This window comes from Cupressus sempervirens, chromosome 3 (assembly GCF_028749045.1).
Source record: "Cupressus sempervirens isolate cs-2001-9-10 chromosome 3, ASM2874904v1, whole genome shotgun sequence".
NCBI classification, from domain to species: Eukaryota; Viridiplantae; Streptophyta; class Pinopsida; order Cupressales; family Cupressaceae; genus Cupressus; species Cupressus sempervirens.
Genome location: NC_143120.1, coordinates 1,060,317,970 through 1,060,390,058, shown reverse-complemented (window position 1 = coordinate 1,060,390,058; position 72,089 = coordinate 1,060,317,970). Strand labels below are relative to the sequence as shown.

The 72,089-nt window shown below is 36.0% G+C and overlaps 1 protein-coding gene across 2 annotated transcripts; it reads right to left on the bottom strand.

Moving 5' to 3' along the window:
- Positions 1 to 31,546: 31,546 nt before the first annotated feature.
- LOC149570391 (putative E3 ubiquitin-protein ligase RHA4A) lies at positions 31,547 to 54,069 on the bottom strand. 2 transcript variants are annotated; one of them, XM_089823036.1, is made up of 5 exons: positions 53,933 to 54,069; positions 53,753 to 53,839; positions 53,028 to 53,518; positions 52,693 to 52,778; positions 31,547 to 32,295 (listed from the first exon to the last, which is right to left on the bottom strand). In XM_089823036.1, the coding sequence occupies exons 3-5, from the start codon at positions 53,238 to 53,240 to the stop codon at positions 31,737 to 31,739; spliced, it is 858 nt and encodes a 285-aa protein (XP_089679162.1). In that variant the 5' UTR covers positions 53,241 to 53,518; positions 53,753 to 53,839; positions 53,933 to 54,069; the 3' UTR covers positions 31,547 to 31,736. The 2 variants fall into 2 exon arrangements, with proteins under 2 accessions (XP_089679162.1, XP_089679163.1); XM_089823037.1 differs by lacking the exon at positions 53,933 to 54,069 and having other exon boundaries at positions 53,028 to 53,839.
- Between the last annotated feature and the right edge of the window lie 18,020 nt (positions 54,070 to 72,089).

The following is a 72,089-nucleotide window of genomic DNA, read 5'->3' as shown; positions in this document are numbered from 1 at the left end:
GCTCAATTATAGCCCCGTAAGGTCGAAGGATAAGTCGTTCTTCACCACTTTAAATGTCAAGTCAATTGCTTCATAGGGAACATTGTTCGGCCTACTTGAACTATAGATCTTGTGATTTATGACTTGAATCCAAAATGTGATCTCAATGTCAATTACGTTGTTTAATTTCATTCCCTTGTCATCCAATTCTGCTAGGGTTTTCTTAGCAAGCTCACCACAAACTAGGGTTTTCAGTTGTCTTGGGTTTGTCCAACATTGGGTAGCCCATAACTTGGTGAATCATCTTCTTAGTAATCTTCACAGGTTTCTCAAGCTAGAAGGACATGTCATGAACCCTACTAAGAATGTATCTAATCAATTTTACTTGGAAATGCTGTGACATGTATAGGGCATGTGTCAAACCCTTGACTTCCAGATGTTTATGCTCAAGCTTCAACACTTCATTCTTGCACAGTGCATTTTATGCTTCATTCATCTCAAATGAACCTAACTCCTAAATTCTACAATGATAGAATGATCTTATGTCATTTATCAATAGTACCTTAGAAGGAATAACATAGTGGGCTCCTAATGGATCTTTTTGCTCAGCAATTGCAAGGTAGATCTTGAATGAAGGTGCCTTACAAACTGTATTCTTCAACATCTCAAAACCCTTCTTCACTTTTGAAATCAAGTTGGACGCCATAATGCTTGGTAAAAGAAGAATTCACAATAGTTGATAACCTTCTTTGCAACTTTGCTTCCAATAACACTTCACTCTTGATTGCTCAGGGGCTCAAAATCGCTCTAAATTCTAAATGTAAGGTAAAGAATATACCCTCAATTTTTCCTTTTCTGATAAATTTCAAAATTTTAGGGCCTCATTAATACATTGTACAGTGGTAGGTGAGGAAAATCAGCAAGGTCTTTGAATTATAAGCTCGACATGAACTGATTATAAAACAACCCGATCAGAACTGAATTCTAACTTGACCTTGCTCAAAGATGTTTCATAGCTCGGCTACAACTAGGTTGTAACTCAATTAGAACATAACTCCCTTGCTTAATCTTGTGAATCTGATGTTAAGAATGTAGCTTCATTCAGATTGAAGTATTCTTATCATGAACATGAATTTAATAATGATGGATGAACATATATATAAGTGTGATTTTGACACATACATACATACATACATACATATATATAAGTATCTATCACATTATACATTACATGCATTCATAACTAATATGCATCAATTTTTTTTGAATCAATGCATAATACAAATCAGTAAGTATAGGGATTGTGTTTGAAAGGAGCGATGATCATGCATGGGTGTGAATCCCCACGGAAAGTGCCAAAGGAGAGTCACAACCATTCATGATTGCAAACCCCAACAATAATACAAATACTCTTTGATGATTGTGGGAGAATACCATCAATTACATTGGCTTTGTATCTCTTCCAATAATCATCGATTTCATAAAGTCATTTAGTCAGTTCTACATCAGTCTTCAATAACAACAAAGAAATTAGACAACATCTAATCTAGATTATCAGCAAAGTAAAATTATTAAAAGGAATCAAGAACATTCATAAATAAGATATTACTAACTACTCTTCAGTTGTTCAAGACTAACTATAAGTGTTAAGATTTATTCTCTAGAAAAGATCTAGAAATAACATGGTATCAGAGCTTAACTAGAGAAAAACTAGTATTCAATTTTGTTCTTTGTCTTATAGAAATCAATACTCAGATTTGTTCCTCGCCTTATAGAAATCAAACTCTACCTAAATCTTAATGGTGAATGAAATCAAAGTATAAGATAGATTGGAAGGAGTTGCAAAATTCTCTTCATGGAAAATTCAAATTATAGCCTTCCTTGAAGAACTCAAATTAGAGTTTTTAATAGAAGAAGATATCAAGATGCTTGAAGAAGAATTAAAAAACAATTTGGAAAAGATGTGACAATTATTAGAAATGGAAAGGAGTAACTGAGAGGGGAGGGGTGAATCAGTTACTACAAAAACAAATCCAAAATCCCTTTTAAGATGTCAACATAATATAAAACCAAATCCTGCTATAACTCGGTTAACACTGAATATTCTATTGTAACTCGATTAACATTGAATATATTGTTGTAACTTGGTTAACACTAAATATACTTAGATCTTAAGATATTAATGTGATTATCGTTTATTAACTTAGTTGCAAAAACATAAAGGAAATAACATGAACACAAGAGACACCAAGATTTAACGTGGAAAACCAATTTGGGAAAATCACCAATTACAACTAGTTATTGTTTTTCACTCTTTTGAAGTGAGCCTCGTTAGGAGCAAACCCTATTAAAGCTTACAAAATACACTATTAGGTGTGACCCTATTAGAAGATTTAATTCACCCTATTAAGAGTGGCATTGTTGGAGGTCTTCAAAAACTTCAATCTAGAAATGCCACCTTGTTAGAGAATTTGTTGAATAGCTGTTAGGCTAACTTTTTTAGGATATTTGATTCACTACTACAATTGTTGGAGAGTAACAATGTCTTGAACTGATTTCTAATTGAACTAACTTTGCTAATTCAAATATCAGTTTTGGCTTGATTACTTGATCCTCCTTGATCAAAATGTTCTTTGCAGCTTGGTCCACTCGGATGCTCTGCCTTTTACAGATATCCTTCAAATTCACTTCCTTAATTTATCTTTTTAATTTCACATTTCAATCCTCAACTTGACCTTTCATATATATGATATTTCACTTTTTCAAGACAACTTGAATACTATTTTAATAAAATAATTTTCATCCCTTGGCTTGTATGAACCAATAAATTTATCAAACTTAATATGCCAATAGTAAACTAATACAAAATTTGGTACTCGATCAACATAGAGGATCCCTTCATTAACCGACCCAACTTGGTTAGAAAAAAAGCTCTAATGTTAACCAACCCAACTCAGTCAATACTGACTTCACTTCATTAATCGAATGAGCTTGAAAAATATTGTCACTTAACTTGGTTATAATTGAACACTTGGCATATACATGAAACTTCCTTCAATGCTTGAGTGAGCTCGGCTATCATTGACTGCTTGGTAAAGACTTGACATTTTGTGTAACATCAAATACATACAATTGAATAATTGTTTTCAACAATCTCCCTGTTTGGTATTGATGACAACACAACATGTCATAATATAAAGAAATTTTAGAGCAAAACAAAAGTAGGATAATATCCTTAGTTTCATTCTAATTCTCATCCATGAGAACTCCCTCTGACATCAATCTCTCCCTCTGATAAAAAACTCTCCCTCTTTGACATCTCATGCCGAAGACAACAATCAATGTATTTTCCATGTACCTAATGTACTGATTCATATGCAATCTACTCTAAAAATACTACATCAACCTGACTGATCTTCAAAATACTTGGTTGATGCATCATTAAACATTGTTTAGTGAGCTTCAGATAGGGGAATGACCCCTAGCTTACCTCTTAGATACAAAAATGCATCCTTGGGTAATGGCTTGGTGAATATGTCTACAATTTATTTATTTGTATTCACATATTCCAATCTAACCTCTTTGTCTTGCACTAATTCTCTCAGAAAATGATACTTTATTGCAATATACTTTGTCTTGGTATGCATCACTGGATTCTTGGTGTTATCACAGAAGATAAGAATTGGATCCTTGATTTCTTCCTTCATACCTGACAATAGTTGTTTCGACCAAATGATGTTGGAAGAATTAACTGATGCTACAACATATTTTGCTTCTGTTGTAGACAGAGAGATGCAATTCTATTTCTTGCTTGTCCAAGACAATAGCCTTTTTCCAAAAAAGAGTGCTCCACCACTAGTGCTTTTCCTATCATCAATACTTCTTGCCCAATCAACATCAAGGATTTCAATTCAAAGTTGTCTCCTTTCTTATACCAAAAATGATGCAGGAGCATCCAGAGGTATAAGGGCAATCCTGTGTCACCCAAAAAATATGTACTTAGACTTAGTTTCTGTTTCATGTCTTTACATTTTTGGATACCCATTTGGCTCAAATAAAGGTTCCAACTCTCATAGTTCAACTATCAGTGCATTTGAAAATCTCGAAAAAATAGGAGCATGCAATTTGGCCACCTTTTTGGTGACCTAGAAGGTGTGACTTGGCCAGATGAATGTAATTGAGATTTAGAGCATTCCAGAAAAAGAATCAGGTCAAAAGGCCCCACGGTTTGAAAGTTATTGCAGTTTTTCGGGTTTTGGAGACCTCCTAAGAATGCTTCAAAGTCAGGTTTGGGGCATTAAATGACCTCGAAAAGGGTCAAAAAATGGGGGACGAGCAAAGCTCGTCCATAGGGCTATAGAGCGCTTCGAGAGCTTTCCGAAAATGTAAACGGTTCGTTAATCGGAGCTACGGTTCAAAAGTTATGCCTTCCGGAAGTTCAGTTACCGTTTCTGGATTCTTCTAGATTTGCACCGACTTCTAACGTGGCTTCTGGAACCTTCTATTTTGTCAGTGGATGCCTACTAGCACTTTCTAGAATGTACTCCTAGTCCTTAACCCTCCGAGGTCTATTTAAGGAGATTTTTGGCATTGTAAAAGGCAGTTCGGGTTGGAGCTTGAGAGGAGGTGCTAAAAGGAGAAATATTCTCCAGATTTATGCTATTGTAGCCCGTAGGGCATGTTTTGAAGTTTCTTTTCTCTGCACTGTTTGTACTAGCTTATTTTCTCAGTTAATATAATTTCCCCTTTCTATGGTGTCTATTCTATTGTTGGGTTGTGTCCCCATCAAAAAAACATAATCTTCAGTACTTTTTAGATACCTCATAACTCTTTTTATTGTGATCATATGATTTTCCTTTGGATTAGCAAAAAATCTTTCCACCATACCAACTGCTAATGCAATATTAGGTCTTGTGTGTACCACATATTGAAGTTTTCCAATTATTGATCTATATGTGGTCTGATCTACCTCTTTGGAGTCATCACTTTTGGAAATCTTATTTCCAGTACACATAGGCGTTCCAACTAGTCTAGAATTATCCATTCCAAATTACTTCAATATCTCCTCTGACTATAACTCAACATCTTCTGACTGCAACTCGATCTCCTCTATCTAAGACTTGGTTGCCATAGTCTGTGACTCGGGTTTCTCTATAAGAGCTAGAAAACATGTAAATTCAGTGAAGTCCAGGTAAAACAAATTACCTTTTTTCTGATTGGTAATCCTAACTAGATTTCCTTCCCCATCCAATAGCTTGGCCTTTCCATTCATGAATTCTACCTTGAATTCAATGTTGTTCAACTGTGCCACATTAAGTAGATTGTGTTTTAGTCCTCCAACCCAGTAAGCATTGTCACATCTGAGTTCATTAGTCAATTTAATGCAACCTTTTCCTTTTACATAACAAGGTTCATCATTTCTAAATCTGACACTCTCACCATTATAGTGTTCCAAGAGCTAAAATTTTGATACATCAGTAGTCATGTGATGAGAACAACCAATATCAATAATCCATGTGTAATTCTTTCTAATATGAGAAATGAGGAGCATCTTATCATTTTCACCATCTAATTCATCTTTAATGGCAATGCAAACCATTTCATCTTCATCTCTACTATTAGAGTCTTTAGTGGTGTAGGAGAACCTCCAATATCAACCATTGCAAGAACATTAGAAGGATCAAAGGAAAAATGGTTAGGATAGTAATTGGATCTAGAATCCAATGCTAGAAATAATGTCCACATTGTAAGGCAAGGAGACATTAGGTGTGTTATAAACCTAATTATCTACCTTAGTCATTTTATGAGCAACTTATAGGTAGAATGGGGATCAAATAGTATAGAAGGTTAAATAATGATTATTTTATGATAAAAACCTTCCTAAATACCTAGGTAGAGCCTAGGATTAAAGTTTGGTAGAGTTTGGAGAAATTTGACAACTTTTGCAAAAAGTTCTGAATGTTGCATAATGCAACTTTTGAATCCCAATATTCACAACCACCTTTATCAGTTGGAATTTGTAATATCCCTGTCCAAATCTGATTGAAACTTGCTATATTTGCTTTTAGAAATTTTGTCAAACACTTGTACAACAAAGGGATATATGATTGATTTTATTTTCAGTTTGTTTCAAAATAAGAAAGATGACTTCTAATATCATAGGATGACTGAAAAATGACTTCTCTTCCACTTAGTCTACACCTAACATGAAATGTAACTCTCTTTTTTAATTTTTACTTGATGCAATATATGACATCTATTCAATGCAAGTTAACGCTTACAACCAAGTGACATTTTGTCATACAGTTGGCATGCAAACTAACATTATATTTCAAACTTTAAAATTGATATTTTTCTGATATAAAATCAAGTTACATTGCCTTCAACAATCAAACTAGACTGCCCATAAAGAACCATGTAGATGTATTTTTACATAATGCATAAACATGAAGATAAAATGAGGGAACCTAAGATTGGTAGGAAACTTTAAAATTGATCAGAATCAGTCATGCATTGTAGTAGTATTGTTCATAGCACTGTAGCTATACTATTCACAACTACTGTAGCGATAATACTATTCATGATTCCTGCAACGATGGTACTATAGCAGATGGGTATGAACTTCCTAATATGCCTCTGAATTCATTGCTTAACTCCTTCCAAAGTGCAGATAAAATGAGGGCATAGAATGACCCTTAAATCTGAAGTGTATCTTCTTCATGAATTGCTGCAAAAACTCAATAAGCTTCAACAAGATGACTAAAATATCACCTCCAACAAATGCAACAATATCAGCTGATAGTTTCACAACCTCAAAGTTGCCAATGAAAGAGAGCTACCATTCTCAATGATTGAAATGTCCTATAGAAACCCTTGGCTCCACAAGTGCACAAGCAAATGTCAATATCAAATTTGGATGCCCTACAATGAGGCTCTATCCCCTATTTATTCTATTCCTTCACCCCTTCTAGAAGAACATAAAATATTATTTTATTGCACTTTTTTAGAAGCTTCCTCCTTTCCAACAATAATTGGTTGTGCTTCTAGAAGATTCCCTTTTCTATATAATATAATATTATTTTAGTGACTTATGATTTAATATTCATTTTAGTCACTTTTTAATTGAATTAATTAAATATAAAGTCACCTTTTAATTTTTAAATCATTTAATGATTTTATAAGAAATAAATTTAATTATTTCACCTTATTTCTCCACTTAGCCTTCAAATAATGAAAGGCTAAGAACTCCATTGAGAGGCTAAAAAGATGGGGACATTACAGTCCACCACTCTGGAAATTGCTTGTCCCCAAGCAATCTCAACTCTGGATGTTGTAGAATCTCTTCACTCTCCCATGTAGCATCCTCAATAGGTAGGTCCTTCCATTTAATCAAATATTCTCTAATGACACAGCTTCTCAACTGCTTCTCTCTAAAATCTAATATAGCCTTTGGTATCAAAATCAACTTACCCTCATCATCTAAGGGTGGTAGAACCATAGAAGGAACCACATGATGTCCCAATGCCTTCTTGAGGTGTGATACATGGAAAATACTGTGCATTTTTTTGTCCACCAGCAACTCTAGCTCATAAGCCACCTCACCCACATGCCTAATGACTTGTAACAGTCCATAGTATCATAGCTTAAGCTTCTCTGCACCACTCTTCTTGAGAGTAGACTGTCTATAGGTTTGCAACATCAAATACACCATGTCCCCAACCTCAAAAGAGCATTCCACTCTCTTCTGATCTACATACTATTTTATTTGGTTTTGTGCCTTCTGGATGTTTTCACGAAGAGCCCCCATGATATCCTGATTTTCTTGTAACATGTCTCCAGCACTAGGCACTCTACTATCACTCATCAAAAAATCAAGAAAGCTAGGAGCCTCATAACCATACAAGGGCATGAATGGTGTCATATGAATAGAAAGATGGTAAGTGGTATTGTAGTAGTACTCACAAAGATATATCCACTTAACTCACCCTTTTCACTACCCAACAATATAATTTTTGAGGTACCCTTCCACCCATTTGTTGACTATCTCCATCTGTTCATCTGTCTGAGGGTGGTAATTAGTACTCAAAGAAAGCTCGGTCCCACGCAATCTAAAAAGCTCCTGCCATAAATTGCTCATAAAATGACTGTCACGGTCACTAATAATGTTTCATGGTAATACATACAATCTAAACACCTCATGAAAAAATAGTTTGGCAACCTGTGTGGCTAAATATGAAATAGTGACTAGAAAGAAATGTGCAAACTTGGTTAAGCGATCAACCACCACATATACGCAATCCTTACCTTGCGCTTTTGGCAACCCTGTGATGAAGTCCATGGATACACATTCCCACTTCCTATTTAGAATTGGAAGTGGCTATAATAAACCAACAGGATATGTATGGTCCAGTTTGTTCTGCTGACAAACAACACACTCCCTAACATATTGTAGAACATAAGATTTTAGTCCCTTCCAAGTGAACCTCTCCCAAACCTATTGATAGGTTTTAAAATACCCAGGATGGCCTGCTAATGGTGAATCATGAAAGAACCTCAATACTATGTTCTTTACTTCTGATCCAGGAGTCAAGAAGATCCTTCCCTTGTAAATGATAAGATCATTCACCACTGTGTACCTATCATCCTGCTGTGACCCGTCAATAATACCTGAAGCCCAAGAATCCTTAGCATATTCTGCCATAATCAAATGACTCTAACCCTCTGAAACCTTAGCCATAGAACTCAAATGTGGTCAATGAGACAAGGCATTAGCAACTATATTTTGTGAACCTTTGACAAAAGAAGTCTCAAAGTCATAAGATTGCAACTTGCTTACCCACTTCTGCTGATGGTCATTAAGATCCCACTGCCCAAGGAAATGTCTCAAGCTATTATAGCCTATTTTTACAATGAACTTACTGCCCACTAAGTATTGCCTAAACTTGGCCAATGCATGCATAATGGCCAACATTTCCTTGTCGTATATACTGTAGCTCCTCTTAGGACCTCTTAGCTTCCTGCTCTCATATGCAATTGGATGTTTGTCTTGTATAAGGACAACTCCAATTCCCTCACCTAAAGCGTTACACTACAACTCAAAGGGTTTAGTGAAATCAGGAAATGCAAGCATTGGGCAAGTAGTCATAAATCATTTGAACATCTCAAAGCATTCCTGTGCCTCACAAGTCTAAACAAAAGCCCCTTTCTTGGTCAAATCTATAAGTGGTGCTGCATGGCGAGAATACCCATTGACAAATCTGTGATAGAATCCACATAAGCCCAAAAATCCTCTAAGTCGTGTTAGATTCATCGAAGTAGGCCACTCAATAATTTCCTTGACCTTATTCGAATGCATCTGAACTCCTTCTGCACTGATGATGTGACCCAAATATAATAATTTTGTCATGCCCAATTCACATTTATATTCCTTGGCATATAGAGATTCGTTACCAAGAATACCCAAAACTATGCCAAGATGTGCAAGATGCTATTCCCATGTCCTGCTATAAACCAAGATATCATCAAAGAAGACTAACACAAATCACCTCAACTATGAATGAAATACCCTATTCATAGTAGACTAGAATGTAGCAGGGCATTAGTTAGCCTAAATGACATAACCACAAACTCAAAATGCCCACAGTGGCAATGAAAAGGTGTCTTCTCAATATCTTCTTCCCTCACATGAATTTGGTGGTAACCCAATCTCAGATCAATTTTGGAGAAGTACTTGACACCATGCAATTAATCAATCAACTCATCAATCCTTGGAATGGTATATTTGCTTTTGATTGTTCTCTTGTTAAGCATTCTATAATCAATACACATCCTTAGCACCATCCTTTTTTTAACCAATACCACTGATGAAGGAAAAGGTGACTTGCTTGGTCTAATATGCCCCATAGCTAGCAACTCCTTGATAGTTTTTTCTATCTCATATTTGAGCCGCTTAGGGTGCCTGTAGGGAGTGACTACCACAGGCTTAACACCCTCCTCCAATTTGATGATGTGTTCTATCCCTCTATCTGGAGGTCTACTGGGTGGAATCTCACTAAAGACCTTATCATGCTTGATCCTCAACTCTTGTATATCAGGAGGATATACAAGTTTTTGCTGCTCTACCTATGTTGGCTTCAAAGCACAACCTGCTACCCACTCAACCATGTCATGACGCAAGAGACATTCTATTTTCCTGATAGAGATATTCTTGCAACTGGTGTCTTTGAGTGCTTTCAACACCAGAGTTTTTTCATCCATCTCAAATCTCATTTCCATCTCACGAAGGTTGAGGGTGAATATTCCTATGTCATGTAACCATGTCATTCCCAAAACCATATCCGTGTCTCCCATGTTCACCGCATAAAAATCTACCTTGAACTCATAATTATTCAAGTGCATGGGAAAAGTTGAAATCATCTTGTCACACCTAAGAGTGTAACCATCAGAAACCTTAACTTGAATTCCCTCAAACTCCTCAGTGTGTATACCACACCTCTTAACAAGCCTAACATTGATGAAATTGTGTGTCGCACCCGTATCAAGAAGGGTAATAATCTTTTGACTAGCAAGAACCCCTCACATCCTAAAAGACCCTTCTCACTAAATACTTATGAGATGAGCCTCTTTAAGCGTCACTTCTTCCTCTAATTCTTCATCATGTTATGATTTTTTTGATTCTAAATCATTAATTTTTGATTGCTGGTCTAAATCAAAATCTTCAATTAGTGCCCACATTGCACAATTTGACTTACCCTTAGGTTTCATAGGGCAGTCATGGTTAATATCATATGGTCCCTTACAATAGAAGCATAGTTTCCTCTACCTTAAATCATTAAGAGTCTCATGGTCAAACGAAAAAGTACACTTACCTTTAGCTTTGTCCTCCTTCTTAGGAAACATTTTGTTGTCACGATTGGAAAATGTTCCCTTTGATGTAAACTTGCTGGTAGGAGCAGTGAACTCCATGCTTTGTGCCTTCTTCATTGCTTCTTGTAGTAAGGGAGGATTGAAACCTTTCAACCAACCCTTCAATGGCTCCATCAATCCTTCCATGAATAAGACCACCAATCTTCTTTCACTGACATTATGAACCATGACCGATAACTGTTGGAAGTCATTCATATAAGCATCAAGGGAACCATGATGTTTTAGTTGTGCCAATTCACAGAAACTCACCTTAGGATCTTTGACATCAAACCTTTCAATCAGCTTGTTAGTAAACTCCTCATATGTAGTGATAAGGTTGTGTCCAAGAGATACCACCACTCGTGAGCAGCTCCTTCAAGATTTAGTGTGGCAAATCTTATGGCATCCTCTTCAGGCATTGGTCTCAAAGAAAGATAATTATCAAGCTTTTGAACCAAAGACCTAGCTATGCATTTGTTACTTCCATCATAGTAAGGCATGAAAATCTTACCAAGTTTTTATTGATAGTCATTTCTTGGAGCATAGTGATCATTCCTTCCTCCTCTCCTATTTCTTTGCTTCATGAATTGATCAAATGTCCATATTTCTCTCATATTAGGAGGGAGAGTGCTATACTCCAAGTAGGCCTATCTAGCTTCGTCTCCAAAAGAAACAGCTGGAGCAGCATGTGGTTGTTCTTCTCTTGGTGTAAAGGTGGGAAAAAGAAGCCTAGAGGCTAATCCTCTAGTTTCTTTAGTGTGATGTATAGACCTTTCCTCATTAACTCCACTATGTTTATTTGTGTTTTGATTTTGAGTGGCTTGCTGATCCATTTTTTCTAATAAGTGTGACATCATATCAAGCATGGTATCAAATTCCCTTTTAGCTCTTGCATCCCTATTTTCTTCTTCTAACATATTTTGAACTATTTTGCCAGTATCTCTTTCTCTTAATGCTTTTGAGAATGTATCCCCTTCAACTTGAGGATTCTAATATTGTTGTCTCCATTGTTCGCTGCTATAATATCTGATTGCTCTCTCACTCGTCTACTATTTGATTGATCACAAGATGGCAGGATGAAAGCTCTGATACCATTGTAATATCCCTATCCAAATCTGATTGAAACTTTCTATATTTGCTTTTAGAAATTTTGTCAAACACTTGTACAATAGAGGGATATATGACTGATTTTATTTTTAGTTTATTTCAGAATAAGAAAGATGACTTCTAATATCATAGGATGACTGAAAAATGACTTCTCTTTCACTTAGTCTACACCTAACATGAAATGTAACTCTCTTTTTTTGTTTTTACTTGATGCAATATATGACATCTATTCAATGCAAATTAACACTTACAACCAAGTGACATTTTCTCAAACAGTTGGCATGCAAACTAACATTATATTTCAAACTTCAAAATTGATATTTTGCTGATATAATTTTTTTGATATAAATTAAGTTACATTGCCTTCAACAATCTAACTAGACTATCCATACAGAACCATGTAGATGTAATTTCAGATAATGCATAAACATGAAGATAAAATGAGGGAACCTAAGATTGGTAGGTAGCTTTAAAACAGATCAGAATCAGTCATGCATTGTAGCGGTATTGTTCACAGCACTATAGCAATACTATTCACGACCATTGTAGCGATAACACTATTCATGATTCCTATAGTGATGACACTATAGAAGATGGGTATGAACTTCCTAATATGCCTCCGAATTCACTGCTTAACTCCTTCCGAAGTGCAGATAAAATGAGGGCATCGAATGACCTTTAAATTTGAAGTGTATCTTCTTCATGAATTGCTGCAAAAATTCAATAAGCTTCAATGAGATGACTGAAATATCACCTCCAGCAAATGTAACAATATCAGCTGATAGTTTCACAGCCTCAAAGTTTCCAATCAAAGAGAGTTATCGTTCTCAATGACTGAAATGTCCCGTAGAAACCCTTGGCTCCACAAGTGTACAAGAAAATGTCAATATCAAATCTAGATGCCCTACAATGAGGCTCTCTCCCCTATTTATTCTATTCTTTCATCCCTTCTAAAAGAACATAAAATATTATTTTATTGCACTTTTCTAGAAGCTTCCTCCTTTCCAACAATAATTAGTTGTGCTTCTAGAAGATTCCCTTTTCCATATAATATAATATTATTTTAGTGACTTATGATTTAATATTTATTTTAGTCACCTTTTAATTAAATTAATTAAATATAAAGTCACCTTTTAATTTTTAAATCATTTAATGACTATAAGAAATTAATTTAATTATTTCACCTTATTTCTCCACTTAGCCTTCAAAGAATGAAAGGCTAAGAACTCCATTGAGATGCTAAAAAGATGGGGACATTACAAAACTGTTTAGGAATGGTATAAAAAAGGTTGAGAAACCTTTCTCAACACAAAAGAGAAGAATCTAATGTAATCTTTGCATCAAATCAATACAAATCTATTGTTTTTCTATCAAAATTGCTTGAGAAATTGCTTGTACAAAACTGTACGGATCCACGTGAAACTCTGAAGGTTTGGAAAGGTTGAATATTTTTCTTATGGAGTTTTTTCAAGTGATTTGAAGTCTTCAAGTCATACTGGTTAGGAGAAAGTGAATTTTGATTGCTTGCTAGTCGTAGGGAGGCCCTAACTAGGGTTTGAGAGAAAAATTCTCTTTCCTAGAGATTCCACCATGGGAAAAAGATAAACCTCAGTGGAAATAAAGTGGGGAGGATGTACTTTAAGAATATTTGGGTCTTAGATCAAGAGGCAGAAGATGTTGGGAGAAATTACTAAACCCTTTGGACATGCATCTTAATGTGACTATCAAGTTTTGGGTTTTTGAGACACAACTTTGCCCAGGGGTGTAATAGAACCTAGGAACTTGGACTTAGATGTTTTGGCATGTTTCTGAAGTATTCAAATAGGTTTTCTTGGAAGATGTTTTGAATTCCTTATAATTTATTTGGAAAAGAGACCTAATTAGCCTTATTAGGCCTAGGAGAGTTTTGCAAACAACTTGAATTGGGAGATTGGTCAAGGGTTCTAACTTGTCAGGGATTGCTGAATAAGAGATTGGAGTGTCTGAACATGCTTAAGACTTTTTGTGGTGGAGTTCCAAGAAGTTTGTCTTCACAAATCCTTATTTTCTCCTTGTAGCCCTATTTGGAGTTTTGAGTGTGTAGTTTAATTTCCTAAGCAGGTATTGTAGAATTTGTGTTTGAAAACATTGGGGAATTGCATCTAAGGTTAAAGGAAGCCATATTTCATCCCTAAAACCTTTGGCTTAAGTTTAGTAGATCTTTGGAGAAAGACTTGCAACCATGTTAAATAGTGGAGAAGAAAATGAAAATGAACTTCCTAATAGAATGACAAATGTTGAACTATTGAGGGTGGTGAAAGAGCATGATGTTGAGAGGAAGCAAATGAAGAGAGAGATGGAAAAACTAAAAGAACAAGTCAAAAAAGGATTCAATGGTAACTCTAAGAATGAGAAGGAGGGGAGTGATGAGGAAATCCCTTGGCAAGAGGAATAAGAAGAGATCCCTGTAGAACAAAGGCTATTTCTAAAGACTTTGAAATCCATGGAGAGAAGGACCATGGACACTAAACTTGATCTTTCTGTCTATATTGGGAAGATGGATCCAAAAGAAGTGATGGATTGGATTGATGCACTCACTAGTTTTTTTGACTATGAGGAGATACCAAAGCATCAGAAGGTGAAAATAGAAAAATCCAAGTTGAAGGGATCTGGCTTAACTTGGTGGAATTTCACTCAAGCAAAGAGGGTGAAGATGGACAAAAACCAGATTAACACATGGAAGAAGATGGTGACCTTGATAAAGGAAGCCTATGTGCCTGAGGACTATGAGATTCTACTTAAAAGAGGTAGAGTCTGAGGCAAAAAGAGATGGATATCTCTAGTTACACTAAGGAGTTCCAAAAACTCACTATGAAGTCCAAATTGGTGGAACCAGAATGTGTGAAACTTTCTGGGTATATGCAAGGGTTGAGATTGAATATCCAAAACAAACTAAGCTTGTGTTCTCCTAACACAGTCCAAAAATGCTTTCAATTTGCATTGAAGGTGGAGGAGAAGCCTAAAAGGAAACAAGACCAAGGAGGGAAAGGAATAAATCTAATAGATTTTGGAAATAGATGAAGAGGAACAAGTGGTGATAGAGGACAAACTACTAGAGACTATGGGGAGACCAGTTAGGACAATTCCTTTAGTGTGAACAATGCTAGAGGATCCCATAGGGGAAGAAGATGAGACTCAAAGGGGAGATTTGGAGGGAGATCATCAGGACCTCCAAGGTGTTACAAATGTAACCAACCAAGGCACTTGGCATCTAAGTGTCTTGAAAAAGTAAAAAATCAAACTGATAGGAGAGTAAACCTAGTCAGGGAAGAGGAAAGTCAAGAAAAGGAAGCCCAAGGATCTTATGTAGCACCTAAGAAGGGAGAAGCCCTTATGATGAGGAGGACACTATTGAATGCACCAAGCACCCATGACCCACCTTAGAGGAAGAATTTGTTCAAATTCACATGCAAGAGTGGAGATAGAGTTTGCAAGATGTTGATTGATAGTGGATCTTCTGATAACTTGGTATTTGAGGAGGAAGTAAAGAAGTTGAAATTGAGGAGGGTACCGCATCCAAACCCTTATAAGGTGTCTTGGTTCACAAAGAATCAATAGACCATCATAGAGGAGCAAGCTTGGGTAGAATTCCAGATTGGAAAGTACAAGGACATAGTTCTTTGTGACATTGTACCAATGGATGCATGCCATTTGCTACTGGGAATACCGTGGCAATATGATGTGGAGGAACACCATGATGGAAAGTTGAAAACTCTCTTACCCTTACCAAATTTTGCAGAAGAACAAAAGGATCCTAAATTTTTGTTTTTAGATGGAAAATAATTTCTAAAAGTTGTGAAGCAGGAAAAGGCTCCATGCTATGCCCTAGACATTTTTCCTAAGGATCACATACCTAAGAAGGTTGTGAAGGAAGTGAATCCCTTGAGACATGTGGGTCTTAAGGAGGTTGCAGACTTATTGGACCAATATAAGGACATTGTCACCAAAGAATTTCAAAGTGAGTTACCCCCAATCAGAGATATAAGCCATAACATAGATATGATCCTAGGAGCAACATCACCTAATAAAGTAGCATATAAACTAACCCTAGAGAAAAATTAGGAGATGGAAAGACAAATACAAGAACTCCTAGATAAAGGATTAATCTCAAAAAGTCTTAGTCCTTATGTAATACCTGCCCTATTGGCACCTAAGAAAGAAGGCACATGGAGATTGTGCACTGATTCTAGAGAAATAAATAGAATCCCTATTAGGTATAGGTTCCCTATGCCTAGGATAGAAGACCTATTGGACCAACTAGGGGGAGCAAAGTATTATTCCAAGATAAACCTAAAAAGTGGCTATCACCAAATAAGGATTAGGGAGGGTGATGAGTGGAAAACTACCTTTAAAACCAATGAAGGCTTGTATGAATGGAGGGTAATGCCTTTTGACTTGTCAAATGCCCCAAGCACATTCATAAGACTTATAAATGAAGTGTTCAAGCCATTCCTTGGAAAATTTGTCATAGTATACCTTGATGATATCCTTGTTTTCAGTATGAGCAAGGAGGAACATTTAGAACATCTTAACTTATTGTTGAAGAGATTGCATGAAGAAAAGCTTTTTATAAATTTGGACAAGTGTGTTTTTATGCAGGGAAAGCTTGTCTATTTGGGGTTTGTAATCTCTAAAGGTAACATAAAAATGGATCCTAAGAAGGTGGAAGCCATCTTGAGTTGGCCTTCTCTAAAGACCATGATTGAAGTTAGGAGCTTTCATGGGCTTGCTTCTTTCTATAGAAGGTTCATCAGGGGTTTCAGTCAGTTGTGTGCTCCTATCCTTGAGACCATCCATGGGGGGGCAGAAATGTAAATTTGTGTGGAACAAGGATGCACTGGAGGCCTTCCAAATGCTGAAGAAAAAGGTAATGAAGAAACCTATCCTAGTGTTCCTTGATTTTTAGATTTTTTTTACTATTGAATGTAATGCTTCTAACTTGGCTATAGGGGATGTCTTGAGTCAAGAAGGGAGGCCAATGGCCTTTTTCAGTGAGATACTAAATGAAGCCAAGATGAAATACTCCTCTTATGACTTGGAACTATATGCCTTAGTTTGGTCATTGAAGAAATGGTGGCACTAAGTCCTTCCAAAAGAATTTTTTGTTTCACAGACAACGAAGCCTTAAGTTTCTTGAATAGCCAAGAGAAACTAAGCCACAAGCACATGAAATGGGTAGAATCCATTCAAGCCTACACCTTTCTAATAAAACACAAGAAGGGGAGTTGCTAATAAGGTGGCAAATGCACTAAGCAAGAGGAACCTAGTTGTGCCAGAAATCCAACTCCAAAGTTTTGGAATCAATGCTTTGAAGGGCATGTATAAAGATGATAATGATTTCAAGGACATCTATAAGGTGTGCTCTGACTTCTTTGAAACATATCAAACTAAATACGCTGACTACTTGATTCAAAATGGGCTACTATTCAAGGGGCATCAACTTTGCATTCCACAATGTTCAATGAGGGAGAACATCATTAGGGAGAAGCATGTAGACAACATCAGGGGACATTTTGGATAGGACAAGACCTTGGAACAAGTGAGAAGGTTCTACTATTGGCCAAGACTTCAGACTAAAGTGAGGAAGATTGTGGAAACATGTACAATCTGTCAGAGGGCCAAGCGTACATCCACTAATGTAGGATTATACCAACCTTTGCCTATTCCTACAAGTCCTTGGGAGAGTTGCAACATGGACTTTGTGATGGGATTGCCTATATTACAGAAGGAAAATGATAGCATATATGTTGTAGTGGACAAATTTAGTAAACTGGTCCACTTCATCCCTTATAAAAGCACCAATGATGTATCAACAATTGCAAGTTTATTCTTCAAAGAGATTGTTAGGATTCATGGTTTACCTTTAACCATACTATCAGATAGAGATGTGAAGTTCATTGGTCACTTTTGGAGGACCTTATGGAAGAAATTGGGAACTAATATGAGTTTTAGCTCTGCCTACCATCCACAAATGGATGGACATAAGTGGTCAACAAATCTCTTGGAGACTAATGCAAGAGCATCCTTGGTTGATGTGTTATCTTGCTCATTTGTGTTCATTTTGCCAGTTTTTGCCGAGTTACAATCATTGTTGAGTTGTAGCAATTGTCGAGTGCTAGTAATTTTGCAATATAAGCCAAGTTGAAGTTATCCCATGTCATGTTAACACTTGTGTTAGCATGTTATCCCATCTCACTCTGTAGTGTGTGCCGAGTTCCATAGTGTGTGTCAAGCTATCTTTCATGTGCCGAGTTATCCAGTGTATGTCCAGTGATCCTTCATGCACTGAGTATTCCTATTGATGCTGAGTCTCACCATTTTGGATGAGTTTTTTGTGTTTTTGATGCGAGCCAACTTACAGGATTAATTCTGATCGCAACATTTATGATAAGATCTTGTCTTGGGATGTGTTTGAACCATTGTTAGGTTGGCCTTTATATTATGTAATGATCTAGAATGTTCTGTAAGCCATTTTGACAAGTATAAATAGGGTGTTTAAGCTTAGAGTTGGGGCAGGATTGTGAGGTTTGGGAAAGTTTATTGCATATGTGTCTGGAAGTGCAAATTTAAAGATGGATCTTAGATCTTGAATGTATTTTGTATCTGGCCATAACCCAGAAGGCCTTCTAGCTGGGCATGTATGCTGATCATTTCTTGAATCGATAAAAGAATATTATTCTCTCTCTCTGTGGTATTGTTCTTTTTTTGTGTTTGCTTCTGTTGTGTTTACTCTGCAAGGTTGGTTTGGATTGCTGGGTGTGCCTTTGGCCCTAGTTATTCTTGCCCTCCTTGCATCAAAAACCTACTTAGATGCTTGATAAAAAAGTATGGAGACAAGTGGGAGTCAATTCTACCACAAGTAGAGTTTTTTTTCAATGACTTAGTCAACATCAGCATAGGGAAGAGCACTTTTCAGATAGTGTATGGGCAGAATCCAAGAGGTATCCTAGAACTCAGGGAACTACTTTCCAACACTCCAGTTAGTGCTCATAGAGAGGAGTTTACAGAAAGCGTGAAGAAAATCCATGAGTCAGTAAGGTGGGCACTTGAGAAGAGTGCATAAAAGTATAAGTAGGCTAAAGAAAAACATAGAAGAGATGTTTAGTCGCAGGTTGGAGACTTGGTCTAGGCATACTTGAAGAAGGAGATGTTACAAAAGGGCAAGCACACCAAACTACTCATGAAGAAAGTAGGACATTGTCAGATATTGAAGAAGCATGGAATGAATGCTTATGAGATAGAGTTTCTCTCACACCTTGGCTTCTCTCCCATATTTAATATTTTTGATCTAACCCCATATAAAGGTGATGTGAATGCAGGTTCAAAAGTGCAACTTGAAAAACTTGAAGAAGATGTTGTAGGGATACTAGCCCATGAACCAATAAAAGTTGACAAGATCTTGGACACCAAGGTCATCAAACAAACTAGGAAGAATGCATGCAAGAAGTATTTCGTTTAGTGGTAGGGATGTCCTAAGGAAGAGACTATATGGATGGATGAGCAAGAGATCCAGAAATATGGCCTAAGTTTGCAAGAGCTTATCTCAAGAGGATTTGAGATCAGTGCACCCTAGGAGTATGGTGCAGGAGCACTTCCAATATCAACCATCGTAAGAACATCAAAAGGATCAAAGTAAAAAGGGTTAGGGTAGTAATTAGATCTAGAATCCAAAGCTAGAAATAATGTCCAAGTTGTAAGGCAAGAAGACATTAGGTGTGTTATAAACCTAATTGTCTACCTTAATCATTTTATGGGCAATTTCTAGGTAGCATGGGGATAAAATAGTATAGAAGATTAAATAGTGATTATTTTATGATCAAAACCTTCCTAAATACCTAGGTAGAGTCTAGGACTAAATTTTGGTAGAGTTTCGAGAGATTTGACAACTTTTGCAAAAAGTTGTCAAAGTTGTCAATGTTGCATAATGCAACTTTTGTGTAAAAATCCAGCTTTTGAATCCCAGTGTTTACAATCACCTTTATCGGTTGGAACTATTTGATAAGGGCATAGATAAGGTTGAGAAACCTTTCTCAACATAGAAGAGAAGAATCTAATGTAATCTTTGCATCAAATCAGTTTTCCTATCAAAACTGCTTGTACAGAACTGTATGGATTCACATGAAACTTTGAAGGTTTAGAAAGGTTGAATATTTTTCTTATGAATGTTTTTCAAGTGGTTTGAGGTCTTCAAGTCATATTGGTTAGGAGAAAATGACTTTTTATTGCTTGTTGGTCGTAAGGAGGCCCTAAGTAGGGTTTGAGAGAAAAATTCTCTTTCCTAGAAATTCTAGCTTGGGAAAAATACAAGCCTAGGTGGAAAGAAATGGGGGAGGATGCACTTTAAGAATATTTGGGTCTCATATCAGGAGATAGGAGATGTTGGGAGAAATTACAAAACTGTCAAGATAGGCATCTCAATGTGACTGTCCAATTTTGGGTTTTTGAGACACAACTTTTCCTAGGGGTGGAATAGAACCATAGTAACTTGGACTTAGATGTTTTGGCATGTCCCTGAAGTATTCCAATAGGTTTTTTTGGAATATGTGTTGAATTCCTTATACTTTGTTTGGAAAAGAGACCTAATTAGCCATATTAGGCCTAGGAGAGTTTTGCAAACAACTTGACTTGGGAGATTGGTCAAGGGTCCTAACTTGTCAAGGATTGTTGAATGAGGTCTTGGAGTGTCTGAAGGTGCTTAAGACTTTCTGTGCTGGAGTTCCAAGAAGGTTTCCTTCACAGACCCTTATTTTATCCTGTAGCCCTATTTGGAGTTTTGGGTGTGTAGTTTTATTTCCTAAGCAGATATTGTGGAATTTGTGTTTGAAAACATTGGAGAACTGCATCTAAGGTTGAAGGAAGCCATATTTCATCCCTGAAACCTTTGGCTTAAGTTTGTGTCTTTTTAGGCCTCAAGGAAGTGTCCTAGACTTTGAAATTGATCTAGTCTAGAGAAGTGTGGTATTGGGAATCACATTGTGGAGTCCTAGGTTGTATTGTTGGTGAATAACGTGTGCACTCACAAGTAACATATCTTGGGTATACATAGGGAGACTCTGAACCATTTAGACATGTAACAAGATTTCTTACCTTTATCCTTTTAGTCTTTGTAACTTTTGAAATTTTTCTTGCCTTTGTACTTGCCATGCTTCTTTTCGTCTTTGCCTTCTTTGTTTGGACTCCTTGCAGCAACATGACCAACTTCTTCACAAGAAAAACATATTAGAGGTATTTTACCTTTGTATTTGTAGACACTTAGAATTTTCCTAAACACTATATTAATTGATTTAATATTTCCTTTGACATTATAATTATTTATTTATTAATTAATTATATTTTTCATATTCTTCTACTCATTTAATTAAATTTATTTAGTTAAATAGGTTCATTTCCCTAATGTATTTAAATTTAGTTTAAATACTCACCCTATAATGTATTAAATTCATTTAATGCATAGTGCTCCATAAATCCCCTTTGAATAAATTCTAATTTATTTAATTCCCTCCACTTTATTAAATTCTTTAATCTTGTGATTGAGTTAAATCATATTCAATTTAATCCTAATCTCATCCTAAAAACCTAGTCTACCACCCATCACTCTCATCCTTCTAAGCTTACCCGTTAGTCAATCCCACTTAAATTATCCTAAACACCTTTCTAAACACCTCTTAGCTCCTAAGTATTTGCTCACACATATGTGAGCAACTCAAAATCCAATAAAGCTTCCATTTTATCCCCCTTTCCTTTCTCAAAGTTTCTCACACGTGTGAGAAAACCTTGAGCCATCACTGTCACTAAAAAGACTTATTTTGACCTTTGCATGGCTTGTCTCCTCAGCCCATGAGTCTCCTTTGTGGCACCTATGTGAATTCCATGTAGATGCCACCTCCCTAAGGCCTCTTTCAAACCTATAAATAAGGCCCTTGTCTCAAGCATTTTTCATCTCCCTCATTTGCATTGTTATCATACTAGTTTGTGCTTAGAATTTTCTAGTTATTTTAGAGATTTGCATATTACTAACCCTTTGGTAGATGTTAGATGTCTTGCACTTATGCTTGCATTTCCATGATAGTTATTTCATTGCATTCCATTGCCATATTCACATCTTTAGAATCTTTGAGTTTGGCTTACTCATAGCCATTGCTTGAAGACATTTCACATACATTTTAGTATAGATTCATATTTTCATATTTGCATTCTCATTCATCTTTTGAGATTCATTCAATAGTTGTTTTTGGGAGAGCATATCTACATCCCTCCAACTAAATCACACCAACAAGGCCTCTTATGGACGCCCTTGTTGAGTTGCTTTGAGGTTGCATGAGGACTTATCTTTTCGGTTGTATTAAGTTGTAAAACTCAAGTATAGATAGTTGTATTTCAATCTCATTTAAATCTTTAATACACATGTACAACTAACATTTGCTTGTTTACGTGTGCTCTCGACAAGTTAAGTTTTCACGTATACAGTACTTTCCTTTTTCTTTAGAGAATCTTCTTACAAGTAGGGCTTAAATGACTTCAAAGTCATCATCAAAATTATCTTCATCTTCACTGTTAGACTTTTTTCTTTTAGATTTTCCACCTTTCTTCTTGAGTGATAGTTTAGCTTGAAATGTAGACTCAATGCTACCAGAGTTGGGAACATAGTTATCAAAGTTATCTAACTTAAAGGCTGTCAATCTTCCCACTAGTGCATCCAAGGTTATATCATTTTTGGGATCACATCTCATTTCTTGAATCGCTAAAAATTTGATTGCATAAATAGGAAGAAGAGTTCTAAGTACCTTTCTAATCACTATCACATCATCTATTTTCCCTCTCGAGGCTCTGATTGCACTCACACTTGCTTTGATTCTTTCACTGTATTGTGCAATGTTTTCATCTTCTTTCATCTTCATCTGATCAAACTAAAACCTCTTAAACTTTATGTCTTAGCTCTCCTCACATTGTCATCTCTGCCATAGATATCTTTCAACTTGATCCACATTTCATGAGCAATAAGAAAATCTTTGACTTCATCAAATTCAACATAATTGAGAGTAGAGGCAATGTTAATCATCATTATGTTGCAATTCTTCTTTTCCACAATTTGATCCACAAACAAAGGTCCACCAAGTGCCACATACTTGTTCTCTAGGTATTTTAGGCTCATGTCTCTAATGGTTTCCAAATGTAGCTTCATGAGTTCCTGTCATGCTTGGAAGTTATCTCTGTTCAACTCAAGAATTTTCCTTCTATGAGACATCTTGATCTTTAGCTTAGGGCCTTGAAATCTTATATGCAAGCACCAATAGCTCTAATACAAATTGTTGGAAATGGAAAGGAGTAACTAAGAGGGGAGGGGTGAATCGATTACTACAAAAACAAATCCGAAGTCCCTTTTAAGATGTCAACACAATATAAAACCAAATCCTGCTATAACTCGGTTGACATTAAATATATTTCTGTAACTAGATTAACATTGAATATACTTAGATCTTAAAATATTAATGTGATTAGCCTTAATTAACTTAGTCACAGAAACATAAAATAAATAGGATGAACACAAGAGACACCAAGATTTAACATGGAAACCCAATTTGGGAAAACCACCAATTGCAACTAGTTACTATTTTTCACTCTTCTGAAGTGAGCCCTATTAGGAGCCAACCTTGTTAAAGGTTACAAAACACACTGTTAGGTGTGACTCTGTTAGAGGATTTAATTCACCCTGTTACGAGTGGCCTTGTTAGAGGTCTTTAGGCACTTCAATATAGAAATGTTACCTTGTTAGAGGATTTCTTGAATAACCGTTAAGCTAACTCTATTAGGAGATTTGATTCACTGCTACAATTGTTAGAAAGTAACAATGACTTGACCTGATTGCTAATTCAACTGACTTTGCTAATTCATATCTTAGTTCTAGTTTGATTACTTGATCCTCTTTGATTCGAATGTTCTTTGCAACTCGGTCCACTCAGATGCTCTGTCTTTTACAAACATCCTTCAAATTTTCTTCCTTAATTCTTCTTTAATTCCACACTTCAATCCTTAACTTGACCTTTCATATATATGATTCACCTTGTCAATTTGGCATACTCTTTTAATCAAACAATTTTCATCCCGTAAATTGGCTTGTATTAACCAATAAATTTATCAACTTAATATGCTGAAAGTAGGCTAATACAAAATTTGGTACTCAGTCAACATAGAGGATCCCTTCATTAACTGACCCAACTTGGTTAGAAAATGAGTTCTAATGTTAACCAACCCAACTTGGTCAATACTAACTTCACTTCATTAACCGACTGAGCTTGATCAATACTGTTTCTGAACTTGGTTATAACTGAATGTTCAACATATATAGAAAACTGCCTTCGATACCTGAGTGAGCTCGACTATCACTGACTACTCGGTAAAGACTTGACATTTTGTGTAACATCAAAGACAACATACAATTGAATAATTGCTTTCAACATAAAGCTAAGAAGATTATAATTGATGTTGTAAGGGATCACATACTTCCTTCCATAGAAAGATTAAAAACAACATACAAAGTGCTTAAAACTATAAAAGATACGTTTGAAATAAACAATGCAAGAAAAATATTAACATTAAAACATCAACTCTTGAATATAAAAATAAACAAAAGAGAGTTAATGACAAATTACTTCTTAAGAATCTCTAAGATAAGAGATCAACTTGCCACTATTGGAAACAATGTAGATGATGAATAACTTACAATAATTGCTCTAAGAGGCTTAGCTATATCATGGGAACCTTTCATTCAATGTGTAAGTCGTCCCTCACTTCCAAAATTTGATCAATTCAAGAATGACTGTATTCAAGAGGAATCCTGGTTAATTTTTAGAAGAATTTGCATAAATCAAAGAGAGATTCAAGCCCTACACATAAACAACAAAGGGAAGAAGAGGAAGTTCAAATCAAAGAGAGGAGATAATTCTCAATACTATAAAGAAAAGGATCTATCCAAAGTTCAATGCTACCAATGTGATAAATGTTAGAATTAGGTGAAAAACTAATCTCCCAAGAACACCTGCATGCATAAACCTGTCACATGGATGAAGCAAAAAACAGAGGCAAGGAAAAATCAAGGAGGCCAAAAAGTCAGATCCATCTTATGGACATGCAAAGAGCAATATCTCATATAATCCAATAAGTGAATGAATAAAATACAAAGAGGTGAATCCTTATAAAGGAATCACGAAACCCGAAAAGGGAAACTAAAGCCTAAAAGAGCTAGGGCTGCACAATATAATTAATAGAATATTAATTATATGCACCTACAAGATAGCTTAAGAAAACTAGAGTAATAGGCAACTTAATTAATTAAATCAAAGTGATTTAATTAATAAGTTAGAACAAATAATTACTCTAACACCCCCCCTTAAGCGAAGCTTGGGAGGAAGCTAACCTAGCACAGCTATGAAAGAGAATTGGGTCCCGACAACAAAGCCAGATCAGTTACCCAATCACAACAAAATCTCTATAAAGTGGAGAAATAGAGAAAACCACATGGGAAAAACCCTACTCCAAAAAGAGATAGCAAAGAATGTTCCAAAAGAAGGAACAAAGAGATCAGAAGAGAATCATTGAAGCATGAAGAACCGCAAAACTCTGTCAAAATGTTGATCTGTAGAACCTCCATGGAAATAGAAGGCACGAACCATCAACCAAAGGAACCTCCATGGAAATAGAAGGCACGAACCATCAACCAAAGAAGCATAGAACAACAATATAACCTCCCCTTAAGGCAGGTGAGGTGACAGGCAGCTGAAAAGATGGGCCAAGAATCTCCTACAACACAGGAGCCAAACACATCGAGAGTGAGGTACAAAACACCAATAAAGGCACGTGTCATCGACACTGCATGAGGAATTAGAGAAAGATGGCCTATAAGAAGCAAACAACTATCCCCCCCATGACACTTTATAAAATAGTGTGAGTACAATGAATCACAATGATGAAAAGGATCCTGAAACGCAAGAGTGGCACTTTATCTCAGTGCGTTGCATAAAAATGCTTACAATGAATATCAACAATGATCAGAAAAGACAAAGGCTGAAACAACAAAAGGTAGAGCTCAAAACGAAGCAACAGAAGCAACAAAATTGATCCTCGGACCTGAAACAAACAGGATATCCACCAGAATGCTAAAACGCAAAAGACTGAATAGAATGTGCCTGGAACAGAATCTGGAACAACAACCAGCATCACTGGAAAGAGCACCAAAAGAGCTTTCTAGCGATATAAAGAAGTCCAAAATCTGAGATCGGATGCTCAAGATACGCCTCCCGGAGTGCAAAACAGAACATCCGGCTTTGACTACCAAAATAGGCAACCAAATTGCATCAAAACCCAAAAACACCTATACCAGCATCTCTGTCTCGGAACCAGCTTTTCGGCGCATTTTTCAGATTGAAAAAATATGTCTGTATGCTCAAGTTACGGAGAAAAAACCTCCAGGGCCTTTGAAAATGCAAAAAATTATTTTTTTTAATAAAAAAAAATAATAAAAAAACAAAAAACTCCAAAAAAAAAAAATCTCCACCACCGGCGGAGCGGCGGCCGGGCGGCGGGAGGGAGGAGAGCCGCTGCGGGGCGGAGCTGCGGCGGAGCCGCCGCGGGGCGCTGGCGGAGCCACTGGTGGGGCCGCTAGCGGTGGCCGCTAAGCGGGCCGCCAGCGGTGACCGCCAGCGGTGACCGCCAGTGGTGACCGTTGTGGTAACCGCAACGGAGCCGCTAGCGGTTAGATAACCGCGGCGGCAAAAAAAAAGCCACAAAATGATTTTTTTACAATTTTTTTTGATTTTGACGCCTCAAAATGCGTGCAGGGGGCCGTACGGCCCTGATGGACAAAATTTTTTTGCCTCCCAGACCAACGGTGTCCAAAATGGACAAATTTTATATGGATTCTGACTGCAAACGGCCTTCCGAATCCAATGGAAGTGTCCGTTTGAGCCCAAAGTGCTCCAAAAAAATGTTTTTTTGCAAAAAGTTGTCCGTACAGCCTCCCACTGCTCCAAAAAAAAATAGCTTCTGAAATGCTTCAACAAACCACGAACAGAGAGCAGCAAGCTAGCTCTGATACCATGTTAGAATTAGGTGAAAAACTAATCTCCCAAGAACACCTGCATGCATAAACCTGTCACATGGATGAAGCAAAGAACAGAGGCAAGGAAAAATCAAGGAGGCCAAAAAGCCAGATCCATCTTATGGACATGCAAAGAGCAATATCTCATATAATCCAATAAGTGAATGAATAAAATACAAAGAGGTGAATCCTTATAAAGGAATCATGAAACCCGAAAAGGGAAACTAAAGCCTAAAAAAGCTAGGGTTGCACAATATAATTAATAGAATATTAATTATATGCACCTACAAGATAGCTTAAGAAAACTAGAGTAATAGGCAACTTAATTAATTAAATCAAAGTGATTTAATTAATAAGTTAGAACAAATAATTACTCTAACAATAAATTTGGTCAAGTCTAAAAATTTTGTCCTAAAAGAAAGAAAATTCAAGCTACTATATCAGAATCTCACAAAGTGAAAAATCCTTTATTCTATGTATCTTTTTCAAGTGAATTAAATACAAGTAATAATATTTGGATAATAGATAGTGGAGCTTCAAGACATATAACTAGATTTAAAAATCAGTTTGAAACATTTAACGAGTATTGCTCAGAAGAAGTCACAATTGGAGATAATTCTACTCATCCAATAAAAGGAATTGGGACCTACTCCTTACAAATTAAAATAGAAGAGACTCTTCTACTAAAAGATGTGCTATTTGTACTAGGGATAAAAAGAAACCTAATTTCTATTTCTGGCCTAGCAAACTAAGAATACTGCGTCAGGTTTAATGAGGATAAAGTGTCGCTATGGACTAAAAACTCCAACATTAAGAATGCCATTAGTATAGGATCGAGAGATGGAAGCTTGTACAAATGAAATATTAAAGCAAAACAACAAGCTCTAAATCATGAAGTCCATAATTCAAATGAACTTTGGCATAGAAGATTAGGACACCTTGGCTTTAGTGCTCTTCCTACCATACGGAAAATCACCATAGGCATAATCTCAAATCTAATCACATTAACATTTGTAATGGGTGTGCCCTAGAAAATAATAATAAAGGATACTTTCTTTTAAGTAAACACAATTGTACTAGAACTTGTCCACGCTGATTTGTGTGGACCCATGTCAACACCTTCACTTAGGGGATTATTGTACTATATAACTTTCATTGATAATTGCTCTAGGGAAACTTGGATATGCTTTCTAAAAGTTAAATAATCTAATGAAGTTTTACAAAAATTCAAAGAATTTAAAGTCCTAGTGGAAAACCACATTGGAAAGAAAATAAAAACATTAAGATCAGATAACAGAGGTGAATACACATCTAACATCTTCAAAGAATTATGTATTTCTATTGGGATTAAGAGGGAGACTATAGTGCCTTATAATCCTCAACAAAATGAGGTTGTAGAAAGAAAAATATATAACTATTATAGAAGCAACAAAAGCCATGATTCATGATCAAAATCTCTCTATGTCTTTTTGGGCCGAAGAAGCAAGTACAACAGTTTACATTCAAAACAGAAGCCCTCATTTAACATAAGAAAATATAACTCCCGAAAAAGCATTTACAGGGACCAAACCAGATCTGAGCCATCTAAGAATTTTTGGTTGTCCAATCTACATTCACATTCACAAAGAGAAAATGTCTAAATTAGAACCTTTCAGAAAGAAAGGCATATTCATTGACTATAGTGGAACAACTAAGGGATACAAAGTATATATTCCAGGAAAAAAGTCTGTTGAAATAAGTAAGGATGTGAAGTTTGACAAAGATATCGCCTTCAAAACATCCTTAAACAAAGAAGATAAGGAAATTGAAAATCAGAGGGAGTTATCACAGAATAAAATTATAATCAGAGGGAGAACACCATAGAAGATAATTCAACTGGAATTATGTGGGAGAGTCTTTCTGTAGACAGAGACATGCAGTTTATCACAGAATAAAATTATAATCAGAGGGAGAACACCATAGAAGATAATTCAACTAGAATTATGTGGGAGAGTCTTTCCGAAGACAGAGACATGCCTACACCTAATGCTGAGAATGATGAAGTTTTAAGACACAAGAAAATACCACTATGGGCAAGGAAAATGATTGAAGAGAATAATGTAGAAATAGATGAGGTCTCTAAAGAAAATAAGAAAACAAGAAATAAAAAATGCTATGTTGCCGTATTAATAAAACTCACAAAAACATAACTCCCTAATGTTGAGGAGACCTTAAAATGCCAAGCATGGAAAGATGCAATGATAGAGAAATATCAATCCATTCTAAAGAATGATGTCTCGAATATTGTTCCTAGACCTAAAAATAAATCAGTTGTATCTTCAAAATGGTTGTTTAAAATCAAATATGCACCTAACGGAAGCATTGAAAAACACAAATCCAAATTCACCACAAGAGGTTTTTCTCAAAAGGCCAAAATTGATTACGAAGAAACATTTGCTCCAGTTACATGCTACACTTATACTAAGAATGGTAATTTCCATTGTTGCATCCAAAGGATGGAAAATACATCAAATAGATGTAAAGACAAACTTCCTGAATGACATCATTGAAGAAGAAGTATTTATGGAACAATCTGAGGGATTCATGACACACGACTAAAGCTTTACGTATGTAAACTAAAGAAAGCCCTCTATGGGTTGAAGCAAGCTTCCAGGACTTGGTATGAGAGGATAGGCAACTACCTTATCAAATTGAGATATTCTAAGAATAAAGCTGACCCAGATATATATTTCAAAATATCTAATAATTACATGTTGATACTCGTTCTTTATGTTGATGATTTATTGATAACAAGCACAGATCACCTAATAGCTAAGTGTAAACGGGATATCAAAGTTGAATTTGACATGAAGGATCTAGGCCTTCTACATTATTCTTGGGTCTAGAAGTACAACAGAAGGAAAATTACATCTTCCTAAACCAAGAAAAATACATTACAAATATATTAACTAGATTTGGAATGATGGATTGTAAACCATTACTTGCTTTAATGGAAACTAACCTTTGTAAACTTAAAACTGAAGCAACAAATTCAGAACTGGTAGATTCTACTCACTATCGGCAAATTGTTAGCTCCCTTATGTACTTAGTGAACACTAGACCAGATATCTGCTATGCTACAAATGCGTTAAGTCACTTCACGTGTGAACTGAAGAAGATTCATCTAATGACCCAAGCATATTCTAAGGTATCTTCGAGGAATAGTTGGACTAGGGCTAAAGTATGAGAATACTGAGCTACATCTTCAAGGGTATACTGATTCAAACTAGGTAGGTGATTCTACTGACTGCAAGAGTACTATTGGATGTTGTTTTAGCCTTGGTTTGGTTATGATATTTTGGTTCAACAGCAAATACTCAGCAGTTTCTTAGAGCTCTACGGAAGTAGAGTATATATTACTATTAAAATTTAAATAACAATCCTAGATAAACAACTATATGAGACCACAAATCTGTTTGAATATTCACATCTTTTTGGAAGTGCTGGAAAATGCTAATGTTGATGTTTTAAGAGACTTGCTTTCCATTATTGGAATGGTCAACTTTAAACTTAGGTTAGGTCCTCCATTGCATTTACTAGGTAGTCAAGGCTTTGGGAAAACCCCAATTTTCATCTTTCCACCAACCCAATAGCTTCTGCCTTTTAATGCATGTATAATTTCAGCTTGATGAAGCTCGGGGAGGTGGGAGTGTAGAGTTGGCTTCATTTTTCCATCTATGCAATCGATTTCTATCTCTTGACCCTTTCGTAGGCACGGTTAATTTTTTAAAAATGTCTACTTTTGCCCGCTTGCAGATATCTTTAATTGGTATATTGATATAATATTATATTTTATATTGTTATTCAATAATTTAATTCAATATATGATGCATTAAACAGAACTAACTATTAGTTCTTAAACACACACACTTTCGCAGTACAAAGCACCACATCTATCTACATGATTCATGTCTTCTTGTTGTAATGTGTTTTAAACTTTTAAACCAGATATAACTGGTTCTCTAGCTTCTAGAATATAGGTTTTGAACTTTTACACTCTGTCCCCACGAGTTTGTTCAGAGTGACAGAAAGAACAATCATTGTCTTGTTGCACAAGACTGTCTTTTACTAAACCAGGGAGCTATGGTTACTTCCACTTCTATAACCATTAGTAATTAAATGCCATTTAATTGGAGATTAAACATTTAATCAAGGAGCAGCACGTGAAAAAGCTGTAGGATCACTTTAGGGCAAGCACTTACTTGGAAAGCTTAATCTTATCCCTTCCTTTTAAGAGGCAACCAAACCTATTTGATGGCACTGAATGTACCAAGACATTCTTTCTGGAGAGGAAAGGACTAAGAAAACCTTGAAAAGGAACCAAGAATCATAAGATTCATCACTCAGGTTTCTAAAATTCTGATGCAAATGATCAATAGCATATCACAAGAAGCATATTCTGCTGTATTATATATATTTTTCATTTCTGCCATCAATTTATGTAAAAAAAATGCTACTTTTGTTTGGTTGGTTCTTTGTACAGTCCAGTAGTGATTACAAAACTATAGGTGATTCCCATCCACAATAACATCCAATAGGATAAGAAACTGAATATGGAAAGCCCCATTTAGAATCATGTTTCCCTAGACTCTGCATTTATTGCAACATCTGCTGTAACCAATGTATGATCATGCTGGGGTACTTCAACATGAATTTCACCTTCATGAATATCCGAAGAGATCAAATTTGTTTCATCAGACAACCTTCCAATGATGGTTCTATTGTTCTCCTCTACTGGAACGCTAGGCATATCAGGCCCTTTATGAAGAGGAAACACGTGCTGTGAAGATGAAGCTGGTACACTGAGCATATTGGGTCCTTCTTGAAGAGGAAACACCTGCTGTGAAGATGAAGCTGGTATGCTGAGCATATCAGGTCCTTCGTGAAGAGGAAACAATTGCTGTGAAGATGAAGCTGGTACAGAGTCATGCGTCTCCTGGAGTATTGTAACATGTGCCGGTGAATCCAAAGGAACAATTTTAGCAGCTTGGAGTAGTGAAGTTCTACAAAGTGGGCATGTGGTGTTGCTTGCAAGCCAGTGATCAATGCACTCAAAGTGAAAGGCATGTCCACAGACAGGTAGCTTTTGCAATTTATCATTCACCTCATAATCCCCTAGACAAACGGCGCATCTGTAATAGGAACATAGTAATGAGTTCTAAGAAAGGAAAAAATATTCCGGTGACAAACATCACAATTCTCAACGTTAATCATAAAACAATCTTAATTTCTACTTATGAAAAGCTAGTTGCTTGACACGTTCCTATGACCCGTTCTTTCAGATGATTGGCATACCCAGACAAAAGGATAAGTTTACCAAATGCAAAATGATCACAAATTCAAAAGATGTCTGTAGTCATTGGACCCTACAATTACATGCTTTAAAAATGCAAAAGTTTTATCAAAAATACCTTCACATCTGATTATAAAATAAAACAGTTTAAAACTGAACTTTAAGGTCATACCAAATTGAGAAATCTTACGTGGTGCTCTTATATATTCAAAGATTGAAAAAAAAAAGATGTTGAAACCAGAATACTTCAGAGCAAATTCACACTAGTGAAGTTTCTGCACAGCTCCCTGAGAATACATTAAAGCGGCAACAGTGAGCTCAAGTTCTATACATTTTAGAGTCTAGACCGTTAAACAAAAACCTTGAAACAAGTTGAAGAATTGAAGAATACATAAAACTTCCTCTTTATTGGAAAAGATGGTAAAAAGGAGCACACCAAGTCATCCTAGCTGCTTTGGCAGCATTATATTCCACAATGGGAAGCACAATTTTCCACAGATGACATGTTCTCTAGCGATCAAATCGTTTCTTTAGAACATTATTTATAAACAGTAGGATTCTCCCATATATGATCGTGCTGTACCTAGCTTTTGTTTATATAAGACCTTTTTGACTTTTTCTTTATTCTGTCTTTGTAAAAATGAAAGTGATTATTTATGTGGATCAGAACAAATACGAAGCAAATATCTAGAAAGGTTTCTTAGACCAGCTACTACTATCTAGCCTCCTATCAGATTTGTGCTCAGCCAAAATATGCTTCGAAGACAAACGTGGCATAACTATATGAGTGTAACTTGTATACAGAGGGTACTAGGCATCCCCAAGTCAATTTCCCTAATCCCCAATGTGAAACAAGATTCATAATCAATACCATGTACCATATCAGCTTCATCAATACTCATCTTGCCAAAGTCATAATTACAATATAACTTGCCGTTAATAAATGTAGAGGCAGAAACCAAGTCAAATGCTATCTCAGCTAGAACACATTCCACTCTAACCCCTGGTCAAGGTTTTGGTACCTTAATTAAGGATTTAACTTTCCACTAGCAATTAAAGGCTTGGCATCTCTCATAGCAATTTAGTATTTACCAAAGGATCTTAGATTACCTAACTAGCATTCATGACGACAAAACATAAACCCTCCTTGTGTGCAATTCGAAATAGTCACTTTGTCAAGAAATAACTCCTTACTGTAAAGAACATAAATTATTGAATAATATACTACCCTCGGATGTGAATTTTAAGAAATTCTCCTCGGCTCAAAAAAGGCTGCCTATCAATCTTGATGTCATCGGTCTCTCTTGTTAAAGAAGGGAAAGATTGGAAATATGCATCAACATGGACAATGATGCTAATGCCACTGGAAATCATTTAATAGGTTCCCATTCAATAATATTGAGGAAAAAGACTATGATGAGAAGAGAATAAATCAGTGTAACACCAGTACTGGGGTACGTCGGGACGAGTTTCCAGTATAGGGGAAAATGGGCCTTATTTTCGGGACGGCGGCAAGTGGTGGGCGGGGCAAGGAGGGGTGTTGTATAGTATATATATAGAACTTGAAATGCTAGTTATGAAATGATGTCAGTAGAACATACCAAATTAAAATTCTCGAATATGGCAAAATTGCAACATGAACTGCAACCATTGAACATTCAACATAGTAACATATTACATACCCAATAGTAACATTCAAAAACCAGAATTCAAATAGAAATTCAAGTTCCCATCCCAGTGGCAGCATGGTTGCAGAATGGCGGAGAAGGGATACTTGGGTACTCAAGTCCCTGGTGCGGGGATGTCACGGGGATGGGTACTTTGAGGTTTGGGAGGGGGGTGCAAGTCCCCGTGTTACACTGGAATAAATGCTTGTCTAAAACAGCAAGGACAGGTTCAAATCCTCCAAGCTGGCAAATTGGATTTATATATTTTATGTTCACAAAATGTGGCATTTGGCAGCCATGTTCTCAAAGTTATAGCTTTTGTTTTTTAAACTGCCTTTTCATTTGGAGACATGTGATGTCATTTAGACCAAATTTGCATGGTCAATGCAGTTGCCAGTTAAAAACAAGACAATTAGGATCTTTGTTATTCACATTACTAACATTCTGCTCATAAATGTCAGATTTTTTTTTGTCTCTGCCTCTTAAATGCACATTTGACCTTATATTTGCTTATAGAACTTGTCTCACTAACTCACTACACCTAAACTCATAAACAACGCACCAAGTGAAATACTGTATTTTATTGACAAAATAAAACTGGATCATACAGATAAATAACCAACGAATCTAAAACTGGTGGATTTTTGTAATTAATTTCAGAGTTTGGGCAGAGCAAAAAGAAGCAAGAAGATTTTGCATTGAATAAAAAGGCCTCTTTTCTTCATACTATTTGTTAGCATAGACTTTACTGCAGTAGACTGCAATAGTTTGCGGACAACTTCTACTGTGTTCATGATCCGCATGCTTTCTCTGTAATTAGTGGATTCATCTCTAATGCATAAGTCTCACTAATGAGATCTCAAGATTGCATTAATGTATGCCTCTTCTTCCACCGTAAATCATGTGTGGAGGATAGTTTCTTCTCATGCAAACTGCTGTAGGCATTGTTTAATGAAGTAGCTTTTCATTGTATAAATTATGCATTGATATGCTAAGTGGAACAATCAATGATTAATAGATTTTTATTCTGAAGCTCTGTTTTTTTATCTTGCAATTTGGCCTCTTTCTTTCAGCAAGATTATCTGTGAAATTCTATGCTATTCGATCATATACATTACCATTTTGCAGCAGTTTCACCTCCTAGTTTATGGGAGGGTTGCTATTACCACTCCTATTCTCATGAGAAATGATTCCTAACAAATCATAACAATGACCAACCTCATAGGTTTCTCATTACATCATATTGAACACACAGTCACTTCTTAGTTGAACTTAGACATACAAATAGGTCACCTCTATGAATCCATTCTGAAACCCATAGATAGTTTGCCACTGGAGATCGATCTTGAAATCTATGGACAATTTACCAAGCAACCTCTTCTTATAGACCTATCCTGAAATCAACAAGTAGCATCATGTGTCAAAGAGCTTTATCATAGATCCGTACTGAAACCTATCAAGCTCGTCAGGACTCTCTTAGCCTTCACGTCAAATCAAGACAACTCACAAACTACATATGTGCTATCTTAGCATCAAGTAAGAATGAGTAAACCTGCTACCCTTGTACCTTCCTAGTGGTTTATTCCACAACTTGATGAGAACTGAGATTTGGTACACCTCTTTTTTCCTAGACTCCTAGATTGTCCATCAAGACCATTGGATGGTTTTAACAATAGATTTTGAATGATACATTTTGAAAATTACTTTTACAAATAACATTCACTCCCAACAATAACATTTTAAAATGCAAATTCCTCGTCAAATGTTTGAGAAACATCATCACCACCTTCACCAGTGTCACAACTCTCCAATGTCTTCAAATGCAATCAATGCTTCCAGCTTGAGCTTCCTGTTCAGCAAGTACTTAGCCCTTTGAAAACAGTTGCACCATACTGCCAATACTCAGGTTGTGTTCCGAAACCACTGATAGAGCCTAGTGAAGACGGATTCAAGGACACTACCAAGGATAGATTACTGGACCAACAAATCTCATGTTCAAGCCACCAACGTTTTGATTTTAACCAGTCATAAAGGTGACTTTGAAGTTTGAATCCTTCATCATAAGGAAATTCCATGCCCAATAGCTGTGATGTGGTTGGCAGATCAACTTTTCCTGATCCTAGTGCATGAAAAAAAATCTGTTCCCTTATCCACTCTGATACCATGTAACTAATTTCAGAATTTGGGCAAAGCAGATAGAAGCAAGAATATTTTTCACACAGAATAAGAGGCTTCTTTTCTTTACATTGTTCAATCATATTCATTACCTTTTCATGGTAGATTCATCTCCTAGGTATAGGAGAGTTCCAATAGCCACTCCCATTCTAGTCAAAAAATGATTCCTAACAAATTATAACAAATGTTCAAAGGTCCTAACAAACTTTAAAACAAACTAACAAATAGCTATTACGTCCCTAAATATATGGGAATGCTCTAATATTCCCAACAATTGTGTCCTGCATACATCTGTGGCAGTCCACCAAAAATGAAGAAAGATAATAGCTTAAGCACAACTGCAGCTCTTGATGAGACTGCCAAAGTGAGGCAAAAGGGTTTCATCCTCTGGTTTCAAATTCAAGGGATTTTGTCCTCAAATCACCTGCAGAACACCAATGCAGAAAACTAACAGCCAAAAAGGAGACCCTTCTGACAGTTAAACATCTCTCAAATTCCAGAACAGTTGAAATCTGACTCCATTCCCTGAATAGAAAATGCTATTAAAGTCAAAATGCTACTATACTCATCACCCCAACTCTGGTAGGATAACTGACCTTTTTGAAAAGTCAAGCATAACTCCCATACTGCACTGCAAAAAACTGACATAATTAACAGAAAGTGCCATTGAATGTTATTTGTCATATTTAATTTTCCAAATTACAACCCCCTTTTGAAGAAACGTTTTCCTCCAGGCTTCCATACCATCAAAAAACTTGAAGGAACGGACTAATGTGATGCTGCAGGATGAATTAATGGTAAGGGGACAAGGACATGTTCTCAAGCCACCTTATCATTGCGCATGAAAGTAAGATATATTCCACAGGCCTAAATGTTTCATTTTGTGGTGTGAGTAATAATCACTTGTTTTCCATTCACCAACTATTGTCTCTCTTGAAAATGCCATTTTAGTGCAAATGCAATGTAGTTCCAACGTATGTCTATAAAATATCATTAGATAATTACTTCCAGCCATTGATGGTTTCAACTTTCAAGAGCTTTCCTTAGGGCTTGTTCAAATTAACTAAAGATATGTATGTGTAAAACTGTAAAAGCACAAAGAATGAAGGCAACAGAGTTGACAGGAATCTAAAAAAAAGTTTTTGGTCTCTGATTTTTATGGTAAATGATCTCATCTTCTGATAGACTTGTGGAAGCAATAAATTTTTCTTATGATACAAAATTGCATACATAGCCTGCCTAAACTCGAGGCTAACTCTTTGACACCCTTGGTATCCAAGAGATCGTCTCAACACCAACCACTATGAACATAAAATTTGGTCTTAAAAGTGGACTATAGTAATAAGAAGCTTTTAGGTGCACTTATCTTTGATAGAATTGTGGAAGCAATGAGTTTTTCTTATGAGGCAAAATTGCGTAGATAGCCTACCTAAACTTGAGCCCAAGTCTTTGACACCCTTAATATCCAACAGATCATCTCAAAAGCCAACCTCAATGAACATAAAATTTGGTCTTTAAATTTGACTATAGTATTAAGAAGCTCATAGGTGCACTTATCTTGAGCATTCTTCATTCAGATTAGATAAAGCCTGAAAGCACACATAACTTTACTTTAAAATGTTCTTTTCATCTTTGACATAGACAGTAGCAAAGTGACATGCTATTAGAAGTAATTTTTGCACTTGTTATCAGCTAGATTGGATCTCAATTTATATGTTGGAGCGTTTCTTAATTAAAATTAATGTAAAATCACAGTGAGAATGTTACACAGTGAAAGTAAACTCAAAATTAATCTCCACTGCGTGTGTTTTAGAATGTAATTTCAATGAAAACAAAAATGAATGGATCTAAGAAGGGACGCCACCGTAGCTTTCTGGCAACAAATCAGCATTCCAAAGAGCACACTTTTGACTTTTCTACAACTCAGGCACAATAACTGTTGGACAAGCTCTGTAGCATTTTTTAAGCAAAATTGTTCTGTAGCCTTTCAGAACCATTGAGGTTTATGTTACACGTCGCTGTAGCATTCTTAATCATTTAAATATACTTATAGCATCTTTAGAATCAAAGAATTGTAAGTTGTTAGAGAAAAGCTCATAGATAGCTGTTGTCGTTTGTACCAAAGTAAATGGAATAACAAGTTACACTTTTGTAGCATGAAGTTTTAATCCACAGAAAGTTTCTTCAAATAAAGTTTGGTGCCAACTTAGAGGATGATTGTTGTCCTATGTTCTGTTTCCCCATTCCTTTTTCTAGCTGTTTCCAGAACATGCATGGAAGGTATTTCCTTTTTGTAGTCCTTAGTGTTATACACGGATGGTTATTTATGCCATGGAAATAGTCCAAATAGTTAAAACTGTACAGCATCTATTTAAGAATTTAGCTAGTCTAGAGAACTGACAAATGATGGGTCATCACAAAGAAAAGTAAAGCCACAGTGTTTCAACTTTCAAAGAATAAGAAAGCAACATGAATTAAGGTCTCTAATTTAAAGATATTGAAGTAAATAAATATACTCTATTGCTCTAGAATAGATATCAATTTCAGCCTATAATTTTACTTTTTCTCAACGTGACAGACAATTGATTTGTGCAATACCAATAATAGAGAAAAACAACAGATATGAAACTCTCTAGTGAGAGGAGAACATCGAAGTTGAGATAGAAATTATTGATAATGATTAATGCCCTCTGCTCTAATGTAGTTATATTGATCAAACCCTGTAGGAAAGGTTGAAGGAATGAAAATTAAAAGCAATAGACATACCATTAGGGTGCTTTGTCTGTTGGTAGTCAAGGTTCTAGACTCAAAAGTAATTTGTGGGAAACCTTTGGTTTGTCTTGACCTTTCATTTTTTTAATGAAGAGAGAATGGTGTAGAGTAGGAGTTCAACTGTAGTGACTATATTTATATCCTAAAGGATTGGCATGCCTTACTAAGACCATCCAATAAAGGCATTCCAATATCCATATGCCTAAACAGCATATCCAGATCATTCATTTCTAGAACTGTGCAAGAAAAATGCTTCCAAAAAATTTGGCTAGTTGCTTGTGATAATTAGTATGGTAGATATTGGATTTCTGCATGAAAACAAAACATACATTGGCATTAGGTAAAAGTTTCATGTCTTAAAGCCATATATCATGGAGAGAACTACTTCCTTCTCTTTTGGCACACACCATATAACTACAATGTCTCTTGAACTTTTAAACTTTTGAAGCTTGTGGATAAATACTAATTCAATGAGTAGTATTTGATAGATAGCATATTTAGTGCTTTGGAGCTTAGGCTAGTCCCAATTAGGATTTTTGGAATCCTTTCTTACTAAAATATATTGGATGAACAGTTTCCTTCTTTAAGAGTAAATAGATTTCGACAATCCATGAAATCAATTGCTATTCTTTTCTGGATTCGATCCACAATCAAATCCAGAAAAGAATAGCAATTAGTTTCCTTCTTTGGTCACATTACAAACTTCCTCCCTTTCATATTGATTCTCTCCTTCCTCAATCCTTTTGCTTCTAATTGTTAGTTTCCTTCACTTTTTCTCTTCTTTGTCATACTTTATTACTGCCTTATACATAGTCCTTGCATAAAACTATACATGGAGGAGAATTAGTCGATAAGTAATAAATGGTTTCAGCAGACAAGTTTTAAGAGAGTCCTATCTATTCCCATGCATAGTGATAATTACACTAATCAAGATACTCCTAACCAACTCTGATAACACAAAAATGGAAGCATATAAGAGAACAAGTTAAACAATATTGACCCATCCTACACTCAATGTATATGCTTAGATTGAAAAAAAGAGTTCTGATGTAGAGGCATCCAAGTCCACAGGCAATCCAACATCAACCATAAACATTTTAGGTTTTTCTTTCAGTTTTGTTTTAGTTTTGTTGTGTTTCAGTTGGTTTAGATCATTTGTCTAAAGAGAATTTGCTGAACTCGGTTTGGATAAATGAGGAACTTCACTTTGGCAAAGTTTGAAGTTTATGGGAAATAGTTAGAACATTTTTGCCAAATCAGAGGTTACTGAACCAATAGATTCGCCGAAATGCAAGAGTGAAAGAAAGTTAGAAAGTTAGTGTTTTTGGAAAAAGCTTTAGTTTGTGAACCATTTATTTCACCATAAAACTTGGTTAGTAAACTGTGTGATTCGCTGGAAGTCAAATTGCTGAAAAAGATGTGCAAAAAGTGGTTCATGGAAGAGTTTTTTTTTCCAGCAGTCATTGTCACCAAAAATATTACTTTACGAAACATCTGATTTTTCCCAAAATCAGCAAATTATTTTCATATGGATTGTGGAAATATGATAGCATTAATTGAAGGAAGATTGTTTCGGCACTTTCATTAGCTTACAAACTAGCACAGATGTTGAAAGAAGTTTGTCTGAGATCAATTCCACCAAAAAGAAGAATATGAAAGATCTTGTTCGCTATGGACTTTGTTTCCCATGGTTTCCATAATGATGGTATCCATTGTTAAGTGCCCAAACTTCAATGGTTTAATGCCTTGTGAAAAATGTAGTTAGACATTTGAATTGATACCATTTGTTATAAAGAACAAGAAGGCAGTTTACTTCAGAGAATGGTTGAAATAACTGCAAACCATTCAACATCTCTAATTGCAGTACAAAAGGTACTTCAATGTTCCTTGCAAGAGTCTTTCAGAGAAAGCTCTGGTTTTGGAGTTTGTTATTCATTGAAGAGAATTTGAAAATTGTTGTGGTTGATAGGAGATGAATCAGAGGTCCTAAAGAAGAAAATTGTAGTTGCTGAGATTGAATTTGATTGTGTTCTTTGTACTCTTGTGAGGATTGTTGCTACAAACAAATAATTGAACATGTAATTGTTTCTATGAATTGTTTGTGTGATTGTAAACTCTTTTGGCTACTAATCTTGAACATCTCATAAGATTCTAGAGATCAGGTCTGCATCAAGTTGGTAAACACTCATGTAAACATAATAAAAGCTCACCAGCACCAACCTTCATTGTGCCAAGTTTAGGTGGTTGTACTAAAGATAGTGTTAAGTGAGTACTCCTACCTACAACATAACATTGCAAATCATGGAGTCTCAAAATGGGTCAAGATAGAATCCCAGTTATAGATTGGATGGCTAGGATTAAAAATAGAGATCAATGGCTCAAATAGGTTGAGATCCTTGGAGGAATCAGAGAAGGCCAAATGTCCTCACATCGTAATCCAAGATCAAAGGGGAATCTATGATGGAGAATCCCCTAAGTGAAAGTGGGGGGATGAGATGGAAAAGGGGTACTTTGGAATACCCTACAGGGGTGGGCAAGTCCTTTGTCCCATGTGACATGGTACAAAGGCACATGCCAAATGTACAAAGGGGCCACGCATTGTGTACAAAAGATATAGCTATATACATATGTGATGATGTGCAAGGTTGGAGGATTTGATCTAGGTTTGTGTGTGCAAGTAAGGGATAAGCCAGACAGTTAATTTAGCCCACTAATGAAATTAAATGGAGAAGACAATTTAATAAATGGCTATGTTTATTTAATTTTTGGAAAAGGGGGTAGAAGAATCAGGTAAATGAATATTTAGATTTATTCAGATAAGATGTCCACCTTAGAAAAAGGATGATTAAGTGATTTTACTTTTAGGCTAGAAGTGAGATCAAGTAAATAGTAAATTGAGGGTGACTTTATACTTAAATAATGCTTTAATTAACAAGGAGATGAATATTGGGTAGTTCATTGAATAAAATCCCTTTTTATTCAATCAATGATGGATGAAATGATCAATAATTAGTTGAAAGGACAATGTGTCAGTTTTACGAGTCTACACAACTTAGTATTTGAAGATTCTTATTATGTGACTATTTAAAAGAAACTCAAACAAGAAAATGTGTGTTACAAAATCCTGAATCCGGATAGTCATAAATATGAATCCAAAAGCAATCAAGGAGCAACAAAAAAAGAACCAATTGCAACAAACAATAGACAATTAGTGAAAAAGATGTTTAACCTAGAGAAGCCTAAAAAGGGAGAAATCTCTAGTTTGGAGAGCATTTACTCCTTAACGCAATAAGTACAATGTATAAAAGGTTGAGCACTGCCTGCAAAGCTCACTAAGTTTCAAGAGCTCAAACATGCATCAATGTGTTGTTCTATTACAAACCCTACTCCAATGGTATCATTAGTATATGCAAACCATTTGCTCCCAAATGTAAAACATGAATGCCAACCAAAGTAACAAGAATCGGAATCGGCAAGGCTGAATCAAATCGTGAATCGGCCATGAATCGGAAAATTTAAAAAACCCTTGAAATTTAGTGAGTAACTTATTTCATAAACCCTTTATCGCTGATTCGATTCACCAATTCACAAAAAATCGTTTGGCTTGAATCGAATCGCCGAATCGCGTGAATCGCATGAATCGCCGTGATTCTTGGAACTATGATGCCAACCCTTATAAAATCTTCAAAACTGGTTTAAATAACTTCCTACACATTCCCTGAGGTATAGACATGTAAACTAATGCTTGGATGAGCAAATGCATAGACAAACATGCTCACATTCCATGTTTTTTATACACAAAAACAAGTGTGCTGGTTTCTCAAAGAAATAGATTACTGCTTTTGACAAGGTCATTGGGATGAATGTTTGTTTGTCACTAGGGTTTCAACAGTCAGCAATTTGTAGTTTCACTGATGCATAAACGGGTTTGTTGCTTGCAACAAACAGAAAATTGCCAAATTTAGGACAAATAATGTATTCTAACTATTGCGTGCAAATCCACCTTCCTAGGATACTCTAGATCACCCTAAGCCTTCAACAACTTTGCATATATGTCCTTGATGCTCTAAAATCAATCAAAACCAACTCTTTCTCGTGAAGGAATTCCTTGGTTGAGATAAAAATAAAATTGACCAATTGTTCTTAATCAAGATCTGATTGTTGGATCATACCTTCCCAATCAAGAGTTTTTGGGTCCTACTGATGTGAGTTTTGTTCCACTACAACATGCAGAATCAAATACTTCGTGTTTCAAGGAGAAACATGAAACAAACAATCCTCTCTTGATGCAAGGTCATCTCTCATGCTCAGCTTGCAAATTAAGATCATGAAATGACTTCAAGGTTCCTTATTAATCGTGGACTTCACTTAGTTTTATGATGTGATATGCTGGTTATCACAAAGGGACTTGAGCTATTCATTCAATAGATATCAACCCTTATACTCCCAAAGATTTTGCTTCACAATGTGCAATGAAAATATAGCTTCCTATTTTCCAAATTTTCTACTTCAATTCCAACTAAACCTTATAAGTTTTGTTTCTACTTCTACTTCTAACTGCAAATGCAAGGAATCATGGATGACTTGGACTCCACTAGATGTAATCTCACCAACGGCTCCACCCACCTAGTGTAAGCTTCTAAGGAACACAAATGGTTTTCAAATCAATATCTATCCTCTTCAATCCCAAAAATGGATGCAAACTAAAGACTGGATATCAATTGAAATTAAGTGCATTCAATCATGGGCTTACCATGCGAGGCACCCTTACCATCAGCAAAAGGCTAGTGGCCGATGTTTGTTCGAGTCAAACAAGTAAACATCGACAACAAATTCCATTCAACTAAACTAATTCAACATGAAAAGAAATCTACTCCAAAGAAATAACAAGTAATTCACCATGACGAACCAACAATATACTATCCATTACTTTGAGAGCATTATAGCAACAATTCGATCACGTCTCTCCCTTACCTATCCTACTCTTATCTCACCTCCTAAACTAATCTAATCTCCTAAGCTCATCCAAATCCATTACAAACAAGAAGGCCTTGGTCTTTTATAGTAGTTCTATTACAACGAAGGGCCAAGATCAATTCAAGATCAAGGGCTGAGATTTCTTCCGCCAAAGTTTAAAACAAATTATGTGAAGGCACCAATTTCTGGGCCAATAAGAAAATTACAATGATTTTTCCAACCAATGAGAAAATAGGACACTTGGCATGATTTGATTGATTGTGGTTGAAACTGAAATTTTCTAATTGGAGGAGACAAACAATTGCCACCTCATCATCCTTATCCTCTACTTGATGTCCTGGCTTGAGAAGATGTTTGTTAAAATTGCATAGTTATCTCTCAATGTTTGAGATTTCTCTATCCTTTGAAATTTCCTCATGGAATTGACTTGAATCACTTGCATCTTGAGAACTTGATCTTTCTTGATTCTCCTTGAATATGTCCTCATGTAGCTAGATCTTTTGCACCTTCCTAAATTTCCTCTTGATTTCAATCTAACTTTGCTGGTTGATAGCTTCAACATGAATCTATCCTTCTCACTTGAGTCCCCGGGCTTGAGCCATCTTCTTGTAGTATCCACTTGAAGTTTTGAAGCCTTGATCATCACCTCGCCCTCTAGCCCCAACTTTTTTTGGCATGACTATGGAGGGTATGTGCACCAACAATGCTCTAATTTTCTAAGGTTTTCCAAGAATGAATTTCAATTCAGCCCTCCTTGAGTTCACCTTGCAAAACAAAGGAGAAAAGCATTAAGTTCAAAAAAATCTGAAAATAAAATCACATCAATAATAAACAAAGTTCATCCCACTTAGCATTAAAATTCATTTCTCTCACAACTCTCCAATCTGCCTATTCAATTTGTCTTAAAGCAATTCAGATTTGCCCTTTTCAAATCATCGTAAGCTAGCCATTTTAGTGGTAATAATGCCTATGTTTTTTAAATTTAATTGCAAAATTAAAAGCGCTAGCATTGATTTTTTTAAATTTCCATCCATGGGCTGTGAAAATAATTCATGGTGGGTAGTTCTAGTGATTATAGAGGATGAGAGTGGGCTGGATGAAAATCCTTAGCCTCAGGAATTTTCACTGGGGGAAATCTTTAGCGTTAGGAATTTCCACGAACATGGTGTAGCCTACCTTGTCTTAAAACCTTCCAACTTCATCATTGTCGCTCACTTCCATCCTAACTCAACCTCCTCTACCCCAACACTAGCTTAAAATGCATTTTGGTGAAAGAATGAAAAAGGGGGAAAAGTGGTGAAAATTTCCATAGCATTAGGAATTTCCCTCTGTAGAAAATCCTTAGCATCAGTTATTTCCATAAGGTTTTCTCAAATAAAATCTCATTTCAATATTCCTTGGTGATTCCTTGTTCTATTCTAGCTCATGATATTGCCCTCATGCCATAAATCGATCTTTAAATGCCTTAGAGGATGGTGGAATTTAGGAAAATTAACGTGGTGGAAATTCCTTAGCATCAAGAATTTACCCTTGGTGAAAAATCCTTAGCATTAGAAATTTCCCTCAAATCCACTTTTGCCACTTAGACACCTAGAACATACAATTTTACCCGTTATACCTATTATTTCACTATTTTAAAACTTTTCCATGCCTTAGCGTGATCTTGCATCTCTCTTTTGGGTCGACGAGAAGAGGGAAAAATCCTAAGTGTTAGGAATTTCTCCTCGGTGGAGAATCCTAAGTGCTTGGAATTTCCCCTAGTAGAAAATCCTTACAAAAATTACCAATTTTTTCCTCTCATCGTTTTAGTATTGGAATAATTAGCTTGCCACCATAATAAGGGTCTCTCAAAGAGCTTGCACCTCGTTTTGTTCAAAGGGGGAATCTTGAGATTTTGGGGAGAATGAGAAGGGGAAAATCCTAAGCATCAAGAATTTCCCCCCAATGGAGAATCTTGAGCATCGGGCATTCCCCCCTAAGTATGGTTTGTTCAAAATCCTTCTCCTATTTCTCAAACATCCAAACCCTTCTCATTCAGACTAAAATTCTATACTCCGACTTAGACTTAGGCTAAGAAAAACACCCCACAAGGACACCAAAACTCTCATACAAACCCTAGATAAAATTACTTCTCAATGAGCCAAAATTGCTCAAACTCACCCTACCTTGGGGACTTGAAAATTTTCCATCTAAAACCTCCTATGATAATGACTCCTACTTGCTAAAGCAAAAAAAGGGGGTCCCCATTTGTAGTGGGGCAATTGCGTGAAAACCAAACAACATCTAGCACCCACCCAAAGAAATGTTCTTGAACATTTTAATGATAAAAATTGGGCAAAACCAAGAGCCTTTGACTAACTCCACTTCCACCTATCCAATAGCTAGGGTGCACTCAAAATGGAAGAAATCACGATTGGGCTAAGCACCTTCATCCTCTATTATACACGTATGTGCAAGTGTATCCATTCCCCACTTGACAAGAACTTGGAAAGTCTCTTAGATCCATTGGACTTAGCTATGTTGATATCCTTACTCCAAAAGCATCCTAGATTGAGCTTCGATGCGAGTTGGGTGTCCATAGCCCCGACGAGGTTATCATTGTGGTCAACCACAAACATTGCTCTACCTTTAGTGATTATTTTTATAGCACCGATAGAGATATTCGCAATCCCAAAGCCAAATCGCTTCATTTTCCATTTTTCTCTCTTTTATTCTTTCTTTTTTTGCTCTTTTTTTTTATATTGCTTTCTTTACTTTTTTTCCTCTTTTCAACCCTTTTGTGTGGCTTACAAGCAATGAAGCTCGAAGAGGGTTTGGAAGATTACAATGGCACTTTAGCAGGTGTATGATTTTTGGCATTTACTAATCCCAATTTCACCTTGAGAACTCTCAAAGAACTTAGAGCAATTGAGTGTAAGTAAAATGTTGTAACTAAAAACATTTGGATGCCTCAAACGTGACGAATGAATTCAATCCAAGTTTAGTACAAATCCTTTCCCCAAGATAAGGTTATTAGGATTCCAATCTCCAATTCAAGGAACCAAACAGAGATATCCAGGAAATATACCAAACAAATCCATTGGGAAAAATACCATAGTGTATTGTCTAACACCCTGCCTTTCTCACAAATTTGGATCCCTCTAGCTAAACTAACCAAGCAAGCAACTGAACTACACGAGGCAAGCCAACTAAAGGGAACAACAACTAAATTGCTTGGGTCAAATGACTCAAGGCAAACTTACAAGCTAACTCCCTAAAGAAAACTAAGCCAAGCAACTAATTGAGCCACTCAAACAAATCTCAAGTCAAATAACTTGAGGCAAATTAACTTCCCATCTTGACAAGTAAACAACTATTTTAACCAACTGAAAGTAAATCTACTCTGAACCCTCTCAAACCAAGTGGTTCAAGAAAAACCTACTCTAACTATGTACAAGAATCCCGAAGGGAAGACACAGACTGAACTAATATATGCACTTGGTCTAACATGGTTTCTTAAGATTTTCAAAAGTAGCAAGGCTTGGGTAAGGGTTCTCAGTTTGGCAATTTTATCCTTGTACTCCGAAAAAAATATATTACCCCAATTTCAAAATTAGGAAAATTATCATGCAAGATCAACAGTTGAGACAATTCATGCGGTCCATGGTCAATTCAAATGCAAGTTTTCTTTCCTAAACCTCCTTAATCAAAACAATATCTTTCAAAAATTTCAACATTAAAAGTAAGGGAAGAAACAACTTGGCATGTCTCGAGTGGTAAATCATGTTGATCATCCATAGCTTTAGGAGGTCACAGTTGGTGGTAGACTCCCCCTCTGGCGTCAACATCAAACTCATGGGTGTTTAAGGCAGGATTACACTTGAGATCAAGCCCTTGAAATACTGCTTTAGGTGGCTTGTCCTTATATAGCATGAACCACACGCATCCTTGTGTGCATAGCTAAGTGCATCCTCAAAAATCAAGGATTCCTTAATGAGGTCTCCTTCAAATATCTTCCCAAGTTGTTCAAATGCAATATCCAATTATGACACCAACCCAAAATGTTCTTCATCATCCTCCTCCATGGTGTCACATGTAGATCTCTCTTTAGGAACAACTTGTAATTCTCTATGTCGAATCTCATCAAGCATAGCATCCTTGCGACTAAAAGGATGATCATCTAATAGCTTCATTAATTCATCATCAAATTCAATATCAAGTGGTAATGTTCCAAGAGGCTGAAGTTGGTGGTGAACCATGCCACTAGTAGTAACTTGATCATCTTGAGATACCATTGGCAATAAATCAACTTCCTTCATGATATTGTTTAGCATCCCCCAAAGAACTCGTTGATGGCAATGTGTTGTAATGACTTATCAAATTGCTCATCATACCTTGATTCATCTACAACAACTTGTAAGTCCTCATTCAATTCATCCATTGTTTGCCAAGGGTGTTTGGAATTTCTTCTGATTCATCCTTAGGAATTCATCCTTATAGCATGAGGGAAATTTCACCAAGGACCACTTCTTCAAACTTGTGATGATCTTCTTCTAGTTCTTCATGATGTTGGTCTTTGTCTTCTATGTCTTATCTTTCTTGCATGAAATTGATTGCATCCTTAGTTTGTTTTTGAACACCTTGTGATGTGATGCATGAAATTTCTTGCCCTTGATTATCATTGTCATTATACTCAACCATGCCTCCTCAATGTAATTGATTTCTTTCATTAACCTTTAGTTCCCAACTTGAGTGATGACTACCACCTTTAATTGACGTCCAACTTGGGAGCTTGAAGAAATCCTTGTCACCCCCCATTAATTTCTCCTCATACCAATTCATTTGAAATTTGATCAAGTCAATGTATCTTGACAACATGGGCAAGTAAATTCTGCATGTGTTAGATTATGCACAATACAACAAGTATTTCCTCCATATTCACTTCTCGGTTTCCTATTGACATCTTTGAAATCAAGAAACTCTTCTTCTGAATTGACAAGCACCATAGGCTCATACATTTGTGAAAAAGAAGTTCTTCCTCATAGTACCAAGTCCACTCTCAAAATACCAATCCATTTGAAATTTGATCAAGTCAATGTTATCTTGACAAGATGGGCAAGTAAATTTTGCATGTGAAAGGTTATGCACGCTACAACAAGTATTTCCTCCATGTTCAATTCTTGGTTTCCTATTGATGTCTTCTTTGAAATCAAGAAACTCTTCTTCTGAATTGACAAGCACCATAGGCTCATACATATGTGAAAAATAAATTCTTCCTCATAGTGCCAAGTCCACTCTCAACAAAAAAATCAAGCAATGCATCTCCTCATGCTCGGTGGTGTCATGTATCCTACACTTCCCCATTGCTGCAAGTTGAGTCAAATCACATTGATGCAACCTCTTGTTCAAATCAAACCAAATGGGAAGAACATCAACCTGCCTATCCATTAGAGCAACCCTAAATTTTTGAATTTTTAAAATTTTAATTTTTGGTTTTTTGGCTTTTTCAAATTTTCACTTTTTTTGGAGTTTTGCCTATCTCGAATATACTTGAAAGCTCACTCCTATTGATAATTCCATCAATGGACTTTGTTCATAGCCCTCTTTCTAGCATTGATTTCAATTGATGTGAGTTTTGTTTCACTACAACATGCAAAATCAAATACTTAATGTTTCAAGGAGAAACACCAAACAATCAATCCTCTCCTAATATAAGGCCATCTCTCATGCTAAGCTTGCAAAGTAAGATCATGAAATGACTTCAAGGCTCCTTCTTAGTTGTGGACTTCACTAGTTTTATGAAGTGATATGCTAGTTATCACAAAGGGAATTACATTATTCATTAAATGGATATTAACCCTTGCACTCCTAAAGATTTTGCTTTACAATGTGCAATGAAAATATAGCTTCTGATTTTCCAAATTTTCTACTTCAATTCCAACTAAAACTTATGAGTTTTGTTTCTACTTCTACTTCTAATAGCGAATGCAAGGAATCATGGATGGCTTGGACTCCACTAGATGTGATCTCACCAACTGCTCCACCCACCTAGTGCGAGCTTCTAAGGAACACAAATGGTTTTCAAATCAATATCTAGCCTCTTCAATCCCATCAATGGATTCAAACTAAGATTGGATATCAATTGCAATTAAATGCATTAAATCATCGGCTTACCATGCAAGGCACCCTTACCATCAGCAAGAGGCTAGTGGTGTAACATCCACTTTATCCGGGTCTTAATTAACAACCAACATATCCAAGAAATACAGATATTACTTCAATTTCATAAGAAGACAATTATATCAGTCATGTTCATGTGAATGAGATTTACCGTTAAAATCAGTTAGACAAAATTTCTTAACTAGGAACTTTACACGCCATCAATGAATTTATTATAGAAATTAAAATCCACATACCCAGAATTGAACCAAGAAATCTTTGTAGGGATGCTTCTGCAACCACGCAAGTTAGTCCACAAATACCACTATAACAATATCAAATAACAACTACCATCCAATACCACTATATTGAAATCAAATGATGATTACCATTAAATACCACTATATAAAAATTAAGGCATCACATACCACTATATCAATTAGGGCATCGATTACCATTGGATCATTTAGGGCTTCAGATACCACTGTATAATTTAGGGCTTTAGTTACCACTGGATCATTTAGGGCTTCACTTACCACTATATCAATTCGAGCTTCAGATACCACTGTGTCATTTAGGGCTCTAGATACCACTAATTCAATTAGGGCTTTAGATACCACTGTATCATTCATTTCCTTCTGATTTCTTAATTGTGGCAATAACTTAAGATTAAAAGATATGCTCATATTTATTACCAGTTTGAAGAGCAATTGCTCTTAAACTCCACAATTTCTCGGTCCAGCACAATGTCGAATGGTCTGAATACAACCCAAAATGTTCAAAAACTAGATTCAAGAGCTCATACATACATCAATATGTTGTTTTGTTCCCAATCCCTGCTCTATTGGTGCCATTAGTATACAAACCAATTGCTCCCAAAGGTAAAACATGAGTGCCAAAACATGTGTAGCTTACCAAACTGCTTTAAATTAGTATAATCGTCTACACATTCCCCAAGGGCATGGACATGAGAACCAATACCTAGAAGAGGAAATCAACAGATGAAAACCCTTAACATACTGTGTTTTGCATCCAAGAAACAAGTTTTCCAGTTGTTTAGACAAATAGTTTGCCACTTCTGACAAGTTGGTCAGGGTGAGTGGACGTTCCCCAATAGGGTTTGAATGTTTACCTGGCAGTTTGCAAATTTGTTGAGGCAAAACACTTGTTTACCTCCCATTGCATGCAGCAAATTCTCTAAAACCGTAAAGATACTCTGTTCTGTCTCCTTCATGCAAGTCCAAGATGGACTGGATTGCCCTCAGTCTTCAACAAACCTGCATAGGAGTCCTTGATGCTCCAAAATTGATGAAAACCAACTCTTTCTCACCATTTTCTCGAAGTCAAGATCTGATTTTCAGATCAACAAAATAAATATCACATTTACCATTCTTACAATGCTTTAGCAATGCTAATTTCAAGCTAAAGCCATTTTGAGGAATGCTAGTTGTGTCCTTGCATAAGCATAAGCAAAAATAGCTCAAACCCCGATAGCATCAAGAAATTAGATGTTGAATTTTCAACAATGCATATGACTTTGATACAATAATGCTCAGCTTCCCTGATATGAGCTACCTTCAAACATCTTCTGTAACTTTTCCAAATGAGAAAGACGGAATATTCAGTTCAAGTTGATCTGCACTTTTATAAAGCAAAATAACTAACAATCACAGAGCACCACAGAATGACAGAATGTAAATTATCATATTAAGCTGAATTTACTACAATTAAAACAGGGACAATCTTGAGATCTGAATATGATCATACCAAGAGTTTTAGCAATTTTCAACACAAAACTTGCCAGAAACATTCATAGGTCTAGAGGCATTTGATATAAAAGTTAAAGTTACACACAATCCAACTTATGCAGGAAAATTCTATTTATCAGTTGTTATCAACTGGGTATGTTTTCACCAAACTTATAGAAACCGAGTTTTCTATGTGCAAAGCTTTTCTCAATTAGCCAAGACTATACATTGCAAGTCTTGCCATATTTGCCACAAATTCGATGGATTGAAAGTACTGGTACTAAGCATTTGCAATTATTTTAGATTATGTAAATTATCTATATGGTAGTACTATAGTATATAGTACTTATGTATTTAACTGGACAGTTCCCCCCTTGCCCAACACATGCAGTCATTTTGAGATCAGAACATAATTCTAATTTTAAAGTTTCAGTGTATACTATATAGCTAAGAAATCCTTATAATCCAAATCAAATAACATTATCCACATATAGAACTTACAAATCAGATTGAAATTATTACAGTAGCAGTTCCTCTACAAATGGGATTTAATGAGAGGCAAAATTATAATCCAAAGGGGTAAACTTCACTCAATCTAGATCGACACTAAAGAACTCAAGTTTTCACCTCTAATTTACTTCTATTGTTTGGTAACTAGTTTTGTATGAACCCTTGTAAAGAAACACTTGCAAATAAAGACTAAGTTCGTCCCCTGGATCTCACCATACACATAATTCAAATTAATGCAGTTTAACTTACTGTGTGTCCTCTTTCAAGTAGCTTTGGTTAAAGATCATTATAGGTAACATGTCTCTGAATTCCTTCTTCAACCCACGTTCTGATGGCTGCATTAGTTATAATGAGAAAAATGTCAAATGCCGATATAATGCCATATGGAGAAAACACTTTCAACAAACAATTTATACGAGTGTATAAAGCTCGAGAAACCCCGTCCTCTCTGAATCAGCGATTGTGGTTGCCAGAGAAAGAAGCCTCTTCATAGTAATGAGAGCAATAGAATGACATTCAATGCATAAAGATTCATACAAAACTAGCGAAAGACTTCAGATGAGCAAAACTCAAAATGTAGTTACCACAGAGATGAATCCTCTGTCTTGATATGGGGTCCTTATTTGTGAAGCAATCCATGCAGTTCTCCTTCTCCTCCTTAAGTACAGCATGTAGAAGAGCAGTAAAAGAACCAATGTGAACAGAATGGGTATTGAAAATATGAAGGCCTGGTACAATTTTAGCTCAGGAAGAGCTTGTTGGCAGTGCGAAGAGCACGACGATGATTTGTTTGTCATTTCTTCTCCAAATGTTACCGTTGTCCTGATCTGATCGCGCAACCAATTGTATCAAAACCCCCACCAATACTAAATGCTCAAATGTGGAGTTCTGCTAAAAGAATAGATGGTCTCAACATCAACCAGTGATGATTCATCACAATGCCAAAATTAACACTTCCATAAATGGTTCCAAGGACAGAAAACTGAGATGAGATCATTTTCTATTCATGGATTTTCTCTTCCCTTCTCAATCATTTCAGTCTTCCCTTCGCCTGAGATTAAAGTCATCAACCAACCTGAAAAACCAGATGATGATAAATCGTAGTAAATGCAGAGCATAGAAGGATATTGAAACAAACAGGCAGACAAACCCATCCAATCCAAATGGGTGGCAGTGGACAGTCAGAACTTGGACTATATGAAGGAATTCATTGTCGCTCTTAATTTTTGCTTTTGTGGTACTCTATTACTCCATACCCTTCCTAAAAGACATCATTGACAGATAGGTTGGTGTGACCTCAATTTGTTACCTAAGATTCATCACTGGGTGCCCTTGACAACTAGCCTTTTACCTTAATTTCGCTTCCCAAACTTTATTTCATTTCATCAGCTAAGACCTGTCATCAACTTTTCAGCGTAAGACATGGCGAAGACATTATTGGAAGTAGTAAAAAACGTTAAATAATTTTTGTATTCGAAGGACATAATACCTGACAAGCCGCTTCTTCATATCCAATCCCTTCACAGAAAATTGCCATGCCAGATATGCAACTCTATACTGCATTGAGCCTATCAGTGCGCAATCTTTTCCAGAGTCTATGAATAATGCTTTTACTTTCGCATTTGTTTTTTGTTTCTTTGTTCCCCAAGGTTATACTTTTGCAGTTTGTTTTTGCTGATGTTTGTATTCCCTCAAAAAGGTGCAAAGCCCATTTGTTCTATCCCGTGGACAAATTCCCCATTCTGTACCAACTTGCAAATACATTCTTCCCCCACCCAGCATAATAGATATAAAATGTATAAACTACTGTCTCATCACCTTGGAAATAGTTCCCCTACTTTCACGGCTTTCGATAAAGTAAGAGACGATGAGGCACATGATGTATCATGTGCCCCAGGCAAAAATCCTAATGACCTTTACTAATATCTATTGAGGAGGCTAAATCATTATCTATAGCATCTCCAATTTATTTGGCACAACGTTGGCTTATGTGAATGCCACTTGTTCCAGCCATTAACTTCCTTGTTTTATGACTAATGTTAATGGGTTCAATAGTCCAATGTTCCGCTGTGATTGGTTGTTGGCATAGGAATTGAAAAATAGAATAGAAAAATGGAATGGAAATGGAATTAATTTTTTTTTTTTTTAAAATAAAAAACAGATTGAGAATTTGAATGGCTATTCCAATTCCAACTATTTTTTGGCATAGACATATGCTCATTTTAGGGGCAAAATTGAAATATGTCTTCCTATTCCCAATTTTGATTGAGCGTACCAAACAACAAATATAAAACATATTCTAATTTTCTCTTCCTATTCCAACGACCAAACGGGCCCTAAAGGAGGCATTAACAGTTGGGATATGTGCCCAAGAGATATATGTTGGTTTAAAAATTCGATGTAATTAATGGTATTGGTCAAAGTTTGAGTCAATTTTTTAAAGTGAAAGTTATAAATAGAGTGTAAAAATTCAATCGAAGTTAATAAATGAAATATAGTCTTTTTTTTGGACAAAGTAATTATTTATATTATTTTATGAAAATAGATGTTAGTCTCGATTTATTTAGTTTTGTAACTAATGGAATGAATAACTTTGAGCCTACTGATTTTGCTATTTGATGTGGTAAATTGATGTGTTTAGAAAGTGCATTAAGATGAGAGATATAAATAAGGTCTTAAGATGCTACTTTTTTTTTATAAAGTTTGAACGTCAATGAGATATTAAAGAAGTTATGCTCAATTTAGATGGTTATACTTAATGTTTGAAAATGCAAGAAGAAAAAGAGTTGCACTGCTTTGAAACTACTTTCTAAACCACTATTTTTCTTTTAAAATCGTGCAGATCAAGGGTTTTTAAAAAGAGGGGGGTAACACGGCAAACAAAATAGCCATGTTTAAATCTTAAAATATAGCATAGTGTTTGCAGTGTAGAAAAAATGGTCATGTTTTAATCTAAAAGTTTTGAATTTCACAACTCAATCTAAGGTATTTGGTACATAAGAACTTCATCTGGAGTTATTATTTCAATGGTTAGCATGTGTAAGGTCTTAAATTGGAAGCCGTTCAATTTAATGATGGTTTAGCACCCATTTAATGTGATTTCATAACAAATAAATTTTAATTTGTACTCTATCATTTTCTTCTCATCTCTTCTTATTCTTCCTAGACATAATTAGGGTAGGACCTAATAAACCCTCCTTGATTTTCCTATTTCATGGAAAAAAGCTCGAGGTAGGACCTATCCACTTGGTTCTTCTCTTTCCTTCCTTCAATCACTTGGAATCTCTTTTCTATACTGAAATTAGGTTTTCTCGAGATCTGCACCTGACCTCGACCTGTTCAAGGACCCTAAGGGATTTTTGGGGGTTTCTTGACCTAGGAATCAACGTCCTTGATGATGCATTGTGTCCTTGATGATGCAGTGTATCCCTAGGTGGGAACCATATTTGGATCCCCTTCTTAGGCCCTATATTGGGGTTGATCTAAGGCATTACTTTTGTGTTCGGTCAGCTGGTGGGAGAAATTTTATTTGAGCCCTTTATTGATGTAATAGGATTTCTTCTAGCCCTCACCTTCACTAAGGGCATCCTAGGCTTCACTCCTAGCCTATTAGGGTTATCCCTTGCCACCCTATTCTCAGAGGATTGCTTATTTATCCTCTACACCTCCCTATCCAATTACACCAATGAATTTTCTACTTGCACTCTCCAATGAGTCACTTCAACAAGCTTTTCAAACTACTATTTTCACCAAACTTGATCCTTCCACCTTCAACAAGGGGTGAGGGATTCATCCTAAGGGTTTTGGATCTCAACTATACCCTTGGTCCCAAAATCCATAATCTTCTTTATCGATTTCACCAATTTAGATCAAGCTGGCCTAGAAAGTCCTAATTGAATTAGCCCTCCAACTTAGGTTTTTGGACTATATCTCAAAACTTCTCTAAACAAGGTGGAAATCCAATCATGGATTAGAGTACCCTTTTGGAAAACTTATTTTTTTTGTGGGACTCAGATTCCCAATCTGTCTATACACTCCCTTATTGTTTGTATGCCTAAAAACAAGGGTTTCTAATACTTCCAAACAACATTCATTAGTGTCTTTTGAAAACCTTAGCAAAATTGATCATGGAAGCTTGTCATTTTACGTGGGGCTTCCTCACACATCCCTCATCCTTCTACAACTCACAAATTGAACCATCTGATGCACTTAATCTACTCATATCCACTCGTTAACTCTGTGACCACCTAGCCACCTAGCCATGCATCAAAGGCTTGCCTAGGGCATTACATTAAAAATAGTTGTCATGATTTTCCAAGCCTCTCCCTTGCTATGTACACTATACAAGGGCTCCACTCCCATTTCCCTAAAAACCATGATGATTCCGCAGTGATGATTCATGGAGGAGCCATTTTCCCAAAAATCGCCAATGCAAAAACAATAACCGACCTATGTACAAATGATTTCCTAACTATGCAAAAATGAAATCTAAACAAGAAATCTAAAATGAAAGATATTGTAACAACATGAGAATAATAATCCAACACAAAAATGAGCCTTTCGATCCATTAGTTCATACATGCAACCAAGAAACTCAAAAATTGTCAAAATCTCAATTGTATTTCATGAATCCACTTGCAAAATTCTACTTATTACAACTTCCAACCTTTGGAATTAGCTCGCTTTGTGGTTTTATAAGTTCCTCGAGAGGTTGTAGATAGTTATAATAACCATCAACCTCTTTCTTGCATTATGCAACTTTCCTGTCAAAAATTTGTCAAACAACTTTTCAAAATTGCTGACAACTTTTTGCATTTTTTAGCAACTTTGATTTCCTTAATTTGGGAACTTCCAAATTTGTCCATTATGACCTATATATGATTTATAGGCATGATTTATCCTTTAGAGCATCAATTCACATGATTTAGACCATTTTTACCTATTTCACATCTTTTTGACATCTTTCCTCAACTTTTGCCAAATGACAAGGCATAGTCCCCAACCTGTACACAAGGATGTAAAAACATCATAGAGGAAAAAATAACTCAAAACCACACCTTTCTCAAGTTACTAGGGTATAAGACCCACAACCCCTAACACCCGAAACATAAACAACCTAAAGCAAGAAATCCTAAAGACCTAGAGTGGATTGAACCTAGTTAACTCCACCTAGGAACAAACTCAACCATGACCTTGAAAGGTCCAAACTCACACTCTTGACTTGGCTAGAGTTAGTACATGTCAAAGACTAAACTAGAAAATAAAACAAGAAGCTTTGACTAGGTGCTCCTGCACCATACTCCCCCAAACAAATAGAAGTTAATCCATCCTTGGATTAAGTAAGGTGGAATCAATACCCAACCTTTTGAAGTTTGTTTCTCTAATTCAAGAAACATCACCATCATCCTTGTCAGGCCATTTTACAAGGTTCTCCATATAGTCCTTCTTCCTAGTCTTCTTGTAGACCCTTTAATCTAGTATCTTTTCTGTTGTTAGAAGAGGAGTAGGAATTAAGTACAGGTCTGCTACATCTTGGGTGACCTCTTGAAGATTCTAACCAACATCCTAAATAGGTCCTTTGTATGAAATCAAATCTGCAACATTGAAGATTGGTGACAACCCTATGTCTTCAGGTAGCTCAACCTTATAAGCATTGTTACCATATTTTGCAAGTATTTTGCAAGGACCCAATCTTCTCATCTGTAGCTTGTGTGGTATCCCCTTTTACAACCTTGCTTTGTTCAAATACACATCACAAGGCCCCCTATTTGAAACAAAACATCCCTTTTTGATGCATCCACCTTTTGCTTCATCTTGTCAGCATTTTCAGTTGGTGTCTTCCTGACACTTTCGTGGACTTCCCTCATGGATTGGGCAAAGTCCTCAACATAGCCACTACCTTGATCTCCATCCTTAAACTCCCTTAACTCAAATACCCCTCTAGGATGCAAACCATAAACTATTTCAAAAGGACTCTTATCAGTTGATCTATTTATTGTGTCATTGTAGGCGTATTTAGCCTACCCAATGAGTTGGTCCCATGCCTGACCATACTCCTTTGTGGGATACCTCAGCAAGTTACCAAGACTCCTATTAATCATATATGTTTGGCCATGTGTCTATGGGTGATAGGAAGATCCAAAAGATAAGTTATTTCCAAGCTTTTTCCATAGTGTCGTCCAAAAGTGGCTCATGAATTTGGTGTCCTTGTCTAAAACACTGCTCTTAGGTGGTCCATGGATCCTAACCACCTCTTTGAAAAACAAGTGAGCAATCTAGCAAGCATCATGTATGGTCTTACAAGGTACAAAATGGGTCATCTTGCTAAATCTATCCACAATCACATAAATGTCATCATAACCTTACCTTGTTTTTGGTAAGCCAACTACAAAATCCATACTTATGCACTCCCATGGTCTACTAGGGATTGGAAGTGGTTGATACATAACAACATTTGTGGATGTCCCCTTTTCCTTCTGACACACTATACAAACCTCAACATATTGTCTAGTATCTCTAGTCATCCTAGGCCAAAAATAGAACCTAGTGAGTCTTATTGACTCCAAAATGACCACTAAGTGCCCCATTATGCTTTTATTGGACCTAATTTTCCCTCATTAACCCTCTAGGAATACAAAGTTAACTTGCTTTATAATAAATCATTTTGCAATGTATAATAAGAAAACTCACCATGAAAATTATTTTTGAACTCCTTGCATACCTTGTAGATTTTGGCAAAATCTTCATCATCAACATATAGGTCCTTAAAGCTTTTGATGTATGTGCTTTGTAGTTGAGTCTCTTGGACTATGAGGAGTATTCCTTCTACTCAATGCATCAACTACTTTATTTTGCACCCCCTTCTTATGTTTGATGGTAAACGTGTAGGCTTGTAGGTATTCTACCTATTTCATATGCTTGCTACCAAGTTTATCTTGGGAGCTAAGGAAGCTGAGGGCTTGGTTTTCTGAGTATACAAAAAAATATTTTGGAAGAAAATAGTGCCTCCATTTCCTTAGAGCTTGGACTAGAGCATATAACTCTAGGTCATAGGAGAAGTGCTTCCTCTTTACATCATTGAACTTCTCACTATGAAAATCCACTGGCCTTCCTTCTTGGATTAGAACAACCCCAATAGCCACATTATTGGCACCACACTCCACTTGGTAGAGTTTCTCAAAACTAGGAAGCACTAGTGTAGGCAATTCTACTATCTTCTTTTTTAGTGTTTCAAAATCCTGATCAACTTGTGGGGTCCAGTGAAACTTTGTCTTCTCTCCTCCTTGGATTGTATCCAACATTCCTGCACATATGCCACTGAAATGCCTAATAAACTTTCTATAATATTGGGCCAAACCATGGAAGCTTCATATATCTAATGTAGTCTTGGGAGTAGGCCAATTTAGAATGGCATCCTCCTTGTCTTGATCATTTTAAGGTTATCTCGAGACAAAACAAAGCCAAGATAAACTAGATCCTATTTCATGAAGTCACAATTCTCCAAGTTTATCATTATATTTTCTTCATGCAATTTCTTAAAAACAATTTATAAATGCTTGATATGCTCCTCTTTAGTTTTGCTAAAAATTAATGTCATCTAAATAGACAACAAAAAACTTACCAATATAATCTGCCAATAGTTCATTAGCCTCACAAAAGTAGATGGAGCATTAGATAAAAATGGCATTACAAGCCATTCATACAAACCTTCTATAATTTTGAAGGTTATGTTCCACCCATCCCCTTCATTTATTTTGATTTGATGGTAGCCACTTTTCAAGTCTATCTTGGTGCAATATTTGGCTTCCCCGAAATAGTCCATTAGGTCTTCAATTCTAGGTATTGGAAACCTATACCTAATAGTGATTCTATTAATGGCTCTAGAATTAGTACAAAGTTCCCAGTTTACTCCTTTCTTTGGTGCTAAAATAGTAGGGACTGCAAATGGGCTAATGCTTTTCCTAATTAGGCCTTGTTCTAGGAGCTTTTGAACTTTTTTGGAAATTTCCTCATTTTGTTGAGGTGTCATCTTATAGGAAGCTTTGTTGGGAAGGGCAGTCCCTAGAATAAAGTTTATTTGGTGGCTAACAAGTCTCTTAGGAGGTAGGGTGGTAGGTTGTCCAACACTAACAATTTCATTAGATTGTTTGAGTAATTCTTGTACTTCATTTGGTATCTCTATTTTCTTGGTAGCAACTTCATCTTTGGGTTTCAAAACTAATGCAAACCCAACTCTATCTCCTCTAGGGTCTTTACAAACTCTTTCTCACCAACCATGAGTACACTTGGACTTGAAGTCTTCATCTCTCCTTCTTCTATTAAGGATTGAATCTTGAAAGTCACACCATCCTTCTTGAATGAATAGGCATTTTTGGTTCCATCATGTATGGATTGATTATCAAATTGCCATGGCCTTCCAAGTACAAGGTGACATGCATCCATAGGAAGAATGTCACATAACACTCTATCCTTGTATCTCCCTATGGTGAACTATACCCATGCTTTCTCTCCCACAATAATATGTTGTCCTTTGTTGAGCCATGTGACCTTATATGGGTTGGCATGTGGGATTCTTTTTAGCTTCAACTTGCTAATTGCCTCTTCACTAATTATGTTATTTGTTGAGCCTAAGTCAATGATGACTCTACACACCTTCCCCATGATTTTACATATGATTCTAAAGAGTTCCCTTCTTTGACTTGATTCTTCTTCGATTGGCTCCTTGATCAATGTTCTTCTTATCATCAAGTTTTTCCCTTCCTCTGATTCTAAAGGTACTTTAGATTGTTTATGTCTATTGTTAGACTCTTCTTGCACATAATTAACTCTTGTTGTACTCTCTTGGGAAGTTGAGCCTTTTTTAGGGCATCTATATGCAAGATGTCCTAATTGATTGCAATGGTAGCACTTCATGGTGGAAAAGTAGGATCCTCTCCCTTGGTTGTTGCTCCTTCCTTTCCAACTAGTGTTAGAGCCTCTACCTCTGTTGAAAAATCCTCTTCCTGAAATTCCCTCTTGTTGTTCAGTCAAGTTGCCTTCTCCTTGTGGCCTAGAATATGACCATCTGCCGCCATAGCCTCTTTGATTTCTTCCATCTCTACCTGTACCTCTGCCTCTTAAAATTGTGTCTTCCTGCTTCTTTTTCTTCTCTTCCACTTTCAGAGCAAGTTGGAAGCATTTATGGACTATTGTAGGAGTCCATAGGTTGATATCTTCCTATATGTTCCATTTAAAGCCTCCTAGATACCTAGCCAATTTGATAGTCTCACCTTCTTGTACTCTTGACCTCAAACAAAAATTTTGAAACTCTTCAGTGTAAGTTGCCACATCCATGTCTTTTTTGTAAACCTTGCCTCTTCTTGTGTAATTGAACTTCATAATCTTTTGGTAAGTATTGTTTGTTCACCTTTTTTACCATGGCTTTCCAATTTTCAATGGGCTTCTTTCCCACTTTCTTCCTCTCTTCTTGGAGGTACTTCCACCATGTTAGGGCTGATCCCCTTAGCCTAGATTTGGCCACTTTAACCTTTTGTGCTTCGGCCAAACCTTCATACTCAAAGTGATTTTCCATCCCCTCAATCCATTCCATCATGAGTTCAATGTCTATCTTCCCACTAAACAAAGGGATTCCTTCTAGAGCTTTCCCACCTAATGCCTTGATGGCTTTCAGGAATGGTTCATCATTCAATGGAGGGTCTAGGTAGGTATGATTTATTCGTCATCCATCTTTTCTTTACCCTTACTGCTGATTTCACCTTCTTAGTCTTTCTTCTTAACTACCTCAGCAATTTCTTCTAACTTTATTTTCATTTCTTCTAGGTCTTCTTCAAGGATTTTGTTTCTCTCCTTTTTCTCTCTCATTTCTTTAGCTAACTCTGCATTAGTCACCATTGTTGACTTGCCTACTAATTCTTCAGTCTGAAACATCTAAACACAAGCCCCAATCTTTTGATTCTTTGATACCAATATGATGTAATAGGATTTCTTCCACTAGCCCTCACCCTCACTAAGGACCTCCTAGGCTTCACTCCTAGCCTATTAGGGTTCTCCCTTGTCACCCTATTCTCAGAATATTGCTTATTTATCCCCTATACCTCCCTATCCAATAACACCAATGAATTTTCTACTTCCTCTCTCTAATGGATCACTTCAACAAGGCTTTCAAACTACTATTTTCACCAAAATTGATCCTTCCACCTTCTACAAGGAGTGAGGGATCCATCTAAAGGGTTTTGGACCTCACCTTTACACTTGGTCTCAAAATTCATAATCTTCTTTGTCAATTTCATCAATATAGACCAAACTGGTCTAGAAAGTCCTAGTTGAATTAGCCCTCCAACTTGGGTTTTAGGACTATATCTCAAAACTTCTCTGAACAAGGTGGAAAGCAAATCATGGATTTGAGTGTACCCTTTTGGAAAAAACTAAAATATTTTGTGGGACTTGGATTCCCAATCTGTCTGTATACTCCCTTGTTGTTTTTATGCCTAAAAACAAGGGTTTTTAATACTTCCAAACAACATTCATTAGGGTCTTTTGAAAACCTTAGCAAAATTGATCATGGAAGCTTTCCATTTCACTTGGGGCTTCCTCACACATGCGTCCTTATAGAACTCATAGATTGAACCATTTGATGCATTCAATCTACTCATATCCACTTGTTAACTTTGTGACCACCTAGCCATGCATCAAAGGGTTGCCTAAGGCATCACATTAAAAACAATTGCCATGTTTTTCCAAGCCTCTCCCTTTCTATGTAAATTTTACAAGGTCTCCAATCCCATGTCCCCAAAAACTATGATGATTCCATAGTGAGGATTCATGGAGGAGTCGTTTCCCAAAAACTGCCAATGCAAAAACAATGACCAGTCTATGTACAAATGATTTCCTAACTATGCACAAATTAACTCGAAAAAAATTGAAGTCTAAAATTAAAGGTATTGTAAAAACATGATAAATAATAATCCAACACAAAAATGAGCCTTTCAATCCATTAGTTCATACATGCAACCAAGAAACTCAAAAATTGTCAAAATATGGACTATATTTCATGGATCCACTTGCAAAATTATGCTTATTGTAACTTCCAACCTTTGGAATGGGCTCAATTTGTGGATTTATAAGTTCCTCAAGAGGTTTTATATAGTTATAATAACCATCAAGCTTTTTCTTGAATTATGCAACTTTCCTGTCAAAAATTTGTCAAGCAAATTTTCAAATTTGTCAACAACTTTGACAACTTTTTGCATTTTTGAGCAACTTTGATTTCCTTAGTTTGGGAACTTCCAATTTTTTCCATTATGACCAATTAATGATGTCTAGGCATGATCTAGCCTTTAGAACATCAATTCACATGATTTAGACCATTTTTACCTATTTGACAACTTTTTCACATTTGACATCTTTCCTCAACTTTTGCCAAATGACAAGGCATAGTCTCCAACCTATACACAAGGATGTAACATAACTCAAAATCACACCTTTCTCAAGTTGCTAGGGTATAAGACTACAACCCCTAACATCCAAAACATAAACAACCTAAAGCAAGAAAACCTAAAGACCTAGAGTGGATTGAACCTAGTCAACTCCACCTAGGAACAAAATCAACCATGACCTTGAAAGGTCCAAACTCACACTCTTGACTTGGCTAGAGTCAGTACATGCCAAAGAAAAAACTAGAAAAAAAAACAACGAGCTTTGAGTAGGTGCTCTTGCACCATTTATAAGCACATCGATTTGCCTCATTTTGTATACAAGCATAAGAGTGATCCACACATCCACAATTCATATCATCGAGCATGTTAATACTCGAGTGTTCTTCAAGAATTCTAAGTTTTTCAATCAAATTATCCATTGAAGATCAAGGATTCAAGAAATTGAAGGAGTTTATGCAAGACCTAGCATTTTCAACATTCAAAGTTCCCCTTCATACATTCAAGATCCTTTGTTGCATCTTCTGCATTCATCTCTTCTAGACCCACATTCATTCCTAAGGATAATTTCAAGCACATTCATTCATGAATGTTTTGGCTTACCTTGATTTCCTTTCCTATAGTTTTTGAAGTTGAGTTAAGGCTATTACTTCTAAATACTTGATCACCTTCTAAACTCAAGAGCATTTTCATTATTTGCTTTACTTCATGTTAGATTTACTTCTACTACTTGCTAGTGATGGGTGTTGATTTGTGCATTTTTTCTATATATTTCTATTCATGCTTCCACCTAACTCTGTATCATTCTACTCCCATTTATGCCACTTAGTAGTAGAGATTTAAAACATATTGATAAAATGTAAGCTAGGAAGTAATCACTAAAATATCTACCAGTATGTAGAATTTGACATCAATTTGGGTCTTCTACAAGAACAAACAATGGATGACTGAGTGGCTACAGAAGCTGGGAAACAATTAGATCAGCTATATATGTCTATTTTTGGCAAACATTTTGTTTCTAGTTTTTGGTTTGAAATGACTCTCATCAAAGAACAATGTTCTTTTATTATCATGTTTGTTATGCTATTAAATGATCAAAGGCTTGTAGCCTGGATAGCATTTGTTTCTTTTAGATGAATGGCTTATGACCATAACAAACTAAGTCCACTATATTTAGTATTTTAAATAGTATATAAGTATCTACATGATTATATGAAGACAAATAAGGAAGACATTTGTGTATCAAGAACATTGAAAAATCCTTTCTATTACCATTAGAATCCATTCTAAAGAAATCTTAGCAATTTTGTGTTAGTTGTGTGCTCACCAGTTGGACTGGAGGAAGGGCCCCTCTTGGAGAATCTTGGTGAGATCATTTTGATTTACATTGTGGGTGTGAATGCATTGTTAGTTATTTCATTTAAGTATATATTCAAACATCCTTAAATCTACATAGTATGTGTTGTGTGTTTAATTCTATTTAGATTATTAAAAGACTTGGTTGTTTACTGAAATATTGGTTCACGACCATTTCCCTGTAGCCAACCATTATTTTTCTGCTTTAGTACTAAGCAAAAAAATTACCCACTTTCGAGTTGTCATACTTTGTTATACTCTCTGTTACAATCTTCCTATCACCATCCATTACTCACTAGTAAATTTCCTGTTGCCTCTCCTTAAATTTCCTATCGCATTTCACTATACTCCATGTTGCATTTTGTTACCTTAGCTCCATACTGTTATAACCAACTTCCTGTCGCAACTAGTTTTCCTGTAACAACTCAAGTTTACTTTAAGTCTTAATTGACGCATTCATAAACACAGTATTCAATGTTTAAATAATTTAAATGTGTAATTATGATATACTTTAGATTAAGTGTGAAAATATATTAAATGTGAATTCCTTTCTAGCTTCATTTTTAATGTGTGGATTTCAATTCAAGTAATTAAAAGAAAATTGCATTCCAAAAGCCACTTGATTTATTATCTTCACCCCTTGAGCAGATAGCCGTTATATCTCTCACAAGTTTACGATTCCCAGATTGACATTCTTAGGATATTCTTTTGATTCAATCACATCCATAAATATACCATCAAGTTGAACCTCAGTTTTACCCAAGATTTTTGGCACCATTTTTGGGGAGAGATATTAAAGGTGTGAAATTATAATAGGTTAAGATAGGAACAATGAGCCCTTGAGAAGTCTTGAGCAATTGTTGACCTTGCTTAGGATAGCACCTTTGGTTTCCACTATAGTAAATCATTTAGATGCATGAATAGGCTTAGCGATAGTCAAGGTAGATTTGTTAAGAAAGAATTAGTAGGTAGTTCAAAAATTCAAAAACCACAAAAAGAGAAAAATACATCAACCATTTAAATCAAACCAAAGAACAAAGTTAGAATCCAACCATCTTCTCAATCCACCTCTCCTACTACACCTTCTGAAATTTTTGAACAATTCGCAAAATCATATGAAATTAGGTGTAGCAAGCCTCCAAAATCTCTGGAACAACCCTTTAAAACATATTATACACCTTGGGCAACCAAAGTTTTGGAAGATTTCATGACTGACAATATCGAAAATAACAATGCAAGAGGAAATGATGCCGAAAACAATGGGAATGCAATTGTTCAACACAATTCTACCTTTGAGTTTCCTATTCAGCCTCCTAACAATAATGCTCCTATTAAAAACATCCCTCACTCAACACTTCCCATATTTAGAGGCTCAACCTCTGAGGATCCTGATATGTTCCTATTTGAATTTGATGTCCTTTGTAATAGCTATGATTATCAAAGTGAAGCACAAAAACTAAAGCTCTTTCCAGCTACCTTGAAAGATGCTGCATTATGATGGTTTATGAGTCTTAGGGACATTAGAATGTGGAACCAAATGAAAGATGCTTTTCTAGAAAAACATTAGGAGTATTGTAAGACCAAGGAAGTATGGGATGAGATGAAATCTTTCGCATGACTCAACGAGAAGAAGAGTCAGTTGAAGATTTCTTGGAATGTTTTGCCTTTAGCTTACAGTGCTCAAGACGTCCTAATTTAACTACAGACACCATCAAGATGCTTTTCTTAAGAGGGATTCGTGATGAAACTATGGATGCCTTAAATTTGATTGGTAAAGGTGATATTTCTAAAATGTCCTTTGAAGAGATTTGTGATATATGCAGGAACTATTTGCGGTCTCATCGATCTATTCACGAGAACTCAAGTAAGTTTTCCACTCTGGGTAATACGTGAAATTGGCAATTTACTTGAAGATCTTAGAACTGACTTATTAAATCATATGGGCAAACAAATTGAAACTTTGTATTCTTGTAGGAAACATGAGGAAGCTGAAAATGCCTTAGTAGTATATTGCCCAACTTTTTGTAAGAAGCAGGGACCAGAAGATTGTCCTTATAATCAGACTCATGTAGCATCACTTGAGGAAGCTAGCAAGACTTTGATGCTATGACCTCTCCCTAAAGGGATAATCCCTATGGAATATACTGAAGAACCAATTTACTATATGGCTCCACGATGCCAGTTTTTACCTAGAGGGTTCTCCAATGAATATTTTCCTAGACCATCTAAGCAATTCTCTAACCAAGGTCCATGGTATGGAGGTTATCAACAAACCTAACCTTATCAACAATGGTCCCAAAATTTTCAACCTAATATACAACCGTCACATCAGGCATGGAGGCCACAATCTTTGTTTCCACCTCCACAACCATTGTATCTACCTCCGTAACCTTATACACAACCTTATCTTCCACAACAATCATTTCCTCCACCACCAATGATAAACCCCTATCAACAACCTCAACAATTTCTTCCTCCCATACCTCCATCATCTTTGAATCCACCTTCAAATCCACCACAACCACCTAAATCCACATCCCTGCCAACTCATTCAAATCCAAATGCTAATAATAAGCCCCCTCAACCACTCTATCATAATGAGATGGTTAATCTTCCTACCTATCCCATTAACATGGTTGAGTTGGATGGTGTATGCCTCAGATTTGGGAAGGCTCTTAAAGGACCTATTATCACAGAGGTACCTGATGAACTTGAAGAGGAGTTAGAAAAAGAGCCTCTCTTTCCTAACTGATTCATTCATAAGCCAAAGCTTAAAGAAGCAACACATTCTGAGTTTGATATTTCAAATGAATTATGCAATGTTAACATCAAAATTCCTCTTTTGTAGGCTCTTAAGGATATTCCAGTGTACAATAGAATGGTATGTGAGTTATGCACCCCATGACAGAAAAAGGAGGATTCAAAAATTGTTCAAGTTATTAGACAACTAGCAAAATTAATGTTGGGAAATGTCAGTATTCCAAAATATGCAGATCCTGGTAGTCCTATCATCTAGGTAAGTATTGGTACAATCGTTATTCCTAATACACTTGTAGATTTAGGTGTTGCTATAAATGTAATGACGAATGAAACAAAAATAAGATTATCCTTGGATGGACTTAGGCCTACTCCTATGGTACTTCAAATGGCTAATCGATCCTTAGTCAAACTAGAGGGGGTTATAGAAGATCTCATTCTTTGCACTGATAGTTGGGATTATCAAATCGATTTTATGATCCTTAAGCCCAAAGCTAAGTTGGGGGGATATCCTCTCATTCTTGGAAGACCTTGGCTAGTAGCAACTAATGCCCACATTAATTGTCGGTTAGGTAACATGATTATTTCCAATGGTGAGCAAACAAAAGAGTTGACTTTATATCCTCCTGCTCAACCACTGTTAGACACCGAAGACCCAACATGGGTTGGTAGTGATTTAGATGATTATGTTCCAGTCCTTACCATTGGGCAAGTACAACATTTTGAAGACCCAACCAATGAAACAATTTTAGTGAACTTCCTTCAGAATAGGTATGAGTCTAATGATATCTTGGAAAATATGATTTTCCCTTCTCATGCAACTATTGACTGTCCTTTTGGGAATTTTCCTTTATTTGGAAATCCTTGATCCATCCAACACTTCCTCATGTTACATGAAATTCTGCCATGTCAATGTTTGTATAGTCCATTATTGTCTTTAGAAAAATTGAAAACATCATCAAGACCCCTCCTTAGTGCTCCTACATTGTCAGAACCTATAAAGATCCTACCTAGGCCTACCCTCAATATTAATCCATAATTAACACCAGGTCAGGTTAAAGATCTTGTAAGTATGCTTAAAGAACATAAAGATGCATTTGCATGGGAGTATCAAGACATACGAGGTATTCATCTTGACACTTGTACCCATCACATTTACATAGAAGAAGGAAGTCACCCAGTTTGACAACCGTAATGTAGACTCAATCTTGCCTTACGTGATATCATCAAAGAAGAACTACAAAAATTCTTGAATGTTGGTTTCATTTATCCCATTTCAGATAGTAGGTGGGTATCTCCTTTGGTTGTTGTTCCAAAGAAAAATGGTAAGTGGCGTATTTGTGTTGATTATCAAGCTTTAAATAAGGCTACTAAGAAGGATCATTTTGCATTACCTTTTATTGATCAAGTTTTGGATACTCATGCAGGAAAATGATTCTTCTCTTTTTTGGATGGATTCAGTGGGTACAATCAAATCTACATTGCCCTTGAAGATTAGGACAAGACTACCTTTACTTGTCCATGGGGAACCTTCGCATACAATGTTCTCCCTTTTGGGTTATGTAATGCCCCTGTGACATTCCAATGCACAATATTAAGCATTTTTGCTGATCTAGTTAATGATTGTGTAGAAGTTTATATGGATGATTTTATTGTTCATGGAAATACCTTTGATGAAGCTAAAGATAACTTAAAGAAAGTGCTTAAGCGATATATCGACACTAATTTGTCTCTAAGCCGTGAGAAATTTCATATGTTGATGACAAAGGGAATTGTTTTAGGTCACTTAATCTCCTCAAAAGGTATACAAGTTGATCCCAAAAAGGTCCAAATAATTCAAGACCTCCCCATACCTTCGACCCAAAAAGATGTTCGAAGTTTCCTTGCTCATGTTGGGTATTACAGGAGATTTATTCAAAACTTTAGTAAGATTACTTCTCCTTTGTTTGCTCTATTGGTAAAAAATGTTGTTTTCTCTTGGACCCCTGAGTGTCAAGAATCTTTTGAAACTATTAAAACTAAGCTTGTAACTGTAGACACCTAAAAATCCTTTAGAAAATAAAGTATTTTTATTTTCTAAAAAAGTCCCTGATGACATCATCATTAATTAATTAATTAATTATTTAATTAATTAATTTATTTTTATGCCATTAAATCCCTTTATCTTAATTAAAAATATTTAGTTAAGGAATCCCTCCCAAAAATGTTTAAATCTTATTTAAATATTATTTCTTTATTTATTAATTATTTAATTAATAAATTGACAAAAATCTCAAAATAAATAATTTATTTATTTTTTGTCCAAAACTTGGTCAATTTCCTTAACACCACTAACCTCTTCCAAAATCTTCTAATCCTTCTTTAATTTCGATTAAAGGCTAATCCCATCATTTCCTACCCCTAATCCCAACTCAAAATATTTAATTAAGATTAAATATTAATCCTCATGTTTATTAAAAATATTTTAATAAATATCTCCTCAACCCAAACCCTTGAAATAAATAAAACTTTATTTATTTCCTAAAAACCTTATTTATCCTCATCCTAGGAAGTTCTAGACTCTTTTAGAAAGTCTTCATCCTCATCCTAAGCCTATCTATAATCCCCCATTTAGCCTAATCCACCCCATCCACCCATGCTAACCAAGCTTAGCTACTAACTCACCCACCCTCATAAATTCCATTCACTTGCCCATCTATAACATCCCTAATCTAATCTTAACCCAAGCCTAATCCAAGCCTTAATCATTTGCACATTCCTAAGTCAAGCTTAAGACTTTCTTAATCCAACCCAAGTCAAAATATCTCAACTCTCTCACAAATATTCCAACCATAAAACTTTATGAAGTCCACAAAGCCATAAATGACTCTTACAAGCCCATTCATTGCTCTTACAAGCCATTATGAGGGTCTTTATGAGCTTTGAGCCTCCTTTGTTGACCCCTCAACCCCTCTTGCTCTAACCAATGATCCTGTGACATGTGTCACTCCCTGATTGGTTGTAAAGAAGCACAATCCATGTGCTCTCTTCTCATTCAATCTAAACCTTCAATAAGCTTTCTCCCATCCTTACATCCTAGCCCTTGATCCCTCAAGCCCTTTGCCTATTTAAGAAATCCTCTCCCAAGCCATTTTAACACAATCACCTATAGTAACAAAGTAATGCCATTTTGATCATGAAGTAAAGCCATAATGCCATTTTTGAGATCAAGTTTTTACATCAAAAATCCATCCATCCACATCCAAATTCCAAGAATCCATTGAAGCTAATTTGAGTACCTTGAGCATACATCCTAAATCCATATCGAAATTAGACACATCTATAAATCAAGAGAACAATCTCATTGAGAGAGCCCCTTAATGGCTCATATTCTCATTTGAGGGCTTCTCTTTGTCTATCTTGAGGTTTATGTTAATTTAGTTAATGTTAATACTTTTGTTTCATTAAGTGTTTACTTGCATACTAAATTAGTGTAAACATTCTGGCACGCCCGGTGGGACCCCACTATGGGTCATTCATTCATCCATTTCAATCCATTTTTTGTTCTTACAAACTAACGATCTAACGTTTGTTGTTGTTTGAGTGGGTTGTAAGGTGTTTTTCTTATTTTTGCAGGTTGAAGGATGCATTTGGGAAGAAAATGTATCCTCAAATATAAAAAAAATACCAAAAATAAATTTTTTCTAAAAAAAAAAATGCGCCCATCAGTTCTGTTTACGCGCAGTGTCATCTCCGTATTTTAGTGTTTCCACCTGGTTAACTATCATCTCCACCTGATTAACTGTCGTCTCCACAGTTTAGTGTCTTCGCCTAGTTAACTGTCGTCTCCACCTGGTTAATTATCGTCTCTGCCTGATTAATTATCGTCTCTGCAGTTTAGCGTCTCCACTTTGTTAACTGTCGTCTCTGCCTGATTAATTATCGTCTCCACAGTTTAGCGTCTCCGCCTGGTTAACTGTCATCTCCGCCTAATTATTTTTACCTCTCTACACCATCATCATTTCTGTTTTAGCGTCTCTGTGACTTAGTAATCCCTGCACTTTTAGTAATCAAATTTTAACTTTTTGTGGTTCCATAGAGTAGAGGTTTTTCTAAGCATTT

Coding starts and splice junctions, on each gene's coding strand:
- LOC149570391 (XM_089823036.1), bottom strand. CDS start 53,240: ATGACAAACAAATCATCGTCGTGCTCTTCGCACTGCCAACAAGCTCTT. Junction 52,779..53,027: donor ACAGAGGATTCATCTCTGTG/GTAACTACATTT, acceptor TAACTAATGCAG/CCATCAGAACGTGGGTTGAA. Junction 32,296..52,692: donor TACTTGAAAGAGGACACACA/GTAAGTTAAACT, acceptor TTCCTATTACAG/ATGCGCCGTTTGTCTAGGGG.